At 38.9% G+C, this 72,089-nt stretch overlaps 2 protein-coding genes across 9 annotated transcripts; both read right to left on the bottom strand.

Moving 5' to 3' along the window:
* Positions 1-37,529: 37,529 nt before the first annotated feature.
* Positions 37,530-48,684, bottom strand: LOC121294282 (kinesin-like protein KIF23). 5 transcript variants are annotated; one of them, XM_041217851.1, is made up of 24 exons: positions 48,545-48,683; positions 47,541-47,613; positions 47,314-47,442; positions 46,907-47,012; positions 46,675-46,811; positions 46,487-46,596; positions 46,134-46,304; positions 45,198-45,239; positions 44,580-44,692; positions 44,264-44,385; positions 43,941-44,043; positions 43,776-43,855; positions 43,559-43,678; positions 42,511-42,670; positions 42,240-42,407; positions 41,930-42,096; positions 41,605-41,778; positions 41,081-41,272; positions 40,484-40,756; positions 38,843-39,076; positions 38,309-38,400; positions 38,134-38,215; positions 37,960-38,030; positions 37,530-37,804 (listed from the first exon to the last, which is right to left on the bottom strand). In XM_041217851.1, the coding sequence occupies exons 1-24, from the start codon at positions 48,556-48,558 to the stop codon at positions 37,789-37,791; spliced, it is 2,949 nt and encodes a 982-aa protein (XP_041073785.1). In that variant the 5' UTR covers positions 48,559-48,683; the 3' UTR covers positions 37,530-37,788. The 5 variants fall into 5 exon arrangements, with proteins under 5 accessions (XP_041073785.1, XP_041073782.1, XP_041073784.1 ...); XM_041217848.1 differs by lacking the exon at positions 40,484-40,756 and having other exon boundaries at positions 48,545-48,681; XM_041217850.1 differs by lacking the exons at positions 38,843-39,076; positions 40,484-40,756 and having other exon boundaries at positions 48,545-48,682.
* A 5,167-nt stretch (positions 48,685-53,851) lies between these two features.
* LOC121294491 (membrane progestin receptor gamma-B-like) lies at positions 53,852-68,441 on the bottom strand. Of its 4 annotated transcripts, none has more exons than XM_041218237.1 (9): positions 68,388-68,441; positions 62,540-62,768; positions 61,905-62,032; positions 58,913-59,118; positions 58,429-58,555; positions 57,732-57,776; positions 55,662-55,758; positions 55,241-55,385; positions 53,852-54,151 (listed from the first exon to the last, which is right to left on the bottom strand). In XM_041218237.1, exons 2-9 carry the CDS (start codon positions 62,588-62,590, stop codon positions 53,877-53,879), a joined length of 1,074 nt encoding a protein of 357 aa, XP_041074171.1. In that variant the 5' UTR covers positions 62,591-62,768; positions 68,388-68,441; the 3' UTR covers positions 53,852-53,876. The 4 variants fall into 4 exon arrangements, with proteins under 4 accessions (XP_041074171.1, XP_041074170.1, XP_041074172.1 ...); XM_041218236.1 differs by lacking the exon at positions 68,388-68,441 and adding an exon at positions 66,757-67,022; XM_041218238.1 differs by lacking the exon at positions 68,388-68,441 and adding an exon at positions 66,939-67,002.
* Positions 68,442-72,089: the final 3,648 nt, after the last annotated feature.

Genomic DNA, 72,089 nt, shown 5'->3' with positions numbered 1-72,089 from the left:
GGCTAACAAGCTCCCTTTAACAGCACTGGGATTGCACACCATTAAGGATGACTGCCTGCCTGCCTGCCAACAATAATAACGTGTAATTCTGCAGGAAATTGCGGGTGTTGCTCATAAATACTTATATTGGAATTGCTGACAGTTGCTATGAGTCTCTGTTGATTACCTAGCTTCCTTTTCAGGTGTACAACCTGCTGAGCCTGCAAGCTGACGCAGTGCCACTCCTCGCCCCTGGAGTGCGTACCTGGTTGTTAGGGTTACTGGCAGTGCGAAAGAGCTTGCTGTTGCTTTGCCATACACCCTGCCGTCTCTCACACTGTGCAACCATATCATGACCTCTGGCAGTGCGGCCTGACACACAGGGGAAATGCAAATTTAAAAAAGAACATTTAAATAAAAAAAAGGCAGAAACCAATTAGAAAAAGGTTCGTTTAGGAAGCTATTCATGGTCTGAAAGTAATTAAGAAGCAATGCAAATTCATGTGTTAACTTCCCTTCATGAAGCGGAGTGTGATTAATGGTGGGTAATTTCATGGTTGAAGCTTCAATTCAACTTCCCTCCCTCCCTCCCTCCCTCAAATCAGATCTATTCCCAAGCGGTCCATTTTAAAATATACCCTTTTTGGCAAACTTTCATGAACTTCTCATATCACCTTTTTTCTAAATATACCGTAGTTGCTGTGTCAGTAGAAATGACTCAAGTTATAAATCAAAGCCCATAAAAAGCAACTATAATTTCTCTTTTGAATGTCTGGCTTAGTGGCGAATTAAGATAACATCTTGATAGAAAATGGATCTTGCATAGATATGATTAGACGAGGGTGTGTAAATAATCCTAATTGATCACTTGAACACACACATGCAGATCTTGGGAAATGAATTGATTTGAAATTCCTCTTAATTATATTGCACCAACAAACAATCAATCACTAAAAAGTTAGCGAGTATCCATATCCACATTTTATATAATTCTTCTACTATGTGTTCTCACCCCCTGCATTGTGAGGATAGAAGTGGACCAGTAGGGGCCACTCTCCCCCTCAAGGGCAGAACTTCCCTGGCTAATTCATTTTCAAGTCAAAACCAATAAGGAAAACAAAGGACATCTTACCTCCTTACTTATTGCTAGACTAGGTATCGTTTACCCCTTTAAAAATGCAGATTGTCTTGTATAGTAGTAATATGGGCAGCAGAGGACAAGATGAAATGGCAAGAATTCCTGTAATGTCCCCTAACATTGTCCCCGGGGGTATTTGAGTAGAGACAGTACGGAGTCACCCAGTTGTGCTGGAAACAGGGAACCCGACAATTATAATTGAAAACACAGCCCTGCCCCTCCCTTCACTCAGTCAACCCCCAAATTAATGACTTTCTTATGTTTATTTAGCAGCACAAAGAGCAGTGAAGGTGTGAACCAGGGTTAAAAACAAAACAAAACAAAACAAACTAAAAAAACCTGGCAGTGCCATGTTCTTAATCTGTCACGATCTGAACGACAAGAGAAATTACAACAGTCAAAGTCTACTCCACCGTAAAGATAGGCAGTCAAGGACTGGCACCAGTTTATGACAGAAGTGTACCTTATGGTTTGATAGATGAACTCTCAGGGCTACAATTAAGTCTCAGGCTTTGACAGCTACCCAAAACTTACACTAGAAACAGCCCGAGGGCAGTTGATACAGTGCAACGCTTGGCATCTCCAGTGAAATTTAAACTTAACATACAATTAAATTAACAGCGCCTTAAAAAGGGGCTGGGTGGGACTTAATAACATAATGTGATCCTTTCACATGAAAGTAATTGATGAGCAATAAAAACAAGCCTGTCAACGCAGGTAAAGGGAAGAGGTTCCAAAAGGCTACCCAGTTCAACCGCTTTTATGTGGGGGCCCTTGTCATGACTTGACAGGGCAGGCTTGAGGGAGAAAACACTCCTTCTTTGGCAAGTGTTAACACAACAAGCCGGGGGGCAGGACCGCCCCACAAACCTACTGACTGAATGCCAAAGTTATTGCTCTAGCTGTATCATAGCTTTTCATTACAGTGAGAACAGACAGCATAACGAACATGGAAATGGGCAATGTTGTGGCTTAGCTATTACTAGCTTTTTGCTGGCAGCCAACTGCCTGACTGGTTGGTTTTTATAGCTAGCACGGCAGCAATAAAGCCTGTCTTCACAGTCTCAACAGGAACAGAAACAATGCACCGCATTAGAGACACAGCCAGCTATTGTCGAGGCAAGACTCCTAATTAACAGTCATTAAGGATAGGAGAAGAACGATTAGGGGTATTAGGTACTGTACTGCTTTCACAAGATAGCAGAACTCAATGTAAATCGTGTGCATTTAGCAACCAAAAAATCATACTCAATCGAAAACAGAAACGTTTGTGGTTCTGGTATGGAATTTACTTTACCCTTGGATCAAGCATATTTTAAATGCTTCCAATACCAAGTCATTCGATAAATAATACTTTCAATGATCGTCAAGGAAGGGATTGATATGTCACCTCAACCCATTATGATCCCGTTGCGCGCCAGATTAGCCTCCTCTTCCCCAGCCTCCACCCTCTTCTTGGTTCCTTTTAACGTGGAAGGCAGCTATCCTGCCCCCCCTGCCCATGGCTTTCCTACAGTCAGATCCTCCACTTATCTTCAAGCTAATTTACGGGCAGGGGTACCTTGAAAGGCGAGTCCAAAGGCTAAAGAATGTAGTGTAAAATGCGTACAATGTTTTAATAAATAATCTATCAGGTGAGTTTCCTGACTGAATGAAAGTTATATAGAAATGTAGGTGAAGAAGAGAAGGTGTGTGGTGAAAATCTTACAGGGCACTCTGTATCTTTACCATACGTTCTCATTGGTTAAATTCAACCGGGACAAGATCTTGTACAGTTTACAGATACGTCATTAGCAGACGTCTGTAACTGCAACAGACTGGTGTTACGTAAGGCTTCCAGCGTACACTGCGAATGTTTTAATTGAAACCAGCACTGATTATCTGATAATCTGTTCTTCACTTGGCAAGAGCCACTCTAATAGGAATGCTAGGCCTATTAATGAGTAAGTGTTTGGGCTTGTGTGTACAACCCAATCCCCAACTGGCAGCTGTGAGCAGACATGATCATCATAACACTTCAAGGCCTTAGGTTACCTGATACTGAGAAACCAATGTCTTCGCAGGGCTTACAGGCAACTTCTGATAAGCAGCTTAGCAGTGCTGATGTCATCCGGATGGCACAGTCAGCTCCCTGCAAGAGCAGGAACTGGATTCAACCTGTAATAGAATGGACTGCATAGTTATTATTCCCAGTTATGCCCTCTAACTTCTGTATGGTGGGTGGCAATGACAGCCTTTGTTTGTTTACTGGGGACCAGTTAGAGTTTGAAACTGCAACACACATTGACTGGTTTCTTGAAAAAGAACAGACACATCCAGGGAAACATAGTTTATGACTAGTCATTTTCTTTATAGGTCATTGTGAATTTGAATTCGGCATTTTACAGTAGAAGAAAATTAAGTTGCAATATATAACCTTAATAATATATTTATTTTTATATAATGCCTTTCATAGTGGACCACCATCACAATGCACTTTACAGAAGTAGTCTGTGAAATGTGCATTATATGCAGAGTCACTTACAAAAGGACATTGATTTAACATCTCATCTGCAGGATGGAGCACAAGGAGGTTAAGTGACTTGCTCAGGGTCACAGTGAGTCAGTCAATGGGATTTGAAGCAGTGTCTTTCTGGTTACAAGCTCTGGACTGTAACCATGGGACCACACTGCCTCCTAGGGATAAACCTGGTCTTGAACCAGCATGACATCTGGGAAACCCACATAATCAGCTTTCACAAAGTAAATAACAGGCTTTAAAACAGCAGCCTCAGGATTCCTGAGAAAGCACCAGTTTACAAAAGCATAGAACTTGTGCTAGGAATTTCAAATGGGAACGCAATTCAAATCCCATTAATAGTACAGTAGCACCTAATATGAAGAGGATGCATACAAAATATTGGAAATATATTATTTCCCCTTACACACACATACTGTGTGTGTGTGTGTGTATATATATATATATATATATATATATATATATATATATATATATATATATATATGTGTGTGTGTGTGTGTATATATATATATATATATATATATATATATATATATATATATATATATATATATATATATGTGTGTGTGTGTGTGTTATTTACTTTCTTTCTATTCCAGTATGCTTCATGATCATATTGCATTTAATATGCATGTAACAGTTCTGCAGATTGTATTTTGTCTGACGCAATTTCCTATTTTCAAAACAAGTGGTTTTGCAAATGCAGGAAAAAAGGTTCCATTTTGCTGAAGTCATGACCACAGAAGCCGAACAGTGGAACGTATCCCTGGATGGAGAATCACGGTGTGTCATTTGGATGCTGTAAAACTTGAATTGCCTTCAAACAGCACCACATGTGTCTTCTCTTAGCGTCCGGAGGCACTGAGTTTGTTGGGGAAGCAGTGAAACATCCTGATTAAATGTAAACTATTCCATTCCCTTAATTCACCCTAAATCGAGATCAAAATCCCAAACTAATTTACTCTCTTGTAAACAACAAATCCACTGCTTTAATAGGTAGCAGACTCACAGTGGTAATATGAAGAGCATAATTTTCACAGGCTAATTGATGACATAATACTTGTAACCATACTCAAAACCCTGCTGGTGCAGTCCAACATGAGAGCAGTATTAAAATCAGCATGCGTGCATAGGCTGTCAATATTTGTCTATTTGTTTGCCAGAACAGCATGCAGATTAGAATGGGATTGGAGAGTAAGCCTTATATAAGCAGAAGCACAAAAGACTGTTATTTGATAGGTTAAACTGTTTGCCTGTTTATTTATTTGTTTGGAATCAAACTGTAATTACACATAGTGTTTGGTGTTGAGTTTCCCCTTGTCTAGGGGTGGAATAGCAGACGAGTTCTCTCCCTTCCTCTAGCAGTGTCTGTGTCACCCCAGAACTTCCCTTTGCACCCCATCCTGGCTTCACTGCCTCCATTACATATGGAATTAATCAATCATGTTGTCTTTTGTTGAGCTGGTCCACAGCCTCACGCTTACCCCTTCAGACACCCATTGCTGGTTCATTTCAATAATCGAGCTTAAAACCAAGTTATAAGGGAGCTTTTATAAGGGAACCTCTATTACTTATACCCAAATTATACCAGATTGTATTGACATCGCCAGACAGTAGAATGATCATAACGGCAAGGCATTTTATTTAAAAGAAGAAAGTAACTGTTTTCAATTTGAAGCACAATAGAATAATTTCATTCTTATGCTTCCTGTTTTTCAAAGCAATTTTAATAAGTGGAAAAAGCTTGACTGAGCCAGGATTAAAAAAAAAAAAAAAAAAAATTGAGAAGTTGTTTCTAGGAAATTTAGAATTTGCCTCTGTTCTTTTTTTTGTGTATAAACATGGTGTTATTTCTACACTGTTACAGCTTTGACAAGTACAAACCGCCAGCATCCCTCAAGCTAGTACAGTAATACTACACCTGACCAAGCACACATGCATTGTTTAAATAGCAGAGGCATGTATTGGAATATGTTATGAAGCTGTAGTTGCCAATCTAGACAGTTTGAATAAATGTGTTTTGATACTATCCTATTTTAAGAATAGTATTTAAATGAGCGTTTAAATTTTTTGTTTGTTTTTTGATGAATACTGTGGATTGTAAAGTCGTCTCGTCTTAAAACCATCTTATATGTCTTTTAGATACTATTGGATACTATTGTACACAGCAATGATTCCAGAATGGCCATAAAGCAGATACAGTGTTGCACAGTGGTGCTGTATTACGCAGTGGCTTATCAGTGTGAGTTCATACTATTGAGATTATATTAGTAGAGAATGTTACCATTCTACCAATGGTGAATACAGTACTTTAGTCTTTTAGTACAGACGGTAGTGTGGCTGCATTGCCATTGAAGATCCATTGGTGAAGGCTCTAAGGCTGTGCCTTCTGTGATAAGCTTCAACCTTCCAGCACAACTATGTTTTGAGCACAACATTGACTCAGACTGTATAATTAAGGAGGACCACCTGTTTGTCTGTGGGAGCTAAAAACTAAAGCAGCCCTGGTTTTTCAGCGTCCCAGTTCGGTGGGTTTCTTGCACATCTGATCATCAGGCTTGTCAGGAAAACAAGTAGGTTTGCTCAGACAGAAATATTTGAAGTCTGATGAAAGGCGGTAGGCTGTTCAAAACAATTGTGGGCCTCATCAAGGAGCGCAGACAGGTTTCATCACGTCCCCTTCCAAAGCACGTGACACATGCCGTTCAGGGCCTGGCGCGTGGACACTTGACCGAGCGTTGACAGAAGCCTCTCTGTGACTCCACTTTACTATTAATGCACGCACGGTCAAACACACCGCTGCCAGAGCTGTGAGACAAACTCACGTTGTGTTATTGACCTGACCGGAGCAGATAAAGTATGGATAAGTGGAAAAGTTTCAACCCGGTCACTGGAGTACTTTCATTGCTTTTCATTTATTTATTTATTTTAATAGGAATTTCCACTTGACCTTGGAATAAAACATAATGCTCTCCAAACTAAATACCTGTTACTAAGTGAGCTATTTGGAGCTTAAGAACTATGAAAACCAAACTAATGATAAGTAAACTTGAGCAATGCTGTCAGATGTTCTTGGGTTTGAAGTTTAAAATGAGCATTGTTTGTTTGTTTGTTTGCTTGTTTTTCAGGATGGATCGTTCTTTAGGTGCAGATGAAGGATTGATGATGTCAATGTGAAATGATAGATTTAAGGACATGTTCCACATAAAAAACTGTAAGACTGTCAGAGCAATGTGACTGATTCATGAATGCAGGATTTGCCTGCTGTGTGATTCTTATTTCTCCCAAATAGACATGAATGTTTATGTGCCCTTAAATTAAAGGCATGATTAGTTTGTAAAACTGTTTTTAGAGCTGCAGATCTAGCACATAATATAGCCTGTGTTTCAGAACTGTAGTTTTATTTTTATTCAAAATTGCTGTCCTGTCCTAGAGTTGTGATCAGCGTTACACTAAAATGTGATGCCTCTGTTCAATGGGGTTTGTTTGGTACTGTAAGTCCAGTTGCCACAGCAACACTCTGAAAGCCAAATCTGCATATTCCTGCTCCTACTTTGGGTTCTGACGTAGAGCTGTACACAGGCACATACTGTTTTATAAGGTCCTAAAATATATAAAAACTATTTAAACTATTTATTTAGTGTGTGTGTGTTTGTGTGTGTGTGTGTGTGTGTGTGTGTGTGTGTGTGTGTGTGTGTGTGTGTGTGTGTGTGTGTGTGTGTGTGTGTGTGTGTGTGTGTGTGTGTGTGTGTGTGTGTGTGTGTGTGTGTGTGTGTGTGCGTGTGTGTGTGTGTGTGTGTGTGTGTTGTGTGTGTGTGTGTGTGTGTGTGTGTGTGTGTGTGTGTGTGTGTGTGTGTGTGTGTGTGTGTGTGTGTGTGTGTGTGTGTGTGTGTGTGTGTTAAAGGGTGGGTGGGTGGACTCGATTGATTATTCCTCCTTGATAATGTAAGCCAGTCTTTTAGTTTATCCAGGAATGACAAGTTTGTTTTTGTTTGAAGATATCCTTCCTTTTCCCACAGAAGAACGCTGGGAGAGACCCACAAATAAAGGGAGGAATTTGGTGTTGTGATAAAAAAGCATGAATGTCTCTTTGTTAAACAGAAACCTTCAGTGATAAAACCCCAAAGCAAGACACTTCATTTATTTTTTCATGAGGAGTTCCCCGTTCACCACTTAAGTACACTCTACACATAGCTACACAAACAGCAACCCTTCTTTTCACTGTTTGCTGATCTAATATTGACTCCTCAGCCTAACACTGCCACTATTGAGTTTGGCTGTTCACAATAATGTTTGACTAGCATTAGAACAGCATTGTGATAACAGCTAACGCAACCAGGAAAGGCCCATTCAGGGTTATTGCCCTAATGACAGACTACCTGTATACTTAGAATTCAAGTACACCTGCTTACACCACTCCTGGCTGTTTAAACACATCCCTCGCCTTGTCTTTTCTCTCTTGCCAAGTCAAGGTTTGTACTCACTCGTTACTTGCCTGCCTCCGAATTCATGTACTGCCCGCGTTGAATCCTGACTTCTTCTGAAGTTCCAGCCCTTGTTTTTCAGCAGTTATGTTGACGTTTCCAGGAAACTGAAGTACTTGTACAATATCGATCAGGTTTGTTGTCAATGAAAGGGGGTGGGAATGCGGGTCAGGACATTTAGAACTAAAAACATTCTGGTTTATTTGAGTGATTTAAACTATTTTAACTTAAAAAAATAAAACTTATTCTACAATGCCTTTGAACAAGACACCAGTGTATGGTACATGAATATACAATGCAGTACCTACCCTTCAACAAGTCTAAGGGTTGCTACAGAGACTACGGAATCTAGTTTCGATATTCCAGTTCTCACCATGTCTGTGTAGAAAGTTATTAAGAGCTGTGGAAAACCATAAAAACTTAAATGCAGTGTAGAACGAAAGCCACAGGGCTGCTAGAGCTTCATCATTATCTCCCATGAACAAGCAAAGATTGCTAATACTGTACGTGGACGGATTGCCACTGCACAGCTCTCCACCGCAGATATGCGCTGCAACCTTACATGAGGTCATGAGAAATCAGTGTACTTTCAGAAAAGAAGGAATGAGCAGTGACAGGACTCCAGGTGAGGATGAGGAACCACAGACTGGGGTGATAATCACATCACCTTCAGAGCACAAAGGGCAGCAGCACGAGGAAGGTTGCAACCAATTGCTGGTTAATAAGAGAGTCTGTCAGGAGAGCTGGTAGGGGCTGCAGCTTCCTAGTACCACTTTGGAACCTTGTCTTATCGGATCTAAGGTTGGGACTAGTCACTACATGGATGGGGGACTTCCAGGAAGTGATGCAGTAAGTAGGGGTGTCTCTTTCTCTCGCTACCCTCCAACACCCCCCTTCCCCCCCAGCTTTCATAGAACCCAGTAATGGCCTCTCTACCCAGTAATGGCCTCTCTACTATATTGACCCATAGGGGTCCGTATTGTTCTGTTTTGGTAATATTTCCTCCCTGACTTCCCCTCCCCAGTCCCTATAAGTGAGAAGCTGCATCTAATTGGATATGTCCTGTCACTTCAATTAACACGCAAACCAAACCTGTTCATTAAGCAAATCACGCTGCCCAGTGTTGATTGAGCGTCAATATAAAGCAGCTTTCATCTCTGGATAAGAGACAGGCGCTATACCATTTTATTTATTTATTTTTTTTATTCCAGACAGCACAGTAACTGCAAGTAATTCCTATACCCCTTCTCCTCAGGGGGTAATGAGGATAAGGATTAGTATCCTGAAGGGATCCCAGATTCCAAGGGTTCATATTTATAGCTTCACTTCTAGTTCTAAGTAGGGTCTGTAAAGAAGACAGAGAGCCTTCTTGCCTTCCTAAACAAAACACATATTCAATTCAGTTTCACAGCACAGCCTCCTGGATGCAATACTGCCATCTACTGGTTGGAACCAGCATATCAGAGCATGCAGTCTGTGGCATCACAATACTTTCACACCATAACCAAAGTGTCTTCATCACTCTGGGAGTCAAACACTGGCAACTCCCCAGCTCCCTTGTCTTTGGCTAGAAGCAAAATAAAAGAACAATTGACTGTTGTGTTTAGTTAGCATCTTCTTTGAACCTGTGCAACTGTGGGACCTGGCAATTGCTGGTGTTGTCACTTCCTTTAAATCTGTTTGCTAAACAGCCTTGCAGCCGCTGCCCTTTGAGATTCTCATCACCCCTCGTGTGATAGCTCAGGAAGGATCTTATCACAGGGAGGACTTTAGAATTTGTTTCCAAAGCAAAGGCTGAGCAGATAATCATCATCACCACCATCTATTAGTTTGGCATTGACCCTTGACTACCGCAGACAGGCACTTGTTCCAGATCCTCATGATGCACCTAAAGACTGGAACCATTCGGACTGCAACCGCCACTGACAGCCAGCCAGGCGTCCAACAGGAGCATCACTCTGTGATGAGACCCTAATCATCACAGACTCCCGCACTAGTATAACACATGCACATGCTTCAATATAAATATAGCTTACAAGTAAAGTTGATTTACTAAAGAGAATCTATATATATTATATATATATATATATATTGTATCTCTCCCTACAGCTGCCACTGCTGTAGCAGATGACCATACCACTCAAAATGACTGTTGGTTAATATAAACAATCTGGACAGTGAATAAGGTCTGCACAGTGCACAAAAAAGATCATTATACTGTCCTCCCACAGGCTTTATCAGAGCTAAGCACATCATTGCAGAAGGCAGATTATTAAAAAGGATTGTATGCATCCATGCACTGCTTCTGTGTGGCTCAAGAGTTACTAGAACAACATGTAGAGGATTGCAATTCGAGGATTGCAGTCAGGATATCTAGGAGCACAATTCCTAGTTCTCAGTCAATCACAAGCCTCTGACAAAGGAACACCTTTACAGCTGAAAATGATATAACTATGTGTCTATGTGAATCATATATAACATGTTAGAGGATTGGATGGGAAATTATCAACGGATTTGATAGGAATTAAGGTTTTTGTTCTAGCTGTTATGTATTATAGAATATGATTGAAAACCACAGTATGTTATGTGCACTTATTTGGCTCTTAAAAGCAGGCTATACGGCTTGGATGAAACAGTATTTTGTTGTTGTTGTGTTTCGTGTGTTTGTTTATTTGTTTGACATGCCATTCCCAGTCCGTCCGTTCAAGCTGTCCCAGTATGTGCAGTGCCGTGCATTCAGCTCAGTGGATTGAAGTTCTGGGGTTCTTTGTCCAGCAGTAACCTTTTTTGTCAGGGGTCAGGTGATTCTCAATCAGTGCTTACATCATAATGCTTGCCACCAATCAGCTGCGTAAACAAGACGTATCAGTATCAGAGGTCAAGGTTCAGAAGGCGAGCTCCACATCACAATGGCATGGTTCAAAGCTTAAGAAAGATGAAACACCACGCACACATTAACAGAAAGAAACTGTTAGCTCCGGTAAATAGCATCCAATAAATGCAAAATACTGATGGCAGTGTCTGCTATCACTCTGTCCATCTCCTTCCTTAATTATCCAGTTTGTTTACTCAGGATATTCTCTCTTTTATATGGAGAATTTGCATTTCTACTGTGTTTAATTAGCCCGAGCCAATAAAAGTTTGTATAAATATTAGGGTTGGCTGGGTTTATTGCACATATCAGAAAAAAGATAGCAGATTGATTGGCAGATGCACCCAACTAAGAAAAAAGAAAAAAAAAAGTTGTCTATTTGAATCTGCAAGGTGTTTCTGCAAATAGTGCTAATGCTCGACAAACAAGGTTATTGGAAGAGGCACCAGCCAACGTTAGCAGAGCAAATGAAGTTCGGCACAACCTTTGGTTCTAACCTTTGATGTGTATGTTGATCACTGTGAAGGTATTGAAACAATTTCTAGATAAACAAAGCAGGATTATCAAAACTGTATATAAGCAACTTGAAATGTAAATGCTATCTTTGAGCTGTACTTTTTTTGCAAGTCACCTTGTCTAGAACCCATGCATAGTATGAGGGGCAGAGTCATTTTAACTTGCAATCCGAGGCTGCGCAGTTTTCAAAACTGAAGGCCAGGGCCGCATTCGGAATCCGTCTCCCCAAACCAGCTCAACCTGCATTGAAGCTATGCATTTAGAGAGTCTATATATAGTAAAGTGAAGTTGCCAAGCAAAAACAAAAAAGGACACATGATTGCTAGTCCAAAGGATATGATCTGATGTCCCGTTGCCCCTGAACCATGACCTTTAACCTTGTTACTCAGGCAATCTCTTCACTAATTATAATAACTGTCAGTCTAACTCTTACAGAACTGAAGGCAGTTACGGTCTGATTTACCGCCAATTAATTCATAGTCGTATTTTCAGCTTGCTCCACACAAGCTAATCAGCAGATCCCAAAATACAAAGCTGATAAGTTGCCACATTCACACCTAATCATGTTCAAAGCTCTCTCTAATCAAGTCTAATGGCCGCTCCATGTTGAGCAGGAAATAGGCTTTGTCAAAAATGCTGTATCTGATCCAAAATGTAAAGAAAAAAAAGGCTTTGTTTATTGTACGCCAGATTCTTAGCAACGTGAAGCTTAATGCATTACCTAAGTACCCTTTCTTTTGATCTGGCAAAAAAAAACATCTAATTTCAGCAGATGAGGACCAGAGAGGCACTATAGCAAAAAACCCTTGAATCCGTCTGCCATCAGAGAAAACCAGAAGCGCAGCTCTTTGCTACCAAATAGCAAAACCCTGATGGTCTGCTTGCATGAAAGCTTTGGCAGTCTCTATGAGAGCCACTTCCACACACACAAGGATCTCACTCAGGACCATTTAAGGCCTCTTTATTTCGAATTTGAGTGCAGGATGTTCTTTGCTCTTTCATCACACTCCATGCCAGAGCCACAAAAACACACAATTAAGATAGAAGGTCTGATTTAAGCTTAACCCTTTCCCCTGAACCAGCCCCCTTTCGTACATGCTGAAAACTGGTTTCAGCAGAAGATCACCTCCCCATAACACGAAAGTTATGAGTCTCTGAGAACTTAAAGGTGTAAGTGTGCAAAAGGAGGCAAGAAAGGAAAAAGCTACCAGGGAACAAAAAAGTATGAACCTCAGTCCCTACAGCTTATATTACAGTGCATTCCCTTTCCTTGTGAAGCACTGGGAGATACGTCAACACAGGCAAAAGGCGTTGTTGTTTGGGATAATGTTATAGGAACCTAATGCGTGATGAGAATGGTGTGTCCTAATTTCAGCCTCTCAGAATTGTGGGTAGAATGAATTGCTTGAGTTGCCAGTGTTGGATTAGAGGGCACTGGCCGGCCTTCACCTCAGAGGAGTTGTTGGTTTATGTTAAAAAAAACTATTGATTAATCCTCCTGGAAATGAACCGTTTCTTATCACGAGCCCATCCTTAAATCACTAGCTGTAAATATTAATAAGGGATAATAAAGTAACTAAAGGGTATTAAAAACAATTTCAGCATATAGTAGATCAGTTAAATATTAATTCAAATAAAAACAGATTGCTCGCTGTTGACAGTCCTTCAAATGTTAAATCCTTGGATACATACAACGGGAAGTTAACAGGGCTGGAAAACAAAAACAACAATGTTTTCTGTGGTTATCTTTCTGGGTTAATGGTAGAAAAACAACTTTGGGAGTTATTTAATATAGACATCATGCTATATTCAGGGAAGGGCAGATGTCAAAACACTGGACACTGCTTTTGATTTAAATAGCAATGAAATATAGGAAATCTGTTATGACACGAAACTCAGTGCTCTTGACCAATAAAACTATCATTTTAGATCAGTGATGAAATCAGAGTGCTTTTGGGAAGAATTTCAAAATATCCTCAGCCCAATTAAAGTAATAGTGCTGAAATATAAAGCTGTGTACTTTGTACAGTGTACATTCCCCTCAAACAAATCATCATACTGTGGTATATACGCCGGTGCCACCTGTTGGAAATTGAAGACATTGCAGCTCACTCTGTGAATTAATTGCAATTAAATAATTAAAAAGAAATACAGTCATTTGGAACCACACCACGTGGGTAAAGTGAATTTGATCTGTGGAAATAATAACAAGGACATGACTTCCTCTGTGTGTTTCTATCTGGCACCACTCTTTGTTTGCCGGTTGAAGGAATCATGGGAGAGTGGTGTCACAGGTAAAACAGTGAGCGCTTACGAAAGCTGCTGGGTGAAAAGATTGCTTCATATCTGTTGACTTGTAAAAACCACAGCTCAAAATGATTAAGTTACTGTATTAACATTAAGGGTTTTGTGGGGGTGGGGGGTTACATCTCTGTAGTAGTTGCTAGAGATGTAAAATCCAGGCAAGCAGCTGAAAGCAGTCATTCCTCTTTTCTGTTCCTGACTTTGTTTATGTTTGACAATCCAAAGCCTGCGCCTGACCACAAGAAAGGAAAAATGAATGTCAGTGCCTTGCTTTTAGCAAAGAGACATTAAAACAATGTAATCAAAAGGCCATTAACATCGCCATTCCCACTATAAAGATTACAGGCTTTGTCTGATGTCAGCGCTTGCTTAAGTAAATCATATGTTACTCTATAAATGTCCTGGCAGTGTATTATCTCAGTGTTCCTCTTTCAAGCGCTATCGGGCTGTAAAAGCGTCTATAAAGCTCCACGCCTACAAACCACTTGATACTGCTGTGTTATTATCCCTAACCAAACACTCAGGACTCGGAAAACGATGATTCTTTATTTTAACGAGATAAATACGTTACTTATACAATTATCTAGACTTTGCCAAGTCGTGGACTAGGTGCAAATACAGGCAGTAAAATCAACTTTTTCCTGTTTGTCAGTAACTTTAGTATAACCTTTTATAGTGCCTGTTATGAGGGGGGGTAATCAGAGGGCTTTGAGATGATTCAGTTATGGAAATTGGGGTCATAAACATGTGTTTTTGTCTTGAACTTCCTGATGTGATTAAAGTCAAGTAAGATGGCTGTTTCACTGTGAGGACGGCCCCCTTTATTGAAATGAATCACGCTATGAAAATGAATAGAGACTTGAGGCTAGTATGTTTAATATTATGGATGAAATACAGTAGAAATGAAAGCATATTCTGTGATTACGGTCATGTAGTTAAATAAGCACGCATCACCATGTTAGCTGCAGTAAAGTATAATTCATGAACCAGGTTCTGAACCATGTGATAGCAATCATTATTATTGTTCCAAATCCAAAAGAAAAGGGGAGTTCAACAAGGGTGAATTCATAAAAATAAATCAGGTCTTTCAAACAAAACAAAAACACTGGAGGGGTAATTATCAGATCCAGTCTCTTTCCTCGCTTCAAGATCGTAGTCACGGAAACAGAGCACTTACTTCAAAAATGGATAACTACAGACAGAGGCCTACAAGTTGGTGGTTTTTGTTCAGCAGGGAAACTGACATCTGTGAAAAAATGTGTGATGTGCCAGGAACCAGCCACTGCCTTGCTGTATCCCACAAAAACCACTTCCAATACTTTCTGTGAAAACAACACACTGCTTTTTTATTATTGTTGGCACCAACAGACAGCCCCCATAGAAGTTAACGAGTAACTGGCCTAACAGCAATAGTTGTACCTTTATTTATCTTTATTGGTCATGATTGCAACTATAACACATTTGTTAATCTGACTCAAAGTGCATGAAGCTATTAAGAAAGCTGGCTACCAGCTCCGATGTGACCTCCGTTGCTGTTTACCAGTTTAATGAAGGAAGAGGCAAGGTGCCAAAAGGGCTTGAGATAGCGATGGTTATTCAGGGTCCTTTTCATTGCTGAACAAGCAGAGCATTGCTTGCATTGCTACTGTGTAAGAGAGAAGCTTACTAAGATACAACAGAAACAGCCCAGGATAGTTTTTCCACCCACTGGACAAGTGACCAATGAATTAAGCCTCAAGGGAAAAATAAAACAGCTGTAACATGAAGGTTATTCTTGACGACAATTAGGAATCAGATAAACAACAAAAAAAAAGAATAATTTTTGGAAAACATACTGTTGACCCTATTTAAAAATAAAAAAATCACAAGAACAATAATTTAATTGTGAGAATTCCCCAGAGTAATGAGGAATCATGTTGTTTTTGTCAGAGTTCTGTCAAAAAAAAAAAAAAAAAAACAACCTTCAAGGAAATAGTTTTTTTTCAAAGAGATATTAATTGACCTTTTTGAAACAATAGGGAAAAAACATTGAAAAATCAACATATCATATTACACATCGAGGCCAGTGGGGGGTAGCGGTATCTTATTGAAACAGGGGCCTCTGGGAGTGCTTTGTTTCCAAAGGAATGACTGAAGTAAAATGTAGGAAGAAGAAAAAAAAAGCTGGTATCAGCCGCAGCAGTGACAGCAGCCTTGTCCTTTGACCCCCCAGTAGACTCGTTACGAACACGAAATGCCTGCTGACAGGGGCCTTGCCATTCACAGGCCCTGGCTTTCTTTGATCACCATCCACTTTGTAGCTAACAACTGCCAGCCAGACCTCAGCCGAGCTTTCCCTGACCCTGAAGCTGTGCTAATCCGTGCATTAAGTCTTGCAGTATTGCACTTCAGATACTCATTAGCTGCCAGTATTCCCACCAGCTCTACGGGGCCTCTGTTATTGACAATGCAGTCTAGCTGCCAATTGAGACTAAGTGTTGTGTCAGTTAGGCTCCTGTTTGGTGCCATTAGTTAAGACCTTAATGACAGCTGCTGGGAGCAGGTGCTCTGCTGTTGTGGTAAAGCTCTATGCTTACAGCACCCAGGGGAGGCACCTCGCTTGCTGAAGCACATGAAGCCAGTGGTGATGAAAAGATGGATATAGCATATAGCTCACAAGCAAAGGCTTCTCAACCATTCGAAAATAGTCAAAAGTCAAGCTGGGTCACCATATGTCCAACCCCCCCCCCCCCAAACGACTCAGAATAGTATGTGATTGAAACAGGAGAAGAAGAAAGGCTTAAACACAAAGAGTTTCTCTTTATTCTTTGAATGTTTGCTGTGGTACCTGTAACGTACATGGATATAAATCTCTTTGATACTTCATGTTCCCGCAGGGGGAAAAAAAATACATCAGCTGCAGAGTGCCAGGTAATAGAGATGCTATTGCTACCCCCACCATAGGGGGAGAGGTAAAAAACAGCTCAATACAGCCATCTTTATGTCCACTCCTCATATAGGGGAGTAGAAGTTTAATAAATACCCCTTTAAGGTTTTTTTTTTATTATTATTATTTTTATATGTATATAAAAATAATAAAACTATATATTTCCTGGACTGAGATGAGCTTGCAACTTGCAACACCACTTAAAACAAATGCTATGAAAACAGCAGCAAATGGAAAAGTCTGGAAGGATAGCCAAGAGAGAGAGAGAGAGAGAGAGAGAGAGAGAGAGAGAGAGAGAGAGAGAGAGAGAGAGAGAGAGAGAGAGAGAGAGATGCTGCATGTGAAAATGACAATAACCCAATTGTGAGCATTTATCTGCATATCATTGGCTCCCTCAACCAGCACATTAACTAAAACAGTAACCTTGACCTATAGAGATGTAGTGCTGGAGCCCTGCTCTGGGCCTTGAAATGTTAGTACTGCACTTTGCTCATGCATTATTTAGAAAGCAGCCCGCTAATTGAGTTTGAATGTCACAGACTGCTCTCAAGTGTGCGTTTGACAAAGCAGTGAAAGTTTAGATTCTGACAGATGACAAGCGCCTCATTCCGAACTGTCTCCAAAGGTCAGCTGCTGCCGGGATGAACTCTAACGGCTGTCGTTAACACTTAAAGGCACGGCACTCTTTTATCTCACTGTGAACAAAACAGAGCAGAATAAAGTTTTTTGCAATCTCTTTATTCACTTACACTGGTCTCTCCTTCTGGGATTCCTGCTTCTATCTTTATACACGTCTCGAGTGAAGACAGAGGAGTTTGGAAGCGCCAGCGTGGTACAGCTGTTCTGTTCTTACTCCAAGGTCCAAGGGTTGGGAAATGTTGTTGTTTTGCTTGTAATTGTTGACCAGTTAGCATTAGCAGAAACATCAATCTTGTGTTACTTTCCATCCAGCTTACTTAGATATTGAGACTGGCTTTCCGCTTCCTGCTTTTGTTCATGACCTAATGTAAGTCATTCAAAGGCAACCAAAAGGAGGCTGAAAATCTGATTTTTTGTTTTTGTTTTTTTACTTCAAATTAAATATGAAACAACATGGTGACATTAGAGTTTTAATGCAGAAAGAGACACAAATCAAGATACTGGAAAATAGTTGCAAATGTAAATAAAAATGACTGAAGGGAAGACGAGGCTGTGGAGCTGTGCTCTTCGGTTTTAATTTACCCAAAATAAATATGCCAGCATTTGCATTTTAAAAGGCTAGCTATTCTGTGGTGCTGCTCTGTGTAGCTCATTAGCAGTGCATTTACTCTGCATTATTTTCCAAATACCCCCTCCTTCTTTTTCCATTAGATTGAATAGACACCAACAATAATGTGCTTTTTATGGGACTTGCTCACCCAAACAGACGATAAAGCAAACGCAATAATTTCATTTTATAATCCAGACTCACTAATTAGCATTGTGAATTCAACCAGAGAGCTAGCATTTCCACAGACAAGTTTAATTGCATTGATGTGAGCACCATAGGTTAAGAGCTCAAATACAGAATTACTTTTGGTCCAATAAAAATTGGTGTTTTCTTTCTCCTGGAAGCTTCAGTTTATTTTATTTATTTTTTTCCAATTTTAGTTTTATCTGAGTGCATTTAATTACATGATAGACTTCTATTCCTTTTCCTTCCCAGGTTAATTACGTGGAGTTGAATTAATATTTCTGAAGTCTTGTTTGCAAGTCAAAAAGGTAATCTTTTTTTTTTTTAAGCAGAATAATGATAATTTGCTCTGAAAATGAATGAAAACATTGGCATATAGCAGTTTTTGCTTTATAATATACAGTTATTGTATAGTGTGAATTAAATATCTATTTGAAACATATTTAATGACTGAAATAATGCAAATGTATTTAGGCAGATAATGAATGATGTAATTGCAAGACGAAGACCATGCCATCTACCCACATTGAATTACGAGGGTACCCATAATCTCAATGGACACCATAGCAATATGGATTTGCTTGAGCAGTATTTTAAAGTGATGTGCAAATGTGGAGCCGTACAACACCTCCGGTTTTCACTAACCCCCTTCACAAGCTAGGAGAGCAAGTGATTATATTGCAGTGGGGCCCATCAAGTGCAATCTGGTCACAACCCAGGGCACTCGACACCTTTCACAAGGGAGCTTAATGGCTGTGCTCTCTGCTTTCACCTTCTCCAGTAAGGGCCAGCTATTATGTTAGTTACTCTCTAACAATTCCAAATTGAAACTGAACTGCCAGTGCTGACAGAAGGTTGAAAATTAAGTCACAAATGCATTTCCTCTCTCTATTGCCCAAGGAAGGCCTTTTGGGTTAAAATCTATCCGTCCCTCTGTCAGTCTGTCTGCTCGTTCACCATCCATCCATCTAGTGATCCATCTTCTTTCAACATACAGACAGCCATTGCTCTTGCAGCTCTACAAGTATATTAACAGTTATAATTAGCAGAATTTATTGAGCTCATCTGAGAAGTTCTACTCACGGCATCTGAACATTTCCAGGTTCTGTAAATGGAGCAATTTAGATAATTGGTTGTTCAAGCACCATTAAGGTAAGCCTCTTACCCACGTAATTAGATTAATGCAGATAATGGAAAACCTCTTGTACCTTCATTGTTCTTAATATCCACTCTGAACAGTGCTCCAGCACAGCTTTCTAACCCTTGCTTGTTAAGGAGCTGTTCCTCGTGTGTTGTTTTTGAGGGCGAACTCACCTCTGTAAGGCGGCTGTACACTCTGAATGGTTTGAACAGAGTTGCAGCACCCTGCACTTGTTTGCTTTAATTGACTTGTTAACTGGTTTGAATTGTGGAGTTAAAACTCTAAATCCATTATATTTAATCCACAGAGTAGACCAATATTTTCACTTATGATGTGATAATTGAATTCAAATGATTATTGCTTTTTTTTATAAAACGTTAATTTTGAATGAGCCATCCACTTAGGTGTGATTGCCATCGCTGCACCACATGCATTTGCTTGTCGTAGTGGGATGCACATGCTTGCGTGCTTGGCCTGTAATGACCTGCTGGTGACTGGGGTGGTACTTTCCTGTTGTGGTTTTCTGCCAGTCTGTCATTGTGGTGAGCCAGTTTCACTGACGTCATTATCTTGCCCCTTGTGAAGTCACTGAGATCCTTCAGCTTCCCCATAATTGTTGCTGAATAGTTGCACATGACTCTTACACAACACAACAGGAAAACAATGCTGCACAATGTATAGAGTAGTGTTCATACCGTGGTACTAGGTGGATTTCTAATTGAACTTACCTGTGCATTCCCTAATTATCTATCCAGCCAGGGTAAACTCTGATTTTACCTATACCAACACTGTGACCAGTTCAGCCCATATCATATGCTAGTCCAATTTTTTTTCATAAATTTGCAAAAAAACGAAACTATATTGTCAAATGCTTTAAACTGTTTGATGATTTTTTTGATAATAAACTAAATATTGAATGTTCCATACTTCATCCATAGCTTTAAACATTCGATCATAATCGTACTTCTATAAAGAAACCTGTTTCTGAATAGGTATTTGCTCTTGGTCTGAATTACTTTATTATACTTTTACAGTGTTGGTATTGTATATTGTTTGCTAGACATACAACGTGTGACCTGGGACAACAGCAGTGGAAAACTTAAGGTTGAGTCACAGATCCACAGGGAGGATACGAGTCTGCTCAATACAAGTTGGTTTGGGTTTCCTAATTTTGTGGTCATATATCAGTAAGGCAGTATGACTCATTGTACTGTAATTGAATTCACAGCACACTGTGGTATTCTGCCCCCTGGCATGCAAAACCAAATAGGTAGCCACTTCACACAATGCGAAATGCTATGGTTTTTATTTTCTCATTATCCCCTTTTCCTGGATTGAATTGCTAAGAAAACAAATGCCTCCTTGGCTCTCTGTCTGCAATCCAGGCTGATTATACAGCTCTGAACCCCTGCTGTCACAGCCTGACTTCAGTCTGCATGTAGGACTGGATTGAAAGATGAACAAGCCCCAGTCCTTCGCCAGGACCTTATAGAATCTTGTGTTCTTGCCTGACACAAACAGATTTCAGTTGTGTAATAAGGCAGGTAGCATGCTTTAAAAGGACAGGGTTTTTCACAGTCATCAAGCACACCTGGTATTCCGCATGTCATTCATCACAGGGGTAATGAAAGGGCGTCATTTTTCTTTTTCTATTCAAGGAAAGATCTACTGTGTGTTACCGAAGGCTCCGTCCCATTTAAGTGCATGAGACCACAATCTGTCTCCCTGAGGTTTGACCCGACAGGCTTCTGGAAAGCCAATAAACAAAAGCACAGCATTTAGATACCATCAAGGACCTGGTTCCTGTGTTCATGAGAAACTCACAGGGGTTTTCTTTAGAATCTAATTTGTAAGGAAATTCCTATCGAGCTGGATATTGTTGGGCTCTTTGGAAGCTGTTTATTCAAGGCTGAAAGGACTTAATCTGAATGGCAGACTCTAAGCTTTATTTAAAGAGCTAAAACTCCATGTGCAGCAAAGCAGGAGGCGGCCATGGTTTGAAGATGTGTAAATTCAGCAAAAACTAAATTATGGAGCTTAACGTTTTACAAAGATTGATTTTTTTCAAATGGGATGGGATTCCCATAAAATGTTACACATTGAGCTCTATTCTGTTGGATTTTATCAATGGAGAGGAGAACAAGTAAGGAACAAGTAAGCTGGAACCTCAAGCTTTTTCAGACAACCAAGGAGGTATTTTAATGGAATCTTCTTTCCCCAGGTCAGTCACCCCCTTGATAAACACACTGTGTTCAGAACACTGTGTCTTCACAGTCTCATCCAAACTATCCCCTTTCATTGTGCATTGATTAGCTTCCTGGGACTGAGATACTCTGGGGGAATAAAGTTCCTGGTCTTGTCAGGCTAGCTTTGTGCATTTACAGCTTTGTGTCTTGAGGTGGAGCGACTCCAATGTAATATACAGGCTCATCGATCACAGTTATACAGGATGGGTGCAATGTTAATTTTGCATGGACACTCTAAGCACAGTGAAGAAGCAGCATGTAATATACAAATCAGTCTGTACTAGTCTGCAATCTAGGGCTATCTCTGCCCAGGCCAGTTTGGAAAGGCAGGCACAGTCACTTTGGTTGTGAAAATCTATTTAATCTTTTTATAAGCTCTGAAGGCCTGTGCTGTGGTCTGAACTAGGACACACATCCACTGCATAATAACAATGCGTCAGTGTGTGATATCTACCCTATATCATTTCTGATTCCTGGGGACTTTGCTGAACATCTTATCAGTCTTAATCAAGATGTGTTAGTGCATGTATACTCAGATACCTAGAGATCAAGCTAATCATGCAATGAATCTGCAGAAAGGAGAGACTCGCTTTGACTGCATTCTGTCTCTCCAGACAGATTTTAATTGGGCCCATCTGTCAATCAAAGATTCAGCTGTTACTCAGGAGTAGATTAAAACAGCTTTCAATCACATCTTTTACAGTTCCAAACACCCAAAGCACTTTTAACCTTGTACTGTGACTCTCCACTTTTAACCTTGTACTGTGCCTCTCCAGAGTGCAAGCAGTTCTCCAGGGTATGGAACCCTGCACATCTCTCTCTCCGATAGCTCAGGGTTAGTAACGTGACAATCAATGGGATGAGAAGCCTGGCACAAGTCTCTTTTTAGCTCATCATCTGAGAAATGTGCCTCCAATGTCTCAAATTGGAGTATAATTGTTTCTCGTTTTTGTGTGGGTACAAACACAGCTGAATATCACAAGTAAACACAGCACGAACAGATTCATCCCTGCGTCTTTTTATTAATTTTTTTTGCCAAGACACCCTGCCTTCTCTGTTCTCTGAAGTTAAGAAGCTTTGATCACTTAAGGAATGAATATCTCATGAGGTTCCAGGTTACAGTCCATAAGACATTTACTTCTTCACCTGAGAGAGAATTGCAAAGCTGCAGGTTTTTTAATGCTGGAATGTGCTGATATTAAGTGAGCTCCTATCTATGGCCACAGCACATAGTTTCATGAAAACCAAACACAGCAGCAAATTATTCAACATATTGCTTGGCTGCATGACAACATCAAAAAAGCAAGCATGAGTTTTTTTTTTTATTCTGTTATTGTTGCCATACAAGCAAACCAGCTCTTAGAAATCACACAGCCCATCTGCAGTAGAAGCTCTTCATCGTATCGCGAAATAAAAAAAAATCAAAAGATACACCAATCCCTTCTGTGCCAACATGACCCAATCCCTGTCCGCTTACTAAATAAATAAACATGACTCACGCTAACACAGTTTACAGAACCCGAGAAGGAGTTTCAATTACTTTTTTAATTTAATTTTCCAGGAGGTCTTTAGGAAATCTCTTCAATCAAGCAGTAAATTTAGCTTGGAAATAAAATATTGTGTAAATATTTACAGCAAACTTGGCTTTATTTTAAAAAGAAAAAAGGGCATGCCAAGAGTAGCTAGTTGGCAAGCCGTGAAAGCTGGCAGTTCAAGACTCATTTTATTCCCCTAGGCCACACTTGTTTATTCTTCCCAGGCCTACCACAAATTCCAACGTTTCCCCCTCTGAAAGGGTCCATGTGTATCCGAGCACGCAGACAAAAAAGGTATAAAATATCCACAGTAAGCCGCTGCTTATATACTGTAAAAACACAAACTCAACTGAAACTCAAAAGAAAAGAAAGTGTGCTTGGAAACTAATGGCTTTACCAGGGCTAGAAACCCCCTAGTTTGATATAATGCATGTTTAATAATGCAGGGATCCAGTAAAGCAATTTCACAGAAGTAATTGAAAGCAGACTTTGTTTATAAACTGTTGACCCAGTGAGGTCTGAAAATCTCATGCTATATTAAATATTCACTCAACTGACATAAGATTTTAAAAAGTAGGTTAACTTCTTTTTTTTTTTTTTTTTGTTACAGTGGCGGTCTCCCAAAGTATTCCTATAAGATGCACCCTATATACAAACCCAGGAAAGCAATTGAAATGTACAATTAGATTTCTGACAGAAGCATGTAACAAAGGCATTGAAGAAGTGTTAAACACCCCCCTCCTCCTGAAGTGAGGCATGAGCAGAAAGTAAAAAGCAGAACAAGAGAGATGAAATGCTTTAATGATGTTCACTCATTCGTATTGTTAAATATTGAATGCAGCCTTAAAACACACACAATACGCAAATAACCTCTTTAGAAACAGACCATTTGTCTGAAGGTTTAATCTGCATTTCTATTTTGTCACTTGAGTTATTGTTTCCTCCACTCCTTCCTGCCTGCCTGCATTAGCACACTGAACACTTGCATGAATAAAGGGTAGAGCCGAGTCCCCTTCAGCCAAGTGGAAAATATTAAACTAAAACAGTCTTCTGGCAATCCTTTGTCCATAGTTTTAAGACAAGAGCCTTTACCCTGGTAAACTAATATACAGGGTGATTACAAAGTATATATCTTGCCACTGTTTTCTGACTGGACGATGTAAACAAACATGACGGCCGGGATATACACTGTATTATGCAGAAGCCAGCAGGCCACATGGAGAGCTGGATGCCAAAAAAACTTGTATAACTACTGTATGTGAACGTCAAAAACATTTTCTGTTGTTTATTTATATTATTTATTTATTTACGTATGTATCAGCCATATCAACTACATAAAGTCGTATTTACGGCTTTGGGCATTATAGCCCCTGTCGGTAACAATAGTCTTCCCTCGGGGCAATCATTTTCCACTATAGCTCTCCACTCCAGTCCATATTTACTATATATATTGCATCTTCCCCCAGGTGAAAAAAACAGTAATAATGACATGGAAGATTTCAAATAAATGGCAAGCTAATATTAGCACAATGACCGCAGCACAATGGTATGGACCAGGGTGTTGAGAGTTGCAGGATGGGTTATGCCACTTACTTTTGTAATGAACTTACACCACAGCAAAATTTCACCCAAAACACCACCTGTGTTGTTGCTCCAGACAAAGTCTTTGTTGTTTTTGTCAACATACGAGGGTAAGGGTTAGCAAGAATCCACCGACTGTCTTTTATGTTGCCTAACGCTGGCAGATAGGATGTTGTGATAAACAGCTCAGGAATCTCACTTACATCATGTCAAATCTACTTGCGCAATAAACCCAAAAGAGCAGCCACTGCCTGCTACATACATAACAGCTGCATTACACAGCTATGCCGATTTCCAGAAAACCCTTGATTAACACAAGACAGTGCTCCATTGTGTTTATAAAGACATCTACCATTCACAAATCAGTTGCATGCAGCACAGACTAGACACTTTTGAAAATCACAGCTATTCTTCCTGGCAGTGGAATTATATTAAATTGAGTTGCAAGACTGAATTCTATCACAGCCTACGGGGTCCTCAGTATACCATCAAAAAACCCTAAAGATCCACGGTACCCGTGCATTGCCCCATCCTGAGTGAGCTACCCATCCGAGACAAAGCCCTGCCCAGCACGTACATGCCAGTCTCTTGTGTCCTCCTTCCGCAGAGGAGGGATATTGGAGTGTTCCATCAATCAGGGCATAACGACTTGTTGATGAGTAACCCAAATTAAAAATAACAACCCAACCCAGGCAGCGTGACCTTCCGCGTTCCTCGTCTGTTTATTGCAGAGCACATACCAGACGGCTCTGTTATTTTAATTGTCAGCTTGGCTCTGCTGAATCTGACCGGAAGGGAATTAGGTGACCACTCCCTGCCATATCTGTCCATCATGCATTCTTATTTGTATCCTCTTAAACCAAAAAAAAAAAACTGGCTTTGGCATCAAAAAGGATGATAGGACAATGATCTCTGGGTAAGAGGTGGGTTTGTGTCTCCTGACCCAAGCCCGGGAGTCCATTGCAATTTAAAAAGCCAGATCTGGGATGGTTTCATCAGTACAGGGTGCACCGTAATAAGAAGCTATCTTCTCTCCCGCAGGCGAGTGAGCTGACTCAGCTATGATCCCCTGGTTTTCCTTGCCTCACCAGTTTGTTCATTTTCCATTACATTATGACACGATGCAGACTTAATCATCCCTAAAACGGTTTAGTTGACTTTGGTTAGACCAAAAAAAATAATAATTTTAAGTATAAAAAATAAAAAAAATAAATTACACCTGGTTTGTATCACTGCAAATATACTGAAACATCCAGTGATCAGCACACGTGTTACGTGTGACAACAAACATCAAATCTAAGTGATTACATTGGTGGTAACATTGAAACCAGCTTGGGCTGGGTTTATGAAAATAAACAGAGTCGATTGTAGACAGCGTAATGAGAATGCGCTTCAGTTTGGTGGTTGCCCTCATCTGCTTTATATTAGATCTAAAGTAAACAGTTTAGAAATGCTGTAATTATTGTGCCATACTGACATCTTATGGCTGGTTATTAAAACATACTGTTCAATACTGTCTTCCAGCTCTCTTGGAGCAGAAGAGGCTTGTTAATTTGCTCAGAACTGAAGGAATAATCTGTCCAAGGCCTGTAGCCTTCACTGGCGTTAATTCACTGCCAGATCATTTTATGAATGAATCAGCTTGTATGAAACAATAAACTAAGCTTGTTAAAGAAAGATGTGTCTGGGGGCCAGGCTTTCAAATGGAGGATCAGTATTTAGGTAATGTCTGAAAAGAAGTATCTGGCTTCAAAGTGCATGTATCAGACTATTGAAAAGTTTACGAGCCTCAAGTAGGCTTTTGACACATTAACTCTCTGTAACTGATTTTGCAATCTGCTTGGAAACATTTTGCAGAGGAAAGCACAGGGGTATGGATATGAAATGGGCTGAGACAGACAGAATGCAAACAGGAAAATAACTTAACAGGAAAATAACGTTTTTTTTTAATGCGACAAAATGTTGTGGACTTCAACATACCATTTGGTTAAGCAAGTGCCACCTGTTCTTAGCTTTGTTTCCTTTTTCTTTTGAAGTCCAGAGCATTTCCTAAACTATAAACACTTGAATTGAGACGCAAAACAAAAAAAAGGGGGTTTTGGCTGGGAACTGACAGAAAAAAAAAATTAAATTAACGTGAAACATCTGCGTGCTGCCATATAAAGTAAAAATATCTGAAACCTTTGAGTCGCAGCCTGTAATTCTGTTGTGAATTATTTCCTCTTTTTCCCTTCACACATACACAGGAAATGGGAGTACGCAAGATCACAGCTTTGGGCAGCGCTGCCTGGCCCCTGCCTCGCCACCCTTGGGGTCATGCATGGCAGCTGCGCCAACTCAAACAGGCCAGCTTCACAGCCAGAGCCATCGGTAGATCTCCAGACTCTCCCTCTGGAATTGCAGTTTTGTTTTTCTGCACTCGCAGGCTAAGCGTTAGCCCGGGGAGGGAAGCCTTCCTTTGGTTCAGTAAACTAGCTGTTCTCTCAATCCCCGCTGATAAAATAAAGAGGCCTCACATTCTTCCCTCAGGAGGGACTGGGGAATTCAGGGATCTGAGCTTCCTTTCTTTCGTGACCAAACACTGTTTTAAGCAAAGAATAGAAAATAAAATTTAAAAAAAACAAGACTTGGTTAACTGGTGCCCTTTAAGGTTTTCTTTCTTTTTAAATTTTTTTTTTTTTATTGATCAATTACTACTATATTGATTAAAAGTGACTATTAGCAGTGAAATAAATCACTTTCAAAAATCAGACCGACCTGCAGAGCTGGGGAAACAATCCAGTAACTGAGCATCACTGGACAATATAAACTGGGGATAAAAACTGGTAATAATACTGGGCAGCAAAAACCATTGAGTAGTCCTGAAAAGAATGTCAGTAGCAGCTTAGACAGATGCTTTTATCAGCGTCTTTCTGGGCCATGGTAACAAAACTTGAAGGACTCTTAGAGGAATGCTTCTTGAATGGTTGTTTATTGAAGAGTGTCTCTTATGTTAAACAACGCTTTGAAAAATGAGAAAACACTTCCAAACCTCTTAAGCAGCTTAGAAAGGGTTCATGAACTGCAAACTAATTAATCAGAGCGGGCTTTCAAAAATACAGTTCTGAACAGTTATGTGGATATAGGGCCTGTGTTATAAAGACTTTTGTTGGAAATGTCAAAATTTGAATTTTTAAAAAATCAAAATTTTAAAAAAGAATATTCACGATGCAAGGTTAGGAGCTCCTGAATATACTGAGGTGTATTACTGTTTGAGATTTGCAGCATTACCAATTAGCACTACACTGGGACAAGGGATCTGGCAAAAACAGGGACAAAGCTGTGTGACTGGACATGGAGAATAGCTAAGGGACCACTGGAGCAGAGCTGCAGACCAAAATGAGGAGTATCCCGTTTTCCTTTTAATTCCAGAACCCTGCATAACACTGTGCAACTCGAGAGGTATGAGCACAGGAGAAGGGCTTTACAAGAGCTTGCACGCCACGACAATTACATTTCCAATTTGTCAACAGAGCCACGTGACTTCACTCCATGGAAGGCGTCGGACACCAAAATCTTTTCAGATCAAATTATGGGGGAAAAAATAATTCTCTAAATTGGTGCTCAGAAGAGATGTGTTCTTGTTTAGAGGCTTGGTGGCCCAGTGGTTAACAAAAAGGGTCTTGATACCAGGAGGTCCCTGGTTCTAATCCCCACTCTGCCATTGACTGTGTATGAATCTGAGAAAGTCACTTGACCTCCTTGTGAACTGTCCTTAGGATGACACACAAAAAAAACATAGGGTCTATTGTAAGTGACTCTGCAGCAGTTGTTGATGTAGTCTCTTTGGATACAAGTGCCTTGATGACTAATTAATAATAATAGAATTGAAATACTGTGTGCAATGATAAAAACCATACAACTGGATGTCTACAATAAAACCTTTTTTTTTAGCCAATTCTACTGAATTGTAAACCCAGTACTTAATTAAATCTGAGAATAAAGAAAATCATTTTAAAATAAGTGTTTCCTTCCTGGAATTGAAAAGAACTGTTGTGTTACCATTTGATAATAGTTGATGAGAGTTTCTTGAATTATAAGCTGACAAGCTTTCATCATTATTCAGCTAACATTTTACACAATTCTTCTCATAATTTCTGATGTTTATCAGATCCGATGAGTCAAGTTTTTCACTCTTGCTATTAAAAGGTATGGTTGAACCACCCTGTTTTTTCCCATCAATCAATGTGAAAAAGGAATGAATCATTTTAAAGTCTTATGATAACAATTTCCATTAAACATCTCAAAACCATGAGTAATAAAAATATGTTTCTGAGACTTCTTAACCAAACTTTTAAAATCACTACAATCTTCAGAAAAGTATGTGCAACCAAACCGCGGATCAAATGTGTCATACAGTAAACAAACCCCCCCAAAAATAGGACACCCCCTTCAAATTCCACAAACACCAAAATCATGTGACTTTCACATGTGAAGTCTAACCCCGCGGAACCGATTAAAAACAAGGAAAACATTTGTGGAATGTTATTCCACCACTGCAAAGTGACTGCCAGCACTGCTCGAGTTAATAGCTGTACGCTGGTATTATATTTACAGTCGTGTGCTCATTTATTACAACACCATATGAAATCAAACCACCATAACTGTAAATCTTGGAGCACACAGTGGTCTAACGTTTTCACGGGTGCATATTGATTCTATATTCCTCATAACTGACAAAAATATATTCTCCCACCCTGAGGTTTTCATGCAGGTAGGCATATAAAAAGGATATAAATGACAACTCTGTATAATTTGCAGTCCATTTTTTAAAGGGTGCTACATGTGTTCTCCATTAGAAGTGCTGAAGGAAACGGCTGAGTGATTGATAATCTCTAGAGGCTTTGTACTCTTTAAGGGAGTGGGAACTCCACTTCCACATTAGTGAGACAGGGCCACGAGGTCCTTGTTTAACCTCAGCCAACAAAACAAGCATGTCAAAAAGGAAATGTGCAATGAAAATAAGACCAGCTTTGAGAGGTGGTCTCAAGAAACCCAATCAATATTGTTATTCTTTTTTAAATAACAGATTGTAAATAAGACTACATTATTTGCTTTGCATGCTGTGTAATATAAGATCAATGTTTAAGATTAAGGATTCTCATAACTGCTTAGGTAATATGTTGGGTGATGCAGATAAAATGCCTTTACTGTATTATATGATTAAAAAGCAGTTAAACCAATACTTTTAACTGGACAAACAGCCCACCAGCAAGAGCAAACATGCTTGACGCGGCTGCTGCTCCCTCTGGCACGTTAAGTTCTGTAAATAATGTTCAGTATTTGCTTTCTGCTGCAAATAAATCTTGTGTGATGTTAAAATAACACATAAGTGCATTGAAAGGGCAAAATGCTACTTGCCGCAAACTTGGGAACAGTAGTGACCCCTACTGGCTATAATCAGGAACTACATGAAGCTGTGTCCGTCTGTTAGCCTGCTTTGCAACATGTTATTTGTCGTTTGTTTTTGAACCCTTCTTTTGATTTTTGAATTCTGTTGATTCAGTGTTGTGATGTCATACTTGGAGAATAAAACCCTGTAGGATAGAATACTCAAGTCCTGGCACGACCCCATTGAACTGCGTGGATTCCCTGTGTAAATCATACACAACAGACCATATTATTTGAGAGACAGGGGTTTTCATTTACAGATTCAACTCTGTTCCCTATTAGGGCTAACCAGTGTGCTAAGAAACACCGGCAAAGCTAGGCACTAGATGCAGTAAGAAAGTGTTGGAAGGTAACTAAGACAATTAGGTTCTGTTTATAATTCCTTTGGTTTTCAGAAGTGTAACCCCCTGTATAAAGACACGACTCCAGCCCATAGTGAGCTACTGAACGTTTACCAGGCTATATGAGGGAAGATGATTTGTTTGACTTTCAATTAAAGGAAGCATGAGGGCCTCTGTGGGGCCTTTTAACAGGTAACTATGGCTTCAAACAGCACAGCATATGTAGGAAACAGGAAACAAGTTAACTTAACACAGCACTGAAACCCCTCTGTGTACTCAAACACATTGACGGCTGGGCAAACAGACACTGTTTAAATAAGAAAGAAAAAAAAAACATCATTTATTTTCCATCACAATGGACTAATAGAAATTCTGTCAAGCACAGTGCTTGCATTGTGTGCTCAGTTTGTAACTTATGACCCTCCCGTCTTCCACATCAACACTGAGCTTTAAGAGTAATACAAAGGCAAAACTGTAATTAACAACTTGTATGGAGCAACTTAGCAGGCTGGCGGGTTATTCAGTACAAACCAAACAAATTTGCTGTAAATGGCTCTTGATTGTAGAAGCTGAGGTAACAGGCCCTGAGCAAACTGCGCTGTGTGTGGGTCACAGACAAGGGGAAATCTGCTGGGCTTGCCTGCTTCTGCAATAGCACAGTAGAGGAGGGAAAAGTGGAAGGAGCTGAAATAATAAAGTTAGGCTGTGCAGGTACAAGTATGTCTGCTAGTACTGTCAATTAGTCTGCTAGTTACAAGTCAGGTCTGAGTCGCACAGGGACTAGTATTTATAGAAAATGCGCTTATTTGGCTTTGGGAGGAGGAATGCTTTGAAACACTGCAGCCAAAGTTTGTAAAACTTAAAACTAGAAAAAGTGTGTTTTACTCTAAGTTTACGTGAAGCTTTTGAGGGAGTTGAGACAAATTTCTGTTAAAATCAGATCCATGCATTTCCATGTGCCTGCACCACTGTCACGGTACCTGTTTGATTGCATTCTTTATTGTAATGAACGTTACATTATTCAAGAGGAAGACTGTACAGCAGCTATGGCTAAAGGCGCATTAATCAGGAGAATCAAACCAGGAGTATGAATCACACAATGAGACCTCTGCACTTTTAACCACCGTGGCGACTGAAGTTGGCCAAGCAGCAACCCAGACACTGCGACTCCCCTAGCCAATAGCAGAACCCCCTCCACAGGAATCTCAGTCGGTCTATGCTATGAGTTAGGCTAAATGTTAATGTGAAGACTTGTACTGCTGCAGTGGTTGCAGGAGTATGCATGCCTGTTGGGCTGCCAGAAGAACTTAGTAACAAGCAGATTTTGAGAAGGAAGCCAAAACCACCTTAGCAGAAGCAATTCAAACCGGGCTGCCTTCTATAAATGAGTTCCCAATCGTACACAATTTGTATGCAGACTGCTGCTTTAGCATCTCTAAAACACGTTTCCTTTACTCTGCCTTTACCCTTTTGAGCAGCAGCACCAAACTCCCTTGAACACGTGGAGTATTTCAATCAAACAGCAATGATTTAATAACCAGAGGTCAAATCACCAGATCCACTGTGGAAAGACTTTCATTTTCCTTCCAAAACAGTCACTTATTGGTCCTTAGGCCAACAGACAAGACAAGCATTTTAAAATAATGGCTAACCAATGTGTGAACAGATTTTCTTTTCTTTTCAATATGTAAAAGCCCCTTGTGTGTTTATTTGCCCAACAAGTATAAACCCAGAGAAAGAGGGAGGGGAAAAAAAAAACCTGTATTTACTTTGTGCAACATGAAACTACATTTATCATTGGGGCTTGGGGAATGAAAAGGGACCAATAGAAGGCAATGTCCTAAAGCAAACATGAAGGACATGCTGATAAGAAGGTATTTAAGCAGCCATTAGCAAGTGTTTGATTAAACTAGTCGTAGAAAGCTGGGAGGCCATGTGATGCTTGTTTCATCAACAGCACTTAACAGAGTCCCTGTTAGCGAGCGAATAAAGGCTAGGTGCTGTAAAGTCAATATTTTCACAGGGAAAAGGTAGTGACAAAGGTCCCAGCAGAAATGCAGGTCAACATTTATTTATTTATTTTTGTGTGTGTGTGTGTGTGTGTGTGTGTGTGTGGGGGGGGGGGGGGGGGTTCTTGATACACCTCTGCAAGTGTATCTGGTGTTTCAACTTCTTTCATGGAAAATATTATTCCCGAGGTCATTCCACTTAAATAAAACATGCAGCCAGAACAACCAATACAGGAATGTACAGTAATAAATACTGAAGTGTCACAAAAATTGAGTATATGTTGCTGTCTCTTTGTATCATTACAAAGTGCGCAATACAGACAAAAGATTAAACAGTAAGCGGTTATTTGATACCTATAAAACCTCAAGGAGTAGCTTAATGACAGGAAGTTTTTAACTCGCATACTACTACACTGCCTGTCGTCCATTCGTCTCTATATCCAGTTTAGAATAGATCATTTTAAAAATCTAATTAACAAAGAAAATAATAAGGGGTAGCTCTAATGATTCTCAGAGATGTGGATGTGTTAAGAATTATATAACAAGTTCCCCCAGTGCAAAGGCTTTCTTTTCTTCAAAAGTAAAGCAAACAAAGCATAGGCTATTAAAAAAACGAAGGTCAAGTGCTCTAAAATCTATTTTGCACTATAAAATAATATACTTGCATGCAATTTTAGAGCAGTGTGATTTATTACAATCAGCTAGCAGTAAAATAGCCTTGGCAAAATTTGCAATACAGTACTTATATCTAAGTTTCAAACTGCTCTACATTCGTTATCCTGTATTGTATTACATTAGGGTTTAAGCTGGTCTGGCCACATTTCACTGGCAACCATTATTTTAGAATGTTTTTTTTTTTTTTTGTACCGTTGGCGTCACTCTGTTGACTTTGCAAACAGCAACTCCCTCACTGTTTTTACAGAGCAAATGTTGACACTGTCACAAACTATAAGGTCAACTTGATAAAAATGAATGTGTGATTAAACCTGGTCATTTTTCACAAGTTACATGTGTAGAAGTGCCTGTTCACTTAAGATTGTTACTTATGCACAATTTAAGATGTTAAAGGGTAGTACTGTAGCAGGTTTCAGAAGTGTTTTTAACTCGAGATAAAGAACCACGATTTCCTAACATCTGTGGCAGTAAGAAAGTTGAACACCATAATGGAAAAAGCTTGTGTAGCCCAAGAGGTCCATTTCCAACAGCTGCACAAGGTCCTAAATACTGGGCCATCCTTCAGACTCATATTTAGCCCTGCAAAATACACATACCGTATGACCGTACAGTGAACAAACACACAGCAGCCAGCGGGTTAGCAGGTTAGGACATGAACAAGGGCATCCTAGCGGCTGTGCAAAAGGTCATAATCAAAAACAGCAGGGCACCACTCACGCGACTTGGAAATGCTTTCTGAGAGACCACAAATACTGTAGCTTCTTCGAAACAGTCACTCCACCCTCCCAGACAGTGGACTGGATTAAAACCCAGGATCTTCTGGCTCCTATTCATACCACTTGACTAAACGCAAACTACTTTCCTTTTTTTATAGAGAGCTATTTCTCATCCACAGAACTCAACTCTAGTTGAGCTGGGATGTGAAGCCTTGAAAAAGGGCACAACACTGCCCCCTAGAGCTGCAGGACTGAAAAAAGAACTCTGTTCTGTAATCAAATGTCTCGTGTGGTATCCTACTGTTTTACATTAAAGAAAAATAAACAAACAGATAAAAAGTACAATTCTAATGGTTATTTCTCGTTATTTATAATAGACGACATACCAGTCAAGTCTGCACTTGTTCCACATGATAATTAAAAACACTGTTCCTGGGGAAACCCATTGTTACAGAACTACTAAGCAGGTACATCGTCATTAACAAAAAATACAATACGTGGCACAGAAGTGAATGGGATATTATGATGGTTAACACACTGTCCCTGGAGCAAAGACATGTCCACACTATAAAATTAAACTCAATGAACTACCAGAGTCCATTAAACCAATGTAATTAGAATCTAGGGATTATTGAATTATTGGGGAAAGCATTTAACATTTGCATGCAGACAACAGAATGTTCTGGTAAATTTGTTTCAAAGTACATCAGGCTTCAAAAGAAAAACAGTGGCAAGTCCCACTATACTGAAGTAAAAAGAGACACCGATGAGATGAACCTACCAGATTGCAGGATAAAGGTACATGCCTGGTTCCTCATGAAACACTGCAGGCCGCTCATTCTATCATGTGACATTAAAGAAATCAGTTTAGTTGCTTTGGGGATCTATCAGTGAAACCGTACTGACGGGACAGGTGTGTTTTAAGGTAATTCAATAATACATTTAAAATGTAAGGCTTTGTTGTAGGTTCAAAACATTTTAAATGCATTTGGATAACATTCATTTCTTCATGGTCATGCTAAAGCAGTGAATTTGACAAAATCATGGAGAGATGGTGGAACACTTTACCGGTAGTCTCCATGATTGCCACAAGTATTCAAAAAGTAATGATTAAACAAGGGTCTGTGTTGATTCACTAGTTATTTTATCAGTTCTTCCTGTTACCTGATCAAAAGGTAAATACACATACTGTATCCACAATTATGGTTTGACCTTCATCCACCTTTAAGTGCATTGGCACCACCTGCTGTATGCAAAGTGTATATTGCATTTTTGTCATAAAACAAGCCTGTTTCAGTGTGAATGAATGCTTGACTTCATATGAAAGCACCTCCATTGCTAAACCAAAAACCAGGGATCGCAGTTGCAAAACATCCCAGATACCTCATATTATAGGACCACATAATTGCCATGTGTCTGTAGTGGGTTGAGAATGCTGGCAAATGAGCATTTAGTGGTTTCAGCTTTTGAGAAGTCGGCTTGAATAAATCAAAGAAACAGTAAAATGGAAACTTCAAATAAATACTGAAATAAAATGCCAAGAGAAAGGAACAATATTGAATTCACGTTGCAAATCTTTGTCCTGGCCCAGTTAGCTGACCTGTTATGTATGTAAACAGCTGTAAGGTTATGATATTCCATTACAGATTGCAATGGCGTAGGCAGCTGTCAGTACCCCAGATTTCGTTTTTACTTAATATAGTCAAAGGTAAAATGTACAAAACATTAAACTGACTAATCACAGTAGCAGACATTCATCTCATTAAGACTACTTTTAAAAGATTATAGTAGGCTCTTAAATCAAATGCAGATAATTAATTAAGTCACATTTAGGATCAGAAGTTATGTACTTCTGCAACATACAGGATTATTTAGTTATGGCAACAGGACACCCCTTCCACATGTTACATTTATTAATGTATTTGCCTACTTTGCCAGATGTGAAAGGAAACAGATTAACCACAAGGAACTGTACCAGTTGAGAGACTCAGATGTATGATAAATTACTACAAATGAAAAGCCTTCTTTCATTATGCAATCGCCATTCCCCACAGCAAGCAATCATGGAGTTTTATAAACATTTCAGCTGCACTTGGGAATGATCTATTTGTTCCAGATTGGATACACTCCATCTAACTGAAGCAAATAAAGACAAGCAGAAATAGCAAGTCGTGCTCACCAGGCTGCAATTTGTCTGTTTGACATCTATATGTTTTGAATAGGATTATTAGGAGTTTGAATTCAATTTCAGCCACTATTGAGCGTTTTCCAACAGGCAGGATGCATCACCCGAGTAACGCTCAAATAATTTCTTCCACTACAAATAGCTTCAATACACATTTACAACATGGTGGTGGAATTTAAACAAAACCAAAAAGTAAACCGGAAGCCTCGATTCACAGGGTTTCACCAGGCCTGTTAGTGAGCGCTTCTGTTTGCCTGCCGAGTTTGCTTTTAACATTTCTCACCGACTGTCAGACCAAAGAACACAGTGCAAACAGAGATGCCCACATAAAATGCCAAGGTTTGTTAGCAGAGCAAATTGTGTGCTTAGCAGCATCGTAAAGAAATCTTTTCAGCGTAAACAGTGCCGACTCAATGTGGTAAAGTAAACAAGAAGAATAATGAGTAGACATGACCCAGGATCCCACAGGAATGTGAACTAATCCAACAGTAAAGTGGTAGCTAGCTCTCTCTGAGTACAGTGATATAGCTCTTTCACCATGTATATAGAGATTATAGTATATCATATATATATATATATATATATATATATATACTATATATTAATTATATATATATACATATATACACACACACACACACAGCCAAACACAAACTAAAACCTAGGAAAATTGATCTTATTCAGAACTCCAAGGTTGTGGTTTTAGTTTGTTTGTTTATTATTTATTTATTTTTACACTCCATAGCTTATTTCACCTGAATTTGTCCTAGAATTCAGATAAACCATGCTAATGTTTACTAAAAAGTAACAGTTGAAAGATCAACACACCCAAAAGCTCTGTGGAAGCAGTTAACTAATTTTGGTTTCTGATTTTTTTTTTTCCCCGACATGTTCAAAAAAGATTGGTCGGTCCATAATTACATTTAAATAAAAACAACAAAATGGACCAAACTACTTATTTATTGCAGACAAATTCTCACTTTCGAACATTAACATTTACAAGATGGTATCAGGTCAGTCCCTAGTATTTATGCAATTGTATAAGATACAGCCAAAATTGCTTTACACCATAGATTTTTCACACCACAGTATGACTGCACCATAAACAGAAAATATATGAAATATGGGAATATGAAATGCTTAAAAAAAAAAAAAAAAAAAAAAAGTGCTTTTTAAAATAAATAGCAGCATCTTAAGGGAAATTAGAATGAAAAAAAAAATAGTGTTTAACATTAAAACAAAAACATCTTTCAAAACTTTCCTCTAAAAAAGCATTGATAATGGTTTTTATAAAGCCTGTAGATCACCTGGTAAAGAATTACTTCTGCATTGAAGAGATTGCAAGAGTAATAGTACACTAGAAACAGCATGTTTTACTAAATGAATTATTGAACCCGTTTTAACAGACTGCAGTATTACATACATATATATATATATATATATATATATATATATATATATATATATATATATATAGATATATATATATATATGCACATGAAAAGGAGCCATCACGGGGACAGATTGTACAAGTAATATGCAACTAAATAAACGGTGTGCACAACAAACAAGTAAAAAAAAAACACACATTATTTACTGCAGAGGTTTGTGTTTGGTTGGGGGATGTGTAAACTTAACCAAAAAATACACAAACACAGACCCGGATAACACTGTTCCTCATGATTTCAACATGAACATTTGTCTTTGTCCCTTTGAAGGCAGTGAGAAAGAATAAAAACAAATTAAAAAGGTCTCCATTAGGGCTTTCTGCGCCTGCAGGGAAGAGAGGAAAAAAAAAAAATTAATAATATTTTAAATTAGAAAGTGAACACTGTCTCGCTCAAACTGAACAACGCCACAAAAAAAACAGAAAGTAAATACATTATGCTCCCAGTTAAACTTAAGTCTCGATTACCAAAAAAACTTACTTAGGTTGGCCATGGTGCTGGTATCCAGGTCCAAGATTAGAACCCGCCCTCATCTCTACAGCTACAGAACACTAAAGAAAAACAAAGTTAGTGCTAAAACTGTTTCAACAGAACATTTCATAATAGATTCTTACCAGATATAGCAATGTGTTTATCAAACAGCACTGAACTTACCCTCGTCTCTACATCGGTCCATTCACTCTCTGTGGTTTCCTCCTTCTGCACAGGGGCGTTACCAGAGGACCTCCTTTTCCGGCTTGAGGAAAAAGAACACATTTTGTTAAATACACACATCTTTTTATGTAATTATTTTTAGATGTTTCACAATACACCCAAAAGGAATACAAACTTTGTACTAGAAGTTGGGGACTCCTGCTTTAATGTTTCTACGTCTGTGAACTGGACTGATTGTCCTCCCCCTCTTGTCTTGAACACTTCTCCCTGAAAGAAACAAAATCAAGGCTTGCAAATCAGAAGTGATATGGACATGGTCATCATTTTGCTAATGTTTTCAAATGTACCGCTGGTCACCTTGACCCTTCTGCAGCCTCTTTTGTTTGGAATTGATTTAATCTAGGATTTGTTTAACCAGGTGTTGTAAAAAAATTTAAAAAAAATCACTGGTACAAAATTTGAAACTTTAAAACAAAACTGCTAAGATTTCCATCTTTAGTTATTAATGTTAAATTGAGTTATAAATGAATTGCAAAAAATATATAGTACAACACAAATGAACATACATGCACAATCTGCAATTCCAAAGACCATTTATCTTTGTCAAACGTCAACAGAAAGTGACTTTTTGGAAGGATTAAAGTATTAAAAACAGAGCTCTACTTTAGGGAGAAAAATCGAAGCACACAAAATAAAACACACCCTTTACCTTTATAAGTTTTGTTTTAATTTCCCCATCCGATGCCAGCTCCTGGTGTGTCAGCATGTATTTGTCACATTTTGACAAAGCTTTTTCATTGGGAACTGACACCTTGATTGCATTGGGCACATGTGGTTGCATGACTGTACCTAGCTCCAAATTACTGGCTGGTTTATGATCTACCCATCTCTCCCCACCCGCGGAGAGTGAGCGTCTGTGTCGAGGCTGAACCGGTGGTGCGTTCTATGCAAATTAAAACAGTAAAGCAACAAAATCATGAGGATTATAAAACTACTAAATTATGTTGAAGGGCATAAAGAGATGAACATTTTCTAAGCCGGATCGCTTATTTTACATAACTGTAGTACAAGAGACAGGTAATAAAAAAAAAAACATCAAATTGTTATTTAAAATGTGAAGTCACTTGTACATTTACAATTTCACTTCATTTATTCTAGTCTAAAGATGCAAAAACAAAAGCAAAAAAATAAAAAAAGCACATTGCTGATCAGGCCTAGAAAACATCATGCAAGGTATTTGGATTTACTGATTCAAACTCATCTGATTAGAGCAGAACCATAGAAAAGACAGCATTAAAATAACCTTTAATTTGGCCTTAGCCATTAGACTTTAGGTTATTTTAACGAGAAAGCAGAAAGCTAAGACAGATTTGTTAAGGGGAAATAGAGGTAAAGAATACAGAACATGAAATAGCCCAAGTTAGTTAATATTTTTTTCTTACACTACTTTTATTCAGCTGTGTAGCTAGGTTGATTTTATATTTACGTGTACAACTAGCCAAGTTTAACAGAGAGGTAAAATATTTTAGAAGCCACAACATTTTTTAGAATAACTATATACGATTTTATATTTTCATTGAAGGTACAGCATGTTTTGTGGGTTGTTTGATTTTTATGTAATTATTCTGTATCAAAAACTCATTGATCGTCACTAGTAAAGAATGAATTACGTTTGTGTTGTTACTGAAACTTCATTGCATCAAACTGGCCAGTGCATCAAATCGCAAGTACAGCATTCTATGGAGCTAGAGAAAGGATTGCAAGTAGCTTTTGTTGAATGGTAATGCTACATTTAGCGACAAGAATGTGTGAAACAATGCAGTAATGTACATTTCCAATATTTACATTACTGCACACTGGAAATTATGACATGATACAAAAACTAATGAGTAGGTATCAATTGTTGCTACATAATCAATTGGTGCCTGAAAATGCTTTCACCTGCTTAATAAAAATTGATGAACCGGCTGGCATTCCTTACTACCAAAGAATCAATCACTTAAATAGAATTTGATAATTGTGATCAACAGTTTTTAATGTGATCCAAGCACTCTGCAATACTGTTGATGTCAATAGCAATACCAGCCTGTGTTTTGCTAACTGATCCTGGATAAGTGGCCCAGTTTGTTTGTTTAACCCGTCGTCATCGCTTGGGACAAAAAAAAAAAAAAAAAAAAAAAAAACAACCCTATTGCAGTGGTCAATTGGCGAGCTGCAGTGACCGATAGGTTGGGTGTTATTGCTCAATTACTTTAAAAAGCAAGTAGCATTCCTGGATAAAATCATGAAATCAGGAGTCAATAGCCATTGCAATCTAACTACCGCTATGTCATATGCTTACACCACTAACCCTGTGGCAACACTCTTCCTCTAGGTCTACAGCTCTGTGTTGAATGGGAACCTCACAGTCTCCTGTCCTGTAAAAGCCTTGCCTCCTGTTCTGATTGCTGTTATGCCTGTATTCCGTGAGCTCCTCCTGTCTAGTCCTATGATCAGGTGAATCGTAAACTTGTCTAGGAGCCTGGGGAACTCTCTGTTCCCACTCTGCAATATAGGAGGCTACCGACAGACTGCTGGAGGAAGGCTGGCCCCTCCTGACCAGGTGAGGGGAAGAGACAGGAGTCTGCCTGTGGAGGGGGAGCTGAGGAACAAAATGATGAGGACACTGCACAAACAGGAGACCCAGTTAGTAAATGTGGAAACTTGGTGCAGAGACAATAAAAAGTACCAAGCTTCAAGTGCAAAGGCGATTAATCAATTCAACTTTTTCCTTCTCACCACACTCCCTATGTCATATTTAAAATGTTATCACATAATCTAAAATAACTTAATTATAGTCAAGATCAAAGATTTAATTGCCCCTGACCTGTATTAAGTAAACAGGTTACAATAGGGTTCTGCTAACACTGTAACAAAAGGTGACAAATCGGTATACAAACTAACGTACAGGTACAGGCGATGGAGACACAGATCTTTTCTTAACCATGTCCTTCTCCCTGGATGGTCTCTCTGGCTTTTCAGATCTCTCTGGTCTCTCGCTCTTGCTTTCCGTTACAATGGCTTTGAGCTGCTTCAGCTTTTCATCTTTCACCCACAGTTTGTTCTGCATCTCCATCTGTTTCGCAGCCACACGTCTCTCCTGGAGTGAATGCAATAGTAAATAAATTTAGAATATAAAAAAAAAACACCAGAATACTTACTTATAATTGAACCACAGAAGGCAACAAACTATTTGTTTTATTTATGTACATGACCGCATTACTTTGATTACCTACTTCCAAAAATCAACTGCAAATGACTATTCTAATCAAGCTCAGAGAAATCAACACAGATGTAATATTAAAAAAAAAAAAAAAAAAAAATTAGGACTCCTACGATTCTTTTGTGGTAGATAAATGCAGCTGGAAGTAGTAAAGTTTCCCTTACTTTAACAGCACATTCACTACTGGATGCCACTAACTTTACACTTACACATTCCTTCTCCCATTTCATCTTTGTATTCGACACCACTCCTTGCATCCTTGCTTCCATTCGACGTTTCTCTGATAATTCTCGCTGCAATTTCTGGTCCTTTGTCTCCAACTCTTGTTGTAAGGAACGTTTATCCACTTCATAAATATTAGTTGTTTTCTGCAAAATGTCAATCTAAAAAAAATAAACAGCCAACCATTCAATTAGCGTACAAGATAACCATGTGTTGAATATTGTTTTGTACTCAATTTGTATATTTTCCTAAGCAGATGCAGTGCTTGAAAAGGGGATTGAGTTGATCTCAATAAAAGTAGAACAATAATACCTTATATTCTAGGGTTTTGACCTTCTTCTCAAGTCGATCAACCTCGGACTTCTGTCCCGTAATAACCCTATCCTTGTCACCCAGCTTTCCTCTCTGCTCCTGGATGAAATTCTCCTTGGCCATTAGGGTACCATCAAACTCCTGGAGCATAGATTTAAACAACCCAGCTGCAAAATAACAACCAAGTCTATCAAATACAGAATTAGCTCTAAAGAACTCTAAGAGACTGCCAGTTCAGCCAATACAAAAAAACAAAACTATATATTACATATATAAAATACTAAACTTAAGCAAAGATAGGCCCGCTCACCTGTTTTATCAAACTCATCTATCATCATCTGCCTTATTCTGTGTCGTTTCTCCAGGCATTCAATCAGTCTGGGCAAGGTTTGGTCGTCATTAACATCCACAAGATTACAAGGAGGCAGAGGCGGTAAGCTCTGTATAAGAATCTCAATGGCTGAAGGGTTTTCTAAATCTGTATATTTGATTGACGAGTAAAAAAGTGTTAACTCATGCCATCACTTAACACAAACCATTTTGCAAAGTCATTTGACAAAACTACTTCAATTGACTTTTACCTCCATTAACTGGGCCTCCACGCTCCTCTAGCTTGCGTGTCAACTCTTCCTTGAAGGCCTGGTTTCTGTTCCTGCGCCCCGGTGTGAGGCCGCAGATAGGCCTGTCAACAGGCCTGGCAACTTCCACTTCCTGAGTCATCTCAGCAAACCTCATCACCAGCTAATAGAAACAGGGAGGAAACAAACCCCATCCCCAGCTAATAGTAGTAGTATCGTTTGCAGTCATCCTACATTACTTTATGCATTTGAATATGTCATCCTACAAAATATGTATTAACAAATTAATAAACATAACACTGTAGACGGCTACTAACATTTATTCAGCCCTTACATCCCTGTGAATATGTACAACAGGATTTTAAAAGGACCCCCCCCCCCATATTATTTCAGAGAATACATAAGTGTAAATAAATGTATAGGCTTTCATTTACCAGTACACTTACACACATTTGATTAAAACAAAATTAAAAAAAGTTCTTGATATCTAATTTGTCAACATAAGGGGAGAATTTTTTTTTTTTTTTTAAATGGATTTCTTGTCTGTGGCACCGATCCCTGAACAGTAGAGTTATGTATTGAACCTGTGCATTTGATAGATTCTGTAACACATGCAAGCTGTGTTTTTATTTATTATTGATTCTGTTCTTTGAATGCTTAATAAAAATAAAAAGGCTGTTAAGGAGTCCATAAGAGTTAAATATGTTTGCATGAAAGACAAAAGAAAACCCATTCTCAGATCTTGTACATTATAGTTTTCTACTAAACTTTCATAGGACTGACGCTCTGTGAAAATGTTATAGCTACTAAATAAACGTGCTTTTAAAAAAAGACCCAATTCCCATTGGGCTTGATTCCCAATATTGAGTTGTTAAGTATTACTATGCAGGACAGACACTATAAGATTGTTACCTTTATTAAAAATGTGCACCGATAGTCAACTAATGTCCATAAATTAACAGATCTAATTTATCAGGGAACAGTCCTAGTTTCAATAATATGTAGAGACAGTTGCAGCAAGACAGTGACCTAACAAACACACCAATCTTACCATAGTTTCTTCGTAATCGTCTGCTTTAGGATTGACACAAACAATCATTCTCACTTTTCCTTCCCCATCAAAATAGTTCTTAAATAGATGGGTCACTTTAGAATCTCTGTACGGTACCATCTACAGAAAAAAAAAATATATATACAAAGTAGTTTAATCTGGCTTTGACAACAACGTTTTGGTTAAATTACATGTTTTATTTGCTTACATAACCAACCTTATTTGTTCCATACATCTGGTTCTCTCTTAAAACTTCTATACATGTTCTAAGAGTCATCAGGGACTGGTTTATGTTCCCTATAAAACAGAGATGATGCCATAAAGCAGTGAAAGTGTCAATACCGGGATACAATTATCAAAAGCACATCTACCAGCAGCGCACCTGCCTCCCGCAGTCGGCTCCCTTCAGCTCGCGTTCTGCTTGTTCTTTCACTTCCAGCCAGATCAACCAGGCAAAGCTGACTCACACTTATCTGATCTTTATCCTGACAGCAAAAAAAATAAATCTGTGTTGATCAAACCGATTTTTTGGAAACTTTTTTGGTAAGCCATTAAAACTGAATGTTTGGCTCAAAGGTTTTTGTATTGCTGTGGAGACTCTACCTTCAATTATATTGCATAAGTATGTTTATGTTTAAAACAACTTAAATGTGATGGAAAATCTAGATTTTCATCATGTAGAACAAAGACTATTCAACTTTTTACCTGCAGAACATTGTCTCCATCTGCATCCAAAGGCGCCTGAGCCAGTTTGATGATGAATACACTGTGAGAACGACTGGATTCTCGGTTTAACTGAGTGTTGGCAATACGCCTCTTTTTCTGACCTGTAGAGCAGAAAGCGCATTTAGACATTTATGTTCAATAAATAGGATTGACTAAAGCATTACTACAAATCTTATGTGCTACAGTAGAGGTGTAGTCATAGCATACTACTGTAGATTTGAGAAACACTGAAATTATACCAATTGTCAATAAAGAAAATGGGTAACAAAGCAGTCCAATTCCAGCAACAGCCTACCTTTCCAGAAAACCTCAAATGCTTCTACTGTCGATTTCACCTCTACTTCTGTACAGCCAGCCACATACATATTATGGTTTTGATCTTCCCTGAGAATTTTAGATTGAGGAGGTCTGCAAAGTGCACAGGAGAATTAGAAGACAGACTGCATTGAAAATACAAATAGGTGAACCTAAACTTGGTTAATGTTTCTAACTGGGTACAAATTAAATGGCATCTTTAAAGAAAGATTATAAAAGCATTTAGTTGCCTCTTTTGAAAACATATTGTGAAAGCCAGGTTACATGCAAATCAAGGTCAATCGTGCCTTTCGCATTAGCAGTTTTAATTTAAGTGTCACTTTCAGCCGGATGGGTCAAAACAAAAGCAAACTGCAAATAAGCTTCTTGTAATTGCACAGTACAACTGAAAAGAGTAATTTCTATGCAAGCTTTATACAGCACAATACTAAGTCATTCTAAGCTAAGTCAGTCAAGCTTGCGCGCCAACAGCTACTGTTCCAATACACAAAAAGCACAAAAGCAACAATTAAAGAAAAAAGGAGACAGCAAAGTGGAATAAGTCAACACAAGCTGCTATTACTCTCTACAGCTATAGGGTTACACACTGGCCACGTACATGAACTCAGTGCTCCGCACAGGAGTGCCGCACCCGTTCCACCTAATAAAGAAAATAGGGTGATTGAAGTATTAAACAAGCTATGCTAAAACCCGCAAATTTGTCCACCCCACCCACAGTGAGATTTCATAAATGTTTTGCGATTTGTTAGCTTGCGTTAACTTATTGAGATTACAGGATCTAAATGTTCATTAAGATTCCAGCAAAAGGGGCAATTAACTATTTTAAGTAATATGCCAGAAAGACCACATGGCAATCCTGCACATACCCTAAAAATATGTATATACCTTCATGAACAAAGCCTCTGGGAAACATGAGGCCCTATCATTTGCTAAAATAAAGCATCTTCCTCCAATTATTCTAGACAAAAGATAGGTTTGACCAACAATGCACTTAATTATTTTAACTCCAACTGTCGACCCAAGCTGAAAGTCTAATTCACCATTAACACTGCACTGCAGAATGGCTAGAAAAGCTTCCAATTAAGACAAATTTCTTAGTCTCTTAACTTGTTAAGTTCTTTTTTTTTTTTTTTCCCCCCGTTACCACTATATGGATTGATTCTAAATCCAAGGTACATTAGCTTTCAGGGTGATACTGACAATACCCCTGTGCAAAGCAGAAACAGATAGCAAGGGTGCTGGAACTAGGGGTGCGGTAGCACCCCCTGGCTTTACATGGCTTCCATCATACACAGGGGTTACAGTTCTGTAAAATGGCTTTCAGCACCCCCACTTTAAAAACGGTTCCAGTGCCAGTGCCACTGACACATATCCATAACTGAAAACACCCTGGTAGATACTTGTGTAAATAACTGGAATGTTTTAACAAGGTCACTCACAGTGTACATGAAAGACACTCGCACATCCCCTCTAAGTTAAATGAAGTTAGTTACTCACATTTTTAAAGCAAGCTGAATAATCTTATAGTACTTACTTTGGCCTTATTGGATCATATGGGACTTCCTCTAGGAGATCATAGATGTAATTATTATAGATTTCTATGTATGAAACAAAAACACTGTAGACACTGTCTTCATCGATACCCTCTGCCTTGCAAGTATCTTCTACATTGATCATGTCAGCAAACTCTGGATCTGGCCTTTGCCTAGAATAGAAACAAATGTTAAAGTTGTGGGGTATTTTTAAAGCATAGGTTTACGTCCATCATCAATGAATTATGGAGTTGTGCAGTGTATGCAACAGAATTCAAACCAGATTCAACCTGGTGAAAAACAAACAGTGCACAAGCGCAAGTCCACAAAAATCTATTCAAAGGCTTAACCCTACCTAGAAGGAGTCTTCGGTGCAGATGTTTGGCTCTCTCTTTTTTGCCTTTCTAACAAAGCATCAACGGAGGTCTGAATCTCCATGCCATTTTTGTCATCTGGCTTGAAAACCTAAAGCAGAAACATTAGAAATGTCATTTATATTCTACTTTGAAATAAAATAATGGTAATCCTTGCCAATTTACTTACGTATCGCTTTGCCTGATAAGGACCTATACTATTGAAAATCATATCCAGAGAGCGGGGAAGAAGACCCCCTTCCCCAGGAGAGCCAGTCATTGTATGAGTTTTCCCGCTGCCTGTCACACCATACGTGAAAAGCAAACCTAAAAGAAATAGTAATGAAAATGCAAATGCTTTTTTTTTTTTTTTTTTTTTTTTTTTTTTAAACCAGTTTTAGATAATGTTGCAAGCTGCTTACCATTTTTACAATGAATGACATCATCAACAAGTGGCTTTGCCACGTTGTCAAACAGTTCAAGCTGAGATATGTTCAGACCAAACACATTCTTGAAGGAATACTGCGTCTACAAGAGTTAAAGTAACAAATGTTTGTGTCCAACGGAATCAATAACACTGCAAAGTTAATCTTCCTGTTACCTTTCTCTCACTCCATAATGTCCTTTCCAGGTGCAGGCAAAACAATTCTATGGTAAATCAAATATCACCATTACACCTTATGAATCAGAACGCACAGGTCATGACTGAGATCAGCAGTCCAAATTATAAAAATAACTGCCTCACTCAAACCATTTTGTTAGCTGATGGATTTGTCCGTGTTTGTTTTCCATTTTACCATGTACTAGCTGAAGATGCAAATACAATTACCTCTTTGAACTCTCCATTCCTGTTAACTTTGCTCCCTTCTGGAGGGTGCAGTTGTATTGTTGTTTCACTGATCACCTCAATACAGCATTCCTGGTCCTCTGAACCAAGCGGGCGGACCCGGCAGTACACCTGAATCAATCATACAGTCCACAATATAAATACACTAAGGTTAAAAATAAAAAAAGGCAGACACACACTATCTGTTTATTTTTTTCTCATCAACTTACACCAACTGGATCTTTAAGGTTACTGTTATTGGATGGTTTCTTTAGGGCAGGTCTTCGGGGTGTTTTACCCCTCCTAGAGGAGAGAAATCAGAAATTATAACCTCACCACTTCAGGAAAGCTAAGATACTGCAAAACGTTGTGGTGGCTTGTGTTCCCATCTGAACGTTTTGTTATATTGAGAGCCACTTAGGAAGCAAACTTTACAATACGATTCCGGCAACAACTGGCAATGCGTATATTTCACAGCACTTAACCATTTTATTTTGTTAAGATAGCCTGCCATTCATTTTAATTGAGACAGGTATCATTATGTAGTTCAGAATTACAAATAGTGTGCGAAATAAATATCTATATATACGGTTACCCAGGACTTGTTAATACCGCATACTAGAAATACACTCAGTACTCACGGGACAAATACAAATAAATATATATGCTTTTTAAAAGACCCCCCCCCCCCCATTTAGTTTGTTACACTGTACCTACATTTCCCGGATTATGACACCACACTCCCTTCTGCTAGAAAAATAAATCATGAGCAGAATCTTTACAGATGTATTTTAATAGAAAACTAAGTTTCTGTGTTATGCAACAAAACACAGAGTTCGATACAGTACCCTTTTCAAACAAATTGCTTAACGTCGTGTTAAAAAGATTATTTCTTTTTTTTTTTTTCTTAATGACGAGCGCAATTTAAACCCAAACATGTCTGACTACAAACTGGCAGAACAAATGAGCTTAGTGATTCAGAAGTTGAGAGAATATTAGTAATTTAGGCCCAATAAACTACAGTCCGTGCTTTACAATACATTATGTGAAAGTCCCTTGATGTTTATATTGCGCTAATTAATGCCACCGCCGACACTAAATTAAAACTCCCTAGGCAACAATTCCCTCACGATGCACAGGCCGGAAACGCTCGGGTGAGCTGCGCCACACCTTCTCATTCAAGAAACATACTTTATATATATTTGCAGCGTCTACACATTTATAAAATACTCACGGTGGTTTGATCATGGCGAAGGCGGCGTTGTTTCTCTTCCAGTCTCCTGCTCGTCCTCAAGCCTCTTCACTCAATCTCGATTCAAACTTTCCCTCCGGCTCGGGAACACAAGTATTTGTTCAAATCTCGCCAATCACCGGCAGGAGGACGTTACAACTACCGGAAGTTCAGTTCGACAGCTCTTGGTGGTTGGCTGCTTTTGCTGCCTATCAATCAATCTGAGCGGCCGGAGTGAGCGGAGTCGCGCCGGCCTGTCTGGAGATCCTATCGGGAGCAGACTGTCCAGTGCCGGGGCAGCACTTTAAAATAAGCGAAAAAGTATCTCCCGTTTCCAACTAAACCGTGCAACTTCACTGAGGCTGTGTAGGAAGTTTTGTAATAGTAGCTTTAACGAGGTTACATACGTTTGTATTATTATTATTATTATTATTATTATTATTATTATTATTATTATTATTATTATTATTTATTATTCATTTCTTTTCATTTTGCATTGAATGGAATTGTATTAGTTTTTTTTTCCAAGTGCGTCCCTTCGGTGTTTGTAATGTAGTGTTATTTTTAGTGAACTGACTTGCAATCTTGCAATGCCTCAAGTTTCACTCAACCCCCGTTTGAGACATGGGAGATTGTTTCCTGGCCCATTAACAAGCCATTGTTATTCAGTGCTGCAGTTAAGGCTGTGTGATCTCTGCCCGCTTCTTTCTGTCTGCACAGCAGCTTCGTGTTCGAGTCGCATACAGAAAATAGATCGCAACACTCTGAAGAGATTTGAATGTACCCTACGCAGCAGGATCTGGGGCATTTCTGTGGCCTGTGTCCTGTGAACCACAGTGGTGCCCCGAGCAGTCAGTGAGTGTTTCCTTGTATAAAATAAGTAGCATGACGATGGTTTCCCGTGATAAGGCATATCTGTATACAATAGGTTTCTTTGTGCTGGAACCTGTTTTTTTTTTTTTGTTTGTTTTTTTATGACTTGTCAATTGGAATCAAATGTAAAGCGGCATCTCCATGGAGGCAGACGCACAACAAAATGGGTTTGTTTTGGTTGCTACCAAAGTGGCCTAATTAACACTAGATTCCTACTGCACTAGTCCTTGAATAACTGCAATGTCATAGCGTGTGAATCAGGCTCCTCAGAACGTTCCTAATGCCCAGGGGCGCAGCACAGCAGCCAGTGCAAGGTATCCTGCACATTCTTGACATGCCTTCTGCTTCAGAGCACGCAGTTAATCGTTGGTTAATGGCTACTAAAACGATTACACTGTGTAACCAAAAAAATAATAATTTTTGTTCCTGGGTAGTAAGTGTTATTTCCTAATTGTTTACGCCTCAAAAGTATAGAACATGGCTATTATTCCCCACAAACTTTGCTTTTGTGACCAGGACAGTGATATTTCAAAATATCACTATTTCCAATGGGAAAATGGGAAAATGTGTGTCTTTTCGTTCACATAAAGTCTGAAAAAAACAACATATGAATCCAAATTAACATGTATTTATACTAAAGTAATACAAAGATGACTACAAAAGATTTAGAAGTGAGTAGTTTTTGGAGATTTACAATTATACTGTATTTACAGTATAATTGTAAACATTCATATGTATGACTTTATCTGAACGAAAAGACACACATTTGCCCATTTTCCCATTGGAAATAGTGATATTTTGAAATATCACTGTCCTGGTCACAAAAGCAACGTTTGTGGGGAATAATAGCCATGTTCTATACTTTTGAGGCATAAGCAATTAGGAAATAACTCTTACTACCCAGGAACCAAAAATTGTGTTACATAGTGTTATCTGCACTTGACGATTCTGAACGGTGCTACGGGCTGGTTATACCATAACTATAACGCTTTATAGGAATTCTGTCATCAAGGCTTAACGAACGAGCAATTATTTGCTCTTGAAAATTGATTTTAGTTTTGCCTCCAGAATGTTAGCTAAAAAAAAATCAAAATCGCATTACCTCATTTGAATGTAATTCGTTAATCACTTTCCAGTAGGATATATTTCTGCTAACAAATACATGCTCGGCTGGTTTCAACCACCACGATAAGCGCTAGTCTTGGACCACCTTGCTTAGGTTGGGGTAACATTAGGTAGTCCAAGACAAGGGCTAACCTGGGTCTGTGAAACCGACCGACTGCGTTAGAAATATTAACACACAGGGCTTCTTAATAGAATTTTGCATTCTGTTTCATGTTTCAAATTATATACTAGTGTGTTGAATTCATGAGAAAAAAGTCAGACCAAAAGAGTCGCTAAATGCATTTATATGTTCTAGAAACTGAGTGATCTGTTCCAATGGTCTTGGCAGATTGATAGTTCAATCTAGGGTTGAAAAACCGATAGCTTATTAATAATTCAATTTATATACCTTTTTCTTTGTAAAGCAATTACATTTCGTAAATTAACCCAAATACGTATTATAGACAATGTATTTATTTCCTTACTGGGGTTAGAAAATGGAATTAACTACAAAAAGGACTCCCAAGATAAGCATGCCTGTTTCAGTTTGTATCATCATAATCATGAATAAGACTTTTATAGCTTTTTTAATTGAGGAACTAAATGGCACAGCCATCCCAAGCTAAGAGCTGTAGGTCTGCAGTGCATTACTGGTCTCCACAGCTCTGTCATTCCTAACCACCTTAATATGCTGTACTGTGGAACAGTAAGGACTGAAATGCAGACCCCTTCTACTATTTCTGTGCTAGCCTACACTTTTACAGTTAACAGCATGTACGAGCGCTGGCCTGTAATCTAACTAGTTTGCTCTGATTGACAGATAATTGTTCCCACTTGTCTTCAGTACCGGTCCATCTTCCCTCCAGCATGTGAAATAGCTTGTGTAATAATGTGAAGTCTGCTAGCTCTCTGTCAATATTTAAGACTTGCTTTTCTACATACATGGGGCTTTTCATCCATTCTGTTTGTTGTGTGTATGCTATGGACTGGATTAAGTAAAAATGATGGCTGCACCACAGCCATTGATAAGCATAGCTATAGAGGTATTATACACTTTAATTCAATTCAAACCTATGTATGAGCTTACTATTCTACAGGGGTTGCTGGACAAAGATTCATTCAGCAACCTATTATGGAATATTATACTACGTTGATGATAAATTATAAAAAATGATTTAAAAAAAATGCAATTAGGCATGTTGAGGCACAGATATCGTCATTTATTATTATTGACAATTCAGAACAATTTGCAGTTATAAAGTATAAAAAAAATAACATCAGAAACAGTTTTTAAGACGAAAAAAAAAAAATCAAACAGGTTTTAGTTTGTTTGACCTTAAAAAGGCACGTGATTGTTTATGTATTCCATGTGCTTGGCAATGCAGATAACATTTATTTTTCCCGTTCTGTTAAGCATGATAAATATGCCCTCAGTTTTTAATAAAGCAGCTCCTCACCAAAACCACAGAGAATCTGGATCCATGTGCACTAAAACCACAGAGTGCACTAAAACCAGAGAGAATCTGGATCCATGTGCACTAAAACCACAGAGAATCTGGATCCATGTGCAAAAACCACAGAGAATCTGGATCCATGTGCACCAAAACCACAGAGAATCTGGATCCATGTGCACCCACAGAGAATCTGGATCCACCAGAGAGAATCTGGATCCATGTGCACCATCCATGTGCACTAAAACCACAGAGAATCTGGAATGTGCACCAAAACCACAGAGAATCTGGATCCATGTGCACCAAAACCACAGAGAATCTGGATCCATGTGCACTAAAACCACAGAGAATCTGGATCCATGTGCACCAAAACCAGAGAGAATCTAGATCCATGTGCAGTAAAACCACAGAGAATCTGGATCCATTTGCACTAAAACCACAGAGAATCTGGATCCATGTGCACTAAAACCACGGAGAATCTGGATCCATGTGCACTAAAACCACAGAGAATCTGGATCCATGTGCACTAAAACCACAGAGAATCTGGATCCATGTGCACCAAAACCACAGAATCTGGATCCATGTGCACCAAAACCACAGAGAATCTGGATCCATGTGCACTAAAACCACAATTAATATTGAAGTAAAAATATAGCAGGCTGGCTGGACTTTGTACCGAAGTGGCCTTTAATCAAAGTGTCACTATGTGTAATGGCACCATCAGTGAAAATATGGAAGAATAGCCCACCTATATACCTGTTACAAAAGGTGCATGTCCATGACCAGCGAAACACCTTGATCAAAGAGCATTCCCAGGACCTAAAGCAAGGTGCTTTAACTTACTTTATTATTTAAAATCTGAACATAGTTTTAAAAAGTTGATGTACTCGCATGGAATCTCAATTTTCTTTTGATTGCACAATGCAGTTATTTTTATTGTTTTTTTTTTTTTCATATGTTCTTAAAATGAAAGTGTTTCAAGTGCTGAAGCATCGCCTGGGTAGATATTTTGTGGTCCCGCTTGCTGTTTTTAAAACTTCAGAGGTACAAGTCTTAGACAGTTCAAAATATTTTAAACCTAATTTACAATTGAACCTGTCATATTTAGAGTTTACAAAAGTGAAGTCCTGGCATGTGTCTGTACATCATATTCATAGATAAGAGAATTAATATCACAGTACCTTCTCAATTTGCAAAAGCGCAGTCTTTCAATATTACAGAATTATAAATTGAAGGCATAGTAACATATTCCGTTTGCAGCTGCCGATAAACAACCAAACACTAGTATTAATATTTTGGTTTGTCATTTATTGTATCCAAGAGACATTTAAAAAAAATACGTTCTATAACAAAATAGCATTAAAACTGAGGCAGGAGCACAAGGGCATTAGTAGAATCCTCACTTGTAACTCTTGGGTGTGCGATGTTCACTTTCTACCAGATCATACAGTATAGAAGGTACTGTTTTATTTAAATCTCTCAACCACATCAAAAGTGATTGATAAAGTTGAGGAAGGTTTAATTAGAGGATTGAGCTAACAATCAATCAGTTTTACTTTTTCTTGACACTGTACAAGATTATGTAATAGAAAAATGATCTTTAGAAATAGTTGGAAAAAATGAATAAAAACAAGTGCAAAAGCATCTAGTTGGGTTGGGGAGGGGGGTTAGCAGAACAACTTCAATAAATGCCTTGATTGTGATTTTCCAATGTAAAACACTTTCCTAACAAAGCAACAGTTCAATACAAATGAATTAGTAAGGCACAAAGCCATTTGGGCAGATACTGTCCAGTACCAAAAATACCAACATGTGCTTGCTCTAAGGTGCGCTTAATACAACGGTGCACCTTTGCGCACCTGAGCCTGCAATGCAAATGCTGTGTGTCCCTTTCTTGGAAGAAACATTCATAAAGCTTTCTGATTATACAGCGTGGTAGTGGCCTTTTCTTGTCTCAGTTTCTTGGAGTCTGGTTTCCAGCACGTGGCCAAGGAGAACGCGAGGATCACGCAGAGGTTTAATGCGACACAGGCTAGAACAGCAGCTACAGTCCCTGTGAAAGTGGTGGCGGGAGCGTGGTTCAGGAGCCAGGCACGTCGGATCGTCTTGTCCATCATTATAGCCTCCATCTGGAAATGTGTGCCAAGAACTGCACAGATATGGAAAAGCTGGTGACTGTGTCCTGTATAAAAAATACATTCAATAAGAAATACATACTAATATATATATATATATATATACATATATATATATTTTTTTTTTCCCCCGCAGTGCTCTGTATAATAGAATCCCTCGACTGAAAAGAAACCCATTCGAAATATTCTTCATGGGCGTAAAATAAATAAGCGACCTAGATTGCTCCATTATGTGCTGCTTCACAGTCTTTTATGTTATTATTGTAGCAATATCGATTTAGCTGCAGCTATCGGTCTTTGTTTTGCCCATATTTCTTTATCAATGCTGTTTTATTACAAATTCATGTAAAATTAGTCAAGTTTGTGTATGACTTTTTTGTTGCACGTTTCTAAGAATTAAACACAGTTTGATATTACTGAAACTTATTGTTGTTGGATCCTTTAACAAAAGACTAAGATGCTTTCATGAGGTAAAGGAAATTTGAAAAATATTGCATTCTTGTATTTAGTGAATGATCATGCCCGTTGGGAGTATACCGGTGCCACCCATGTGCTTTAACTGAATAAAGGGCTGGATGGCAGCCAATGAGTTACACCCGGAGGAGATGAAGGATAAAGTGTGAAATTACAGGCACATGCTTATGTAAAACTGGAAGATTTATAGGCAGTAGAGTACCGAATGCAGGTACTGAGTTTAAGAATGCTTTAGTTTTTTAAACCTGTTGTTAATATGTGAAATGTTTAAGGTACAAAGCCAAAACAGTCTGAAACAGTTTAATGAATATCAAACATCACACTGCATCTTAAATAACTGAGACTGACTTCTGATTCAAAGACACTGGTTCATGTAAAGATAAAGGAAGGTTATGGCACCAGAAAGGCATGGTTCAATGCATACAAACTTCATGGTTTAATCATGAAATATTGAAACTCACTGGGCACAATACATGCATTTCTCATTGGCATCCTCATATGAGGTCCTCATGTATTTTTGTCACCTTCCATCTGCCCCATATAAAAACTAGATGACAGTTTTACCCGTCTGCATATGAGGTCACCATGCATGAAAAGAGTTGAGAGAATAAAAAAAAATTACAGAAGAAGCCTGGAAAGTGTTTTTGAAGAACAATAGCTACCGAAGAAGTCGAAACTCCCGGGCGCGAGTCTCTCGGGGAGGTGCGTAGTGAAGAGGAAGCAGGTGAGGAAGGCGAGGGCTGTGTGTCTGTAGTGCAGGGCGTTCGTCTCGTTGTCAGTGCAGCCCTCTCCAGAGCACAGGAATATCTGGAGAGGATATAGAGGCAGCAGTGTTTACAGAGATGCCACAGTCTAACCATGCCAGCAGGCATCTCTGGGATTATGGAACTGTTGGTACTAAAATTCTACCCTGCTAACAGTATGGTCAAGCATAGTGAAACTGGGGAATGCAGAGCAAACTTACTGTAAAGATGTACCATGGTAAACTTGTATAAGGGGTATTATATGGTATATTGTATAAGGGACCAGATATGGAATAGCTGTTTTAAAAGAGAAGCTGTAAATGTCAGGCAATCTACTTACCCTGTAGAATAATGGAATGTTGTCGAACATGTAGGGGTATGCGAAGGCCAGCGTGCGAAGGGCTTTACTCAGCTTCGGTCTTTCCAGTTCTGGAAACCTACAACACGGTGAGGAATGACAGACACATACCATGCAATACAAGCTTCAATTGCAGGGCTAAAAGAAGGTACTCTACGAGATTTTTTTAAATGTGTATTTATAATAGTGGTACATGTCTCTGCATGCATAGTGTAACTCTAATTAAATGTGAAATTATCTTTACTCAGTTAAACTGGCAATATAATTGCCTTCCGAGTTAGGAACAGTGCTAAGTCAATATTAAAAATAAATGAAGGGATTACAGGACAATAATGAACCAATTTGTTTTTGGTTGCATTACATATAGTATAATTTGCAACACATCAAACTATTCAATAATTTAAGGAACTGACCTTGAATTATCCTGCTGTGTTATCACAGAATGTAATATCAAATTCAGCAGCATGGATATTAAAACAAAGGCGGGTTTAGGGTTTTTCTTTTTTCGTGCTGTTACTGCTGATATAGACACATTTGATAAAGTAAATAATTTGTATGATCATCATGCAAAAGAAAATGTAATAATGTGAATTGCATGCAGTCCTGGTAATATAGTGTATTTCACTGCAATACTATACAGCTTATTGCCTTGGAATAACCTAAACCATGATGTAACTAGTTCTATAAAGTATTTATAAATTAAACTTTCTTTTTAGTTTTTCGCTGCTGCTTTGCTTATGGCCTTGGCATGTTTCTTTAAACTGAATGAAAAGCTTTTTAATGCTTCATTCTGTACCTGGAGTTTAAGCTGCTTGACCGCAGTGCTGCAAGATGATGTGTACGTGCATGACAATGAGGCCGCATAAACATTGGAAAATGTTTGAGTTTTAATTTAATCAGCTTCAAGTGTAATCTGGGTTTCCTGGTCCCATCCTCAAAATAAGATGGATCCAAAAACCAACGTATAATCAAGCACACATTTTACATGTAAACATTTGCAAATAAGCGTTTGATTCGTAATTAATTTTACAAACTGCAAGCAAAAATTATTTTCCATTATTAAATAAAAAAAATCTGAATCGCTTTCATTTTGATCACAAAATCCATTATGATTTTCTTGAGTTCATGCAGCTGTGTCCAAAGAAAACAAAAGCTTCATTAGGAAACTCTGAACTCTACTGCGGCCTTGATAGAATCACAAAATACAAATCACAAACCGTGTCATGAAATGTGACAGAAACATTTTGGCATGGGTTTTTACTTTATAAAGGAATAACCAATGGCATGCAGAGAGCGTTATTAATTGTAACTGGTTTATTTGTTGTTCTTTACAAGGTCAATAGTTGCCTGGTAAGTATCATTTTGGCTCTAGATTATTCTAGTAATGTTTAACTTCAGATAAGCGCTGCAAGCCCTTTAGGTTTGTCAAATGCTGTATTATAAGAGTTTATAAGTGAGTTTACACCACCAGTACCATTGTACCCCTTTCTACATATTGTTTGCTTTTAAGGTTTGTATTTTTCTCTGCAAGGTAAGGGTAATGACTAAAGCCATATTTTGTTTCTACTGGTCCATGCTTTTATACCCAGCCAAGATATTATTGAGGTCTACCAAACGATGCAGCCTACAGCATGTGCATATATCTAAAAAGCACAAACCCACATGTATGTAACATTTTTAATGATACTGTTTTGCACAAATGCAGTAGATTTCTTTCTAAACTGAATTCTGGCATCTTCAAACCATCTCTTGGCATTTCTTTTAACCTACAATTGGATTTCTAGGGAATTAGAAATGTTACGACCAATCATAGTCGCATTTGAGGAACAGTTTCCATTTAGAAAGTGTCATTTTTATTTTGAGATGACCAGAGGTCAGTTTAGCAATGGCATCTTTTACACTCGGCCGTGTCGTGCCCAGTTGGAGTGCAGCATTTCAGTGGTTTGTGATACACACATGGTTTCGTTTGTGCTGCACATAGTTTGGTAGCCAACAAGACATAGCAGGCAGTCCACATTAACACAGTCTGGGATGCTTATTGTATTTTTTTACCTTTCTACGACGTCATGGTTATAATGGACAAAAGGTATACCAAGCCTTCATGGACAGTGAGGAATGGAGAGATGGGAGGTTAGACAGCATTCAGGCAAAGCATTTAAGAGATGGTGCAAATAAAAAAACAAATACTAAAAAAGATTGACTTTTTTTTTCTTCACAATGTGATCATGTCACACGTGTTTTTTTTTTTCATACAGAAATTTGAAACACTTGCCATTAGCATGGTCAATAGGCAGCCAGGTTGCTGCTGACCAGTACAGGATGACTCTGCAATGATGACCACCTCTGATGACCACCTCTGATGACCACCTCTGTTCAGAATAGCCCCCACATAGAGTAATCCATGATGAGACCACAGCTTTTCTATGTTACTATGTTAATATTAACCAGGCTTGTGAGGGACCGCTCCATCCATTCGTCTTCCATATCAAGTTCTATAGGGTGCACAGAACACCATCACAGTCGCTCAGTAAGCTCCTACCCAACTTCAACTACATCTGAATAAAGTTCAGGGTGCTGTACCTTTGCTCATCACTAGTTAAATTAGGTATCACTGTATTTTTTAAAAAATTGTTTGAGCTATTGCTTTACGCTCCCCAGGACTCCCTTGGAGACCAGATTGTTTACTCTCATAGGTACATGATCATAACTAAACAATGTTGAAGAGCATGGCAATGAGCGAGGCCTGTACCTGGAGAAGCAGGCGAGCCCGGTGCAAACGATGGTGTTAAACACTGCGATCGGCACGTAGCAATGGTGGAAGGAGCTGTTTATCCACTGATCTGGGATAACGTACGCAGAGTAGGAAATGGCCGAACCTGCACGGAAGAAATAAAGGTTAATAACGATTTGAAGGATTTTTTTTGTTGTTTTTTTCTGTTAAGTTTATCTACTCTGCTTTTTCCCATGCTTATAACATATATTTACCATGCTCTACCATGTATGTGTGTGCACTGAACACATAAGAACAAGCTTCCTACACACTTTGGACACACCCAAGAAATGTTTTATTGATACCAAAACTGATCAAGTAAAGTAAAGTTTGTGACCAGGGCCCAGGATATCATTTCTGGTTTTGCGAGCCATGTGTGTGTTTTTTCACGTGTCTCACAGCTAGTTTTAATTCAAGGAGACAGCCACACTGAGGCCACTTGGTTTCATCATGCAACCCTCACCTAAACTGTAGAGGCTGAGCGCTCCGTAGTCAAAGAAGAAGCAGACGTGTCTGGCTCGAGGAGACATGGTGCTGAAGGTGTGCGCACAGCTGGAGGTGAAGGGGTAGATGCAGCAGGAGACCAGGAACACAATCAGCGGCCAGGAGAAGGCGTCGTTCCACACGTCCAGCGTGTACAACAGGGCCAGCAGATTCCATAGGAAATACCTGGCAGAAGAAATTATAGCTTTGTGAATAAAGCCCATTATGGTAACATAAAGTTGAAGTGGAGATAATAATGTGTGTCTGCTATAAAAGTGCTACACCACGTGAGACACTACGTTTTAGTGTGTTCAGGTTCCATTGTTTTCAGAGCCTATATGAAAAGACACATGAACCCAAACTTCACTGCATATACTCCCTCTACATCTGGATAAGGAGTTCAGCATATCACAGTCAAAATCGCAATCGCTGTCTGACAGCTGACTGTATTGTGCAATGCTTTGCATATCGTTATGCAGATTCAGGATGCAGCTTTGTGTTCTGGTTAGGTCAGTTAATGACTTGCCAACTCTCTCAGATAATCAAGGATCGCAGCAGAGGGAATGATACACACAGTACTGTGAGAGAGAGATGTTGTATCGTAATGAATTGCAATAAACAGCTATAGGTCCCAAACAGTTGTAAAAACCTTACACCCCACAACAAATACCATCATTGTTTGTTTTTTTTCATTTCTTTTGGATTACTGTAAAGGTTTGCCTCTGCAAGCCATTGATAGTGTATTCAATATCTCTCACATTTACCTATGTAACAAAAATCATTATATATATATATATATATATATATATATATATATATATATATATATATATATATATATATAGATAGATAGATAGATAGATAGATAGATAGATAGATAGATAGATAGATAGATAGATTCCTTGCGGGTCCCTCAATGAATATTTTGTTACATGGGCAAACGTGGGAGAGATTGAATGTGTTGTTCGGTTTCGGTTAGTTCACAGAGTGTTTTTATTGTTTCTGAATAGAAATTCCTAATGACGAATGGGAATACACAGCTCTGAAAACCCAGCCCGATGTTTGCTGTGAAAGCTGTAAACTAATTAAGAAACGTTTATCATATAGACCCCGCATTAATGATGAAAACAACAAAGCAGCCCAAAGCCCTCCCCGGGAGTGTGTCTCTTACTTGAATAAGGATTTCCCCTGAAGACTTCAAAAATGCACCACAGAGAACAGCTTATAAAACAAAGCACAGAGGCTGCATGACAAAGCAAACTGGTATGCTCCATAGAGTTTTACAAGCTGGGTTAGTTTTGTAAGATTTTAACTAGTTCCAGATCCACTCGTTCCAGGGTTATGTACTCCCTGCATTGCTTTGTCCAAAAAAAACTTTAAAATTAGGAAAATAGGGCATACAAGCAATTCTATATACATGAAAAAAATAATAACGTGAGAATATTATTTTTTGCAAATGCACCCTATATCTAATAAAGGTGAAACAGCTTCCATAGTAGGCAACATCCCCATACTATAGACCCTTTGTGTTTTAATCTGAACTTCACAGTGATCTACAATGACAATGGCAAAGTCGCTGGTACTGTAACTATTTGAAAACGCAGAGTCTCCAAATGGAGGGGTAATGGCACTAGGAGGAGTGTTAACGTTTAGCAGGAGAGATGTGTTGACTGTTTAATCATAATGAGAGCTAGCTCACTTTCCAGGAGTTAAGGAAAATCTAAAACAGATCAAAACAAGGGGAAAGTGGATTGGATTTATGTGGGCTAATGATTAACAGTTTATTCGGCATACCCCTTCTGTCTGAATGTCAGGTATTAAGAATATGTAACCCTCTTTGATAAAGAAAACAGAGTTTTATGACTTCGGTCACTGCCAAGTTCACCTGTGTCAAAGTTTAATCTGCTTATGCATGTGGGTGGAATTCCTAATACAAACTACTATTTTCCCAATATTAATCATTTACGATAACACCGCTTCCTTGGTCTGTGGTTATGAAAGGAAAGTCACATTTAAGTCACATACAAGTGCACCTTACAGTGCAGTTCTGTTTGTATCCAAGACAACTGGATCTAATAATTGAACATTGTTTTGATTTGAGTAAACAGCCCCACTTGAAAAGAAGAAAGGTCAAGTGAACACATTTTACTGACTTGAGTTTACTTCCAATCACACTGTTGCTTAAGCCGTCCCACCATCTAGACTTCCAAATGAACTTGGTTGGTTTGTTTACAAATTAACCATGTTTTAATTTCTATCACCATATGTCACTGCTTGAAACGTGTTCAGAAGCAATCTGATCTGTTAGAATTGCGTTTATTACTGTATAAAACAACCTGGAAGCCGCAGAAGGTCTGAAATATGATGCACAGACCATCTGTACACATAGCAGAAAAACAGCATTAAAAAAATAAAAGAATAATATAAAGTTTCAATTCTGCCTCCAGTCCGACACTCCAGATTAAAACCATGTTCTGAATTAAGATAACGGCGGTGGGGTGCAAGCAGGGTGGATCAGTTATAACATGTGCATTACGTGGAAATTTGAGTGATACTGAGCCCCCAAACCCTTTAAAGGAGCAAGCCATTTCTTCGCCTATCTAAACCGGTTATGAATAAATACATTTTTTACAGCCTCAAGGCAGGTAAAGGCTTGGGTTTCAAAGCCAGTATTCTCCGATGATGACGTTGTTTTTTCTTGCCCTTGTGCAAAGTGGAAGATCTCAGAACTGACACATCAGAGACTCTGCTTCATAGCATTGAAAAATTATTGCAACTTAACTAAGACACTTTGCTGGACCCCTAGGAAACCCTCATGCAAAACTGTTGTGCCGGAACTATATAGAGCCAAGCACTGTGTTTCAGTATCAGCAGCAAAATGTGTTTAAGTACAAGCTGCAGACAGATAGTCTTCTGTATCATTTCAGTATCCTCCTTCTATCACGCTAAATAAACAACTGACAAAACCGTACCAGGTAGGCAGAAAGTGTGTCCAGATATTCAGTGTTTCATTGGTCAGCTGGAAGACACTGATGATGCAGTCTTTGGCTGAGCTCCTTGGGTGACGATACCCAAAGATAATGCTGTCTTCATGATACACCTGCACAACACAAGAGCATTGAAAGAGATACAGTATATAATGTTAAAGCCTCTCAATAACTGTAGTCCCTTACCCTGGATTCATTTCAATCCATTCTGGCATGTGCATTTAAATTCATATTCTTCATGCAGTAGTCACTTGCTGATCACTTGCTGGTTTAAAAATGATTAACATCCTAATTGCACATGTATTTTGTGTACAGTAAAAATACACCATATTTAGAAAAAATACAAACAGTATGTGGACAATGTGGATTTATACCATTGTTGTGCCTGATACCTTATGAAAGCTAATCATGAGCTTTTTGCACTGTATTTCTGCAGATTTCCCATGCTTTTCCCATGGTTATATACTTTGCATTTACTCTAGTTTACCCTGGTTTGTCATCTTTGTAAATATGCTTTAGCATACCTCACTAATCTTTACAATGCTTTTACTATAGTAGACTTTTATAAGGGATGCAATTGCTGTGCATAATGGACCGCACTGAAGGGTTGAGGTACTTACTTTTGGCACTTGATTGATAGTGAAGAGCCGGGGAAGCTTCAGGCTCAGCATGGCTAAGAGGTGCGGTTCCTCTATGTTTCACAGTGCGAGTGGCTCTGCTCCTCAGGCAGGCAGACAGGCTGTGTGGGAAGCTGCTGCTGCTCTCACTGACCTCATCCAAGCATTACCACTCCCAGTCCTCCCTCTGCTCACTCTGCGATCTGTCACCCGCGACTCCTCTCCAGGGCAGCTGTGCCAAGAAAGAAACATGGATTACTGTACATCTCCTGCGTGCTGTAGCTATAGCAACACAGGCAATCGAGAGAAGCAAACCCTGCAGATAACCCTGACTTCTGCAAAGTGCAAAGAGTTTTACTGAATTGATTTCCTACCTGATTTTAATACATCAACAATAAAACACGCCCTTAACAAAACATTACTTAAGACTGTCCTTAAAGTGTTGTTGACTGGACCCACTACGTGTTTCCGTTGTGCTTTAGGTTATTTTTTTGTGTGCTCAGGCTGAAGAGGAAATGTCCCAAAAGCACGTTAATCGGTATGATGGAGGCTGGAATGAAGAGGAGCACCTTTCAGTGGCACCTGTGGTGAACTGAAGTCTCTGCATTTTTAACTCAAGATGCATACTTCCTTGACAACCAATGTCATTTACCTACAGAGGCTAAAACTAGAAAAACAGGCGTTACTGTATGATGCAAAGCAGATACAAAATAACTGACTCTCAAACACAACGTAAAGAATTGGCAACATAATGTCTTTCCGAAAGGAGACTCCATCAATCTCATACGTTACCAGTTTAACCAGTCAAATAGGTCTCTCTGCCCACAAACCCCTGTCGTTTCTTTGTTTGCTCCTCCTCCTCCTCCTCCCTGCCTCCACCCTGCAGCGTGCCTTGTTTATGGGTGCATTGCATTCATCTTTGCTTGGCCAGCATAAGGACGGCTAGCAAGCTCCAATGGATAAGGCCATGAGTCAAATTATAATGTGACTGTATTATGTATCTGTCGGCTATTATTTTTATGTTGGGAATAACTGTTTGCCAATTGTTCATGTGTCCATCAGAAATATCTTTCGCAATCAAGAAATTGTTATCTTCTACTACTAAGTGGACCTCTCCTTTCTGAAAACTTAAATACTGAGAATTTGGGGTGCGCGGTTTAAGTGACCGCAAAATGTAAAATCTATTTCAGGTGTGATATTTTGGAGAAGAATAAAAGCAAATGATTATTTTGCTGAATTGGAAAATTCAAGAAATCAAAAGGACAGCATCCCAGAAATCATGACTAAATTTAATGCAGAAAAAAAAGGTTGGAAAACAATTATTGTTACACGGTCTCTAAACAGATTATGCACAAGCTGTAGCTTAAATGAAAAGCAAACTTCCAAACTCATATTGTTTTTTTTTTAATTAATGCTGGTGGTACTGGCTTAGGGTCATGTGATTGTGGAGACTGAATGTTCTGGTTGTTGACATTAAAGAGAGTCAAACAGGTTTTAAATATCACCTGTCTAATTATAAATCAAATAACCTGTGTACTTCCCAGGACTGTAGAGACCACTCCTAGATACTTATTTGACAACATCAATTATATAAATGCTTGAATCTGACACACATGCATTCCTTGCTCTGTTTTCCTGCTGAGAGGGTGAACAGATTCAACCCAGTAGTTTCAGACCTGGTTGTCTGAACATAAATAAAGTACCACGTCTTCACATATACTGTTTAAATGGCTTCCCTCACTGGTGATGAAAATATCTGAAAACAAGGAACGCAATCAAATTGATGAGCTGCACTGGAACACATGCTGCTGAAATGTTCCACAGAGAATAAACTGATCAGTTTGCACAGCTTTATATTAAAGTGCAACACAGTCACTCTCCCTCCATCTGCTACCTGTCGCAGCACGTTTCTTACTGTTAATGACATTTCAAGCTGCAATCACTCTAAAGCTATGATGCAACGCGCCTGTCTTGTCTTAGCTCTGTGTTCAGAGTCCTTTCCATGCTGGCGAGAAACAATCCTTTGTTTCTTTTTTTTGTTTGTTCGTTGTTTATCTCGACAGCAACGTGCCTGTTAAACTTGTTAATCAGCCACACATTGTAATGATAACAGTAACAAAAAATGCTTTGGCTGTTTAGCTTTTTACCCATCAAGGTGAATGAGCACTTTTACCATGTATTTATCAAAATTGCTTTAAGATAGTTGACCGTACCTTACCAGCAGCGGCTATGCTTTACCACACCTTATTTTCCCCGTTCTTGTGTCCCCAATGTCACCTCTGTTGCTAATGGGTTGTATTTGATTGCGGTAAGTTAATAATCTAACATGCTTTTTCATCCAATTTCTTCAACGTCTTAACAATCAGCCAATTACTATTTAGAGGATGTTAAACTCGCCAAAACAAAAGCTAGAATTCTGGCAGGTTCTCCACCAAGCATCTGCTCATACTGAGAAACCTGCAACCAGCTCTTTTGCATTTAGCTTGTTTTTGTTTTTGCAAAAACAAAACATTGCTACCAGGGAATTCAATTGTAATGCTCTAATTTGCACCACAGTTTAATACCGTTTAATAACGACTTTTCTCATTTTCAGTTAAAGAACAGGAGCTTGCGCAGGAAGCACTTCAATTTCAAACTGCAAACTTGCATCAGCTGATATAAAACTGAGGGTTCTGGCACACTGTACTGTACGCCTTACATTTATTACATATGCAAGAACTTACAACAAATTGTTATTATGGAGACTATAACTTTGTTAAATGCATGTTGTTAACGTACGGAGTTCCATCCTTACAGTCACACACTTGTGTGCAAAGTGCATGCTGCAAATACTAACAAACCGCAAATCCAGTGTAACTCCATGTTGTTAATGTACCTGGATTTTGAAGTGTATCCAAACAATCGTTCTGCATCCTAATCACTGGTTTCTATGGTTTAAATGCTGTGATACAGCAGCATATTCTTGCATAATGGCATGGTTTCTCCCAATGCAAATACTGTACACAAGGAAGATCCAGGTAGTGTATAGTACCTAAACATCTACAGTTTATCAGTACATTTTTCAGTGTCATTCTCATCAAGAAAATATTAGAACCAATTTCTTTAAATGTTTCCTGAAAAAGCGGATTCTTTCTTAGACATATCAGTAACGGTATTTGCATAACCAAATGTGACTACTTTACATCGACTGTCCCCAGACAATGTTCAACACTGTGCGCTGTCACCTAATGCTTAATATTAGATTATGCGATTAAGGCATTGCTGAAAACCTTTGGCTGTTTTCAAAAGATTTCAATAAAGAGATACGGATCAAAGATCAAAAAGAAATTGGCTTGCTGGTACTCACCCTTATGAAAGTTTACCATGGTAAATGGACAGTAATTTTGTAGATTTCCCATGCTTTTCCCATGCCTTTCCCGTGGTTATACTATACATTTACCAGAGTTTGCCATGTTTTTTTTTCTATGTTTACCTTTACCATCACTCTCTGGGCTTTGGATATTTTGGAGGATGTTTTAAAAACATTTACTCTAGTCTTTAAATAATTAATAGGTTCAAGCTCCTTTCACACAAGTTTTCCTTATTCTAGATAATTTTTCTTGTTCTTTACCTTTTGTACTGTTTGAGTACTCAATAGAGACTTTAATTGGGTGTGGCTGGGGAAAAGATTCACATGATGTATGGAAAACAAAAACTCTGAAGGAGTGAACAAACCCACCTAAATCACATCATCCAGTGTGTTTAGCTCATTCCATCATGTGCAGGTTCTCAAACTTTTTCTGGGGGGGGGGGGGGGGGGGGTCCCCTTTTCAGAAGATGTCATGTGTAGTGCCTTTCACTATCACAAGAACTGTCTCTCCCCACAAGAGTGAAAGAAAATTTCTTACAGTTAATAAGTTTTGCTGTCAACCTCTTATGCCCCCCCCCCCCCAGGTTTGAGAAGAAAAAAAAGAAAAACGACCACAGTGGATTAATCTAAATATCACAAACAGTTTCCAATAGAACAGCTCTGTAAAGATGTCTATTTTAGCATTGAACAGTAATGGCAGTTTGTTTTGCTTGCTTGATCGTAACATGTATTAATGTATTAACCCTGTATTAACATTACTTGAATCAGTAATTCAGGAATCCCTACCAAATGCATCTCTGTCAAAGCACTGCCATTGGATGGAGCGTGCATCTCGGATGGAGATGGTCCACATGGTTACAAGCACACTAACCTGTATTGCAGAACTGAACCAGAACCGGCTTCCCGTTCTGGTGTGGGTCTTCTGATAAGCGTTGTTGTAACACAGGCTGTGTATAACAATTCTTCTACCAGCTCCTTGACCATGAAGGTGAAAGCATCAGGCTATTATATATTCTATTACCATAATGATATACAGTGCAAAGTCCTGCCCACCTTTCCAAGCCTCCGACAGTTAACTGCAGGACTGGAATTAGTGCCGCTTTCAGTCTCTGCAGCAGCAGACCCTGACTGCAGAGAGACCGGCAATGAACTTTGCTGTGTGTTTCCGATATGACTCAGCAAAACCTGTAGATCCAGTTTACACATGCGATAGTAACTATAGTGAGCTGGGTGGGGGTGTAACTCCTTCAGAACGAGCCTGACCAGAAACACAGTGACAGTGTAAAACACAGGCAGGTCCAGATACCCCCTGCAGATGAAACAGCACTTCACAATATTCTAACCATACAAGTTCATCAAAGCAGGGTGGAGGATTCAGTGATTCCTTCTGCACACCTATGTATCAAAGTGAACTGTATTTTCCAAATCAATACTAAAGTACAAGTCTGCCCTATTGATTGGTCCTATAAAAGAACTTCCCAAATGCTTTGTGTATGACTACAGGGGCATCACCATGACCGCTAACATATCGTATAACACTGGGTATAACAACTCCCTTTAAGCATGTTAAAGGCGTTCTAAAAAAGTAAAAGCTGGATCATATTTTTTACACCTGCACACGTGCAACAAACATGTTCAGTTTGCAGACACTGATGAAATTAGAGGTATTTTTTTGGTTTATTTATTTTTTTGCCCCAGAGCTAGAAGTTTGCATAACACAACGTTGTGCATTGTTCTTGTGTTATTACTCAGGCCAGTATGAAATAATGGTACGGTGTAAACAGCTGGGGTCCTTTTATTATTTCTATTTACACCAGTGCTGGTTTACAGTAAACAGAGTTGGGGCGGCTGACACCTCCAACATGGGATTTCAACAAGGAAGCGACCTTAGTTATACAAACAATATATTAAAACTACTTGTAAAACTAAAAATCACAAAATCGGTATTAAACTTAAGAACCCTACTTCTCCAGGTAGCGTAAGGTGAGACACTGTATTCTGTGTAAACGCGCATCATTGTACTCTATACAAAGGTGCGCTTACCTAAACACAAGAGTCTATATAGACCTGCCGAGGTGCTATGCGTGTCAGCACAGCGTTACATGGTTAGTTACTGTAAATGTTAGATATTTCATTAAGTCTTGTATTTTTATCAGTCTTCTTCGGACACAGTTAAAAGCCTTATGGAGTGAAAACCAATAAGTAAAATGAATTACCACATTGGCCTCTCAGAAGCCCACGAAAGCTATATCAAAACAGTCAATACGGTCACTCAGAACCACCTTGCTGCCTCATTGAATTACACGCATCCAGAACTGCAGCGTGCAGAAATCTCTCGGAGCACAATGATTTGGAGAAGCCAAATCTTGAGTAAATAACTGAAATGTTTGATTCAACTGACCTGAATGACGCGACACCTGCAACAATGAACAACGACAGCACTGTGGATAAAGTGTGTAACACTGTAACTGCAGAGCAGCCAGCATTGTTTAGTTTTCTTACCCGTGGTATGTATATGTGTGTATATATTTTGATCCAGTACAACAGAGATCCTCCTTTTTAAATACTACAGTATAATCAATTGGTCTATGTTTACCACTGTGTTCAGTAGCCTTCTGTGCATGCTGGGTTGTTATTCCAGTTTGTTTGCATTCTCCATCGTCTTGCTGTGCAACATTCATTTAGCACTTTGAATAACACTGATCAGAAATGTTGCTTTATATAGGGTTGTGTAATATAATGAGTCACAGTACATAGTGCAAATGTATGCGTTACCATTAAGATTCCACAATACCTTAACATGTAATGGGAAACAGTTAGACTTGAATGATATTAATGCATGTGTTAAATACAGGCCCTTCTACACTACACAGTGCTCACTTTTAGTTCTAGTATGCAATACATTTAGATCATACTGATCTTGAATTAAAGTTAAATAAATGAAAAAGATTTTCATGACAGTGAAAAGCTCTCCACAAACAGTGGTATGATTCCTGACAGTTACAGTACTATCTACAGTACAGTTATCATTATCCACTATTTACATAACACAGGAGGACAAATAGGGCTGTGTGAAACAGATAGCCCAGCCACACATGTGACAGGATGACTATCCAGTTTGACAGCTTCACAACCAACGATTAAAGTGAGGCGGTACACGTCGGTATGCACACCGGCAAGAAAACAAACTGAAAATTATATACACACACACACACACACACTTCTGCAAAACTTCCTGAGACCTCTGGTGACTTTAATGTCTCTACATAGCACGAGTATGTTTCACCTCAGGTCATGCCCTTATTCTCCGGAAGCACTCCCCTAAATGAAAACTATAGGGGAATATAGCAGTCTATAGCAGGGCAGTCTTTCTTTACTGTATGTCTTCACTGTTTTAAGAAGCCTTCCCATTTGAGACACAGACACACACGCACAACAATAATTTGGTTTTATTACCAAAACCTTGCACTTTGGGTCAGAAGCATGAAAGCTGGTATGAATAATCGTGAATGTGCTCTAAACTTTTTCTGATATGGAACCACCCTCTCAGATCTTAGTACATAGCTGAAAACTGCAACCGCACTAAAACTAGTTGCCTAATTGATCATACATTGTTGTTAAAACATGTTATAACAAAAATATAACACATTTAAAAACTATACGTTACAAAAGTTGCAAATGTCTACAGTACACAACAAAATATTCACCCATTACCATATTTTCTATTATGATAATCAACATTAATCTGGCAGAACAAAATGAGTACAATCATACTGTCAAGCAAGGCATCTCCATTTAATGAATCATTGAAGCAGCTTCCTGAGCAGTTACAGAGAGCACATTGTTCCCGTGTAAAACTCGAGTGAAACAGCGACAAGCAGCAGGTACATTATATATCCCGACGAGTTGGGTTTGCTGCAAACTACAGTAAACCGCAAACTAGCAAACACAAGAAATAACAAAAGAACAAAGAAGAACAAAAGAATCTAACTGCAGCTTGCTGTCGCTGTTGCTTCAATCGAGTTTTACATGGTACCAATGTTTGTTTGCTTTTCCTAACAGATAACTTAATATATACAGAGGTGTGAGGCTTTGACAAGGAATCTCAAATACATACTTCAGATTGTCATGTGCAGTTATACACTGTTCATGGTTAGGATTGTCTTGTGCCGTTACACACCGTTCCTTGTTAGGACTGTCTTGTGCAATTACACACCGTCCATTGCGTTACTGTGTTTTTAGATAGATAGATAAATACATTTAGCACAAAGTTAAATCACGTTACTTATAATTCCTAGTCATTTACTAAGCAATTCAAAGTATTTCATAAATTGTGAAAACAAATGCCTTGCCCTGACACATGATAACCATGTGCTGCTTTCTGTGTGTGAGAGAGAATTTTACACAAAGAATTAGAACAATACACCTTTAACAAATAAAGAGGCACACGCCCATCTCCGAGCTCAGGTATTTCTTATAATGCACTGGGAGCAGGTCGCTGCAGGGGTAAGTTAGACTCTGAGAGCTCTATTAAAGGCACAGAAGTGCTTTTCACGTCTGAGTTTCAAACAAGGCACCACAATATGAAGGAAGAAACTAATCGCAAATAATTAATAATAATGGTGTTTCTATATATATATATATATAGAGAGAGAGAGAGAGAGAGAGAGAGAGAGAGAGAGAGAGAGAGATCTGGAACAGTTAGCAAGCATGGAAAATAATGATGTAAGGTGAATCAGCAAATAAAAAGAACACTTAATAGGGTATTGAGTCAGCAAAAAATTAATTCTTGTGAAAAGGTAGACTAATCAAGTATCCGTTTAAATACTGTGTGTGTGAGTAAGGGTTGGTGTTAGGTGCTGAAGGCACAGCACGCTGTCCCAAAACACAGACAGAAGCTCAGAAGTTGCAGCAATCCTCCGGTTTTTTGTGAAATCTCCAGGATCCTTTGGTATTGCTAATGTATAACTAGGAAGGTTAATTTCAGGCACACCTGCCCTTCACTGGCTTCTGAACACAGTTGCTTCCACCTAACCTTCACTCCATCTACCTCTGCGTTTCACTCTGTACTGCTCCTCTGTTCTCTGCGTGCAGTACGAAGGAGGAGACACGCTCACAGGAGGGAGTGGGTTTGATATATCATCTTAAGCTGTAATGCGCTGGACCTTTTAACATAGAAGTTCATTATATGTACGTATGCCATCTTCCCTGTCAGTGAAAGGCAAGTACCACAAGGTGGCAGTGTGTTACAAAAAACAAATTTCTGGCTGCAGAGATGGTTTCAGGAGGGTGGATGTAATCTGGTGCTGTCAACACACTGTGACCCAAATATCTGTAGGCTTGTTAGCGCTGTGCTTCCTTGACTCGCATGACAGTTTAGACCGCCGCAGTGGAATTAACACGATAGCCAAATTTAAAGGTACACTATGACACAGAATTTGTTTTTATTGAATTACTATCACCTTTACAGTGCAGTTGAGCGTGGTATTCCTTTATCATTTAACAGGCAAAAAGAGAAACAGCTGATACAGGCCCAACAAAGGAAACACTGGCATGTCAGAAAGGGCATTTCAGACCTACTGTATAAAGAATTTACCAGCAACGTGTTCATAATGCTTTATGCTCTGGAGGAAGAAACTCTCCCCTTCCTTTTGCTTTTTCGAGGTTGCTGATCTTGGTTTAAAAGATTCCATTACAATATTAGAGCACCCCCCCCCCCCCCCAAAGTAACCATTAGGGGTGCACATCATTGCCAGCAGTGGCAATACATTCAGTTAACAATGCACAGTGATGATCTGGTGCCGTCCCACAGCGCTGCAATTGTTTATCAGTGTGCACGGACATATAACACATACAGCAATCGTGCACTGTGAATCCACTGGCATGTAAAACTGTAGCTGTTACCACTGTTTCATAGCATTGTAGCTGTCCTTGAGCTACTACTGCCACTTAATACAGAACCACAGCATTGCCATTACATTACAGATCTGCTGCTTAGGGTAATTCAAATGGCCTTTCCTATAATTAGCAGGGAGACAACATTCCTGCCATGCATTTAGTTTTTAGATTTAGTAACTGCTATAATATTTAAAGGATAATGTCTAAATGATCTGTGCCTAATCCACGATACTGCAGGGCAGACTCAATAAAAAGGGAGCTCGCTGGCAGAATCCAGGCTCACTGAAGATTTCATTAATGGGTGAG

The sequence above is a fragment of the Polyodon spathula genome, chromosome 19 (assembly GCF_017654505.1).
Source record: "Polyodon spathula isolate WHYD16114869_AA chromosome 19, ASM1765450v1, whole genome shotgun sequence".
Classification (NCBI taxonomy): domain Eukaryota; kingdom Metazoa; phylum Chordata; class Actinopteri; order Acipenseriformes; family Polyodontidae; genus Polyodon; species Polyodon spathula.
The sequence above is the reverse complement of the archived record's forward strand: the minus strand, read 5'-3'. Positions and strand labels throughout refer to the sequence as shown.

Excerpts from the sequence above, each read along its gene's own strand:
- LOC121294282 (XM_041217851.1), bottom strand. Across the intron at positions 42,671-43,558 it reads ACGATTACGAAGAAACTATG|CTGGTGATGAGGTTTGCTGA; the intron begins GTAAGATTGGTG and ends TGTTTCTATTAG. Across the intron at positions 40,757-41,080 it reads TGTCTCCATCGCCTGTACCT|ACTCCTGTCTCTTCCCCTCA; the intron begins GTACGTTAGTTT and ends CTCCACAGGCAG.
- LOC121294491 (XM_041218237.1), bottom strand. The coding sequence starts at position 62,590 with ATGCTGAGCCTGAAGCTTCCCCGGCTCTTCACTATCAATCAAGTGCCA. Across the intron at positions 62,033-62,539 it reads CTATCAATCAAGTGCCAAAA|GTGTATCATGAAGACAGCAT; the intron begins GTAAGTACCTCA and ends TGTGTTGTGCAG. Across the intron at positions 58,556-58,912 it reads GCTCAGCCTCTACAGTTTAG|GTTCGGCCATTTCCTACTCT; the intron begins GTGAGGGTTGCA and ends TCTTCCGTGCAG.